The sequence below is a fragment of the Leptinotarsa decemlineata genome, unplaced genomic scaffold (genome assembly GCF_025532065.1).
Source record: "Leptinotarsa decemlineata unplaced genomic scaffold, Ldec_3_MD MMD2_tig00000090_RagTag_RagTag, whole genome shotgun sequence".
In the NCBI taxonomy this organism is placed as follows: domain Eukaryota; kingdom Metazoa; phylum Arthropoda; class Insecta; order Coleoptera; family Chrysomelidae; genus Leptinotarsa; species Leptinotarsa decemlineata.
Window position 1 is genome coordinate 3,748,341 of NW_027412541.1, and position 72,089 is coordinate 3,820,429.

General features: G+C 34.1%; 2 protein-coding genes and 1 long non-coding RNA gene across 5 annotated transcripts in view; 2 read left to right on the forward strand and 1 right to left on the reverse strand.

Annotated features, from left to right (window-relative positions):
- The window catches only part of LOC111511818 (pre-rRNA 2'-O-ribose RNA methyltransferase FTSJ3), a 14,303-nt gene extending 6,345 nt beyond the window's left edge, over window positions 1–7,958 (forward strand). Inside the window, exons 4-7 of the mRNA XM_023167834.2 lie at window positions 845–1,315; window positions 2,241–2,431; window positions 4,036–4,223; window positions 7,634–7,958. Coding sequence (XP_023023602.2) covers window positions 845–1,315; window positions 2,241–2,431; window positions 4,036–4,223; window positions 7,634–7,895 — 1,112 coding nt within the window. The 3' untranslated portion in view covers window positions 7,896–7,958. The remainder of the gene's footprint in view (window positions 1–844; window positions 1,316–2,240; window positions 2,432–4,035; window positions 4,224–7,633) is intronic.
- Window positions 7,959–28,290: 20,332 nt separating this feature from the next.
- On the reverse strand, window positions 28,291–41,394 carry LOC111514003 (uncharacterized). Of its 2 annotated transcripts, none has more exons than XM_023170227.2 (2): window positions 40,864–41,394; window positions 28,291–29,469 (listed from the first exon to the last, which is right to left on the reverse strand). In XM_023170227.2, the coding sequence occupies exon 2, from the start codon at window positions 29,448–29,450 to the stop codon at window positions 28,974–28,976; it is 477 nt and encodes a 158-aa protein (XP_023025995.2). In that variant the 5' UTR covers window positions 29,451–29,469; window positions 40,864–41,394; the 3' UTR covers window positions 28,291–28,973. The 2 variants fall into 2 exon arrangements, with proteins under 2 accessions (XP_023025995.2, XP_074028477.1); XM_074172376.1 differs by lacking the exon at window positions 40,864–41,394 and adding an exon at window positions 35,157–35,287 and having other exon boundaries at window positions 28,436–29,469.
- Window positions 35,269–45,640, forward strand: LOC141481190 (uncharacterized). Of its 2 annotated transcripts, XR_012464799.1 has the most exons (3): window positions 35,269–35,409; window positions 35,560–35,834; window positions 45,268–45,640. It is a non-coding gene; the product is annotated as an uncharacterized lncRNA (long non-coding RNA). The 2 variants fall into 2 exon arrangements; XR_012464798.1 differs by lacking the exon at window positions 45,268–45,640 and having other exon boundaries at window positions 35,280–35,409; window positions 35,560–39,955.
- Window positions 45,641–72,089: the final 26,449 nt, after the last annotated feature.

A 72,089-nucleotide genomic window follows, 5' to 3' on the forward strand; every position in this document is an offset into this window, starting at 1 on the left:
TCTTCTTGATACATAAATTAAGCAACCATATTTGACATCTGAATAGATGGGCTTTCATTTCCAAAAACGATATGAACAAAAAGCTAAAAAATTATGTAAAATTAAATTCTATTTGGAGGCTCAAAATAATAGGATTTAAAAATATATATTAGGTCGATTATAGGAATGTAAGCTTTCACGGCTGGCGTCAATGTTTTGATTGGTTTTCGGGTTTTGGCGTGGTCTACCAACCATATTTAACATCTGAATATACGGGCTTTCGTTTCTAAAAACGACTGGGTTTTGCCGTAGTTTTCTTTGGTTATAATCTCCAAACGTTTCAACCGCAACTGCAGCAGTCATCTTCAGTGGCGTGGTGGGAGTACTCTTCTTCACTTGACAACTGAAACTGAAGCTATCATTTCTGCCATGTTATTTATAGTGCTGATTTTCCGCGCACTTTCACTAATGGCGGAAACCAATCAAAACATGTTAGGTCGATTGTCAAAATACATAAAAAAGCTGAAAACAGTTGACAAATTTGAAAACCTTTTCAATATTTTAGGATAGTTCATCATAAATAATTGTAGATAGGTTTGCTAAATCGTCAGCTATTTCTGTTCACATCAATTTTTCAGAAAGGTCATCTGTGAAAATATTTACCTGTTTTTTTTCTTATATTCATTTCAATATTTTTTTTAATTGTTGCAATCTCATATGCAATTAGTAATTTTGAACTGTTATGTATTCTTGTTTTCTTTGAATTCACTCATAGTTTGCCATATTTTAAATGAAAGCATAGTACTATAAAGTGAAACGAAGTTTTTTGATTAATGAAAATACATTTGATCTGGTTTTTTCATAGGACTGGGAGAGGAAGAGAGTGGTGATGATTCACCTAAGAAGAGAGTAAAAATAAATTCTCAGAAAAAAAGTAAAACAATGGAGGAACATCCTCTCATCACCGATTTAGACTATAGAGACAAAGAAAAAAAGAAAGCCCATAAAGCAGAACTCTGGTTCGATAGAGTTGCTTTCAAAAATCTTATTGATGAAAAGGATGAGGATGCAGATTTGGATAGAATGGTGGAGAATTTCAAGAAAAAAGGAGGCAAAGTTATTGGAGAGGAAATAGGAGATTTGAATAAACAAAGTAGGAAAGTTAGCAAGAAAGATCTTCGGGAAGAATCAGAAGACAGCGACTACAACTCTGAAGAAAAAGAAGGTGCTGATAGTGATGATACAGGTAGTGACTCAGATTACGACGTAGAGAAAGAATTTCATGTTCCAGTAAACAATACAAAAAAAGATGGATTTGAAATCGTAAAATCAACAGGTAAGTTATTTAAGCACAAATATCATTTATTATATAAAGACAAATTTTATTTCTACAAGAATGGCACCAAACTAAAAATTGAAATTAAGAAGTAAAGTAAATTATAAATAGAAGAAGAACTTTACTTCCAGATAGGCAAGCCTAATATAAACATAATCAGTGTACTTTATCTAAACATAATACACAAAAGTCAAGATAAATTAGTCTATTATAACCAAATAACAGCAAATCACAAAAAAAGGAAAAAAAGTGAATGTATGTGAATATGTATTGAACAAAACATTATATAATGTTATGAAACAATAATCCTATTGGTCGACTGGATGACGGCAAAAGTGGAGGAGTGGGGGTGGTCTGAAGCGGGCTTTGTAGGTCTAAGTCCAATTTTACACAGAATGAACGCCTCGTCTCTGCCAGACGTCCATTCTGTGTGAAATGGGCCTGAGGTCCAAAAATCGCCAGAATGGACCTGCTCAAATTTGCAAGTGATTTTCCATAAGGAATGAGCCAGAACTCTTACAGCTAGATTATTATTACAGCGTTCGAATCCTTTTCTGCAATACTCAATTAATAAATAATTATTAATTATGATTTCATCTGTCATGAGCTTTCAGCCAAGTTTGAATTTGTCAAGAAATTTTTTGCTTTCAAATGATGGATTTGAAAAAGTGTGTACCTGTCTGTGTGTAATATAATTTAATTTATTCTGTCAGTAATTTTTTTGATATTTGGTAAATTAGTTGCAAATGATTTCTGAAGCAAATATTCTCAACCACTTTTTCAACAATAATACTGATGTTTGGAATCATTTGAAAATTTCATAGAGAAAATCTGATTTTGAAACAGTTTGAACAATATGATTAAAAATGATCACTCATTGATCTGTGATTCTCAATATTAAGTAACAAAAAATTGTTCTATCTAGGTAAAAAACGAAAACATAAATTGAGCTCAGAAGAATTGGCCCTTGGAAGTGTTATAGTCAACAGCAAAAAGGCAAAACGAGATCTTGTGGATGCCGCTTGGAACAGATACACGTTTAATGATGAAAATTTGCCAGACTGGTTTGTTAAAGAAGAAGAGAAACATATGAAAAGGGAAGTTCCGGTTCCAAAGGTGAGTGATGGTTGTAGAATTTTGATGAGGCAACGAGCAGAAGGGTTGAAATGATAAGTATAACTGTTTTATATGAAATGGAAGTCATCATTGTTTTCAGGGAGGTACAGTTTCAGTAATAGTCAAATTTACAGGTTTACCTAAAGGTAATACAATTTAACTTATTACTGTCAATAATTAGAACTGAGCAAAAACTACAATGCAAATGACAACCCATAAAAATTAGGAACCAACAAAATACCATATCAATATCACAAAAACCTACAGTGTCAACATTATGAAAATTATGTTGATCACTAATAATATGTACAGAAATGAAAAATGCAACAATTAAAGTAGTTGTGAATATATGAAATCAACAAATTGTTTAGTTACAAATTAGTGTAAAAATATACCTTGGCAACAGAACTTTAGGAATTGTTTAGCACAATGTATACATTTATAGAATTTTCAATCAGAGCTGCAAATATTAAAAGGAAATAGAGAGATCATAGTTTCTAATATGTAAATATCACACCACACCAAATTTTTGCTCTCTAGTAAATTTTAAAAATTTAGAATAGAGTGAAGTGAAATTGAATTTTCTACAAATTTCACATTGAAATTGAAATCTATAAAATAAAATGTAATTCCATATTCAAATTATAATAATTGGCGCCCAATATAAGTAACTAGAAAGAAAAAGGATTTTGAAATAACATTATAACAGTTATACATAGACAAAATATCACTTATTATATTTACTTAAAAACAAAAAAAATCAAATTCAGTTAAAATCTATAAAATGAAATTCAATTTCATATCAAAATTATAATAACTGACGCCCAATATAAGTAATAAGAAAGACAAAAGATTTTGAAATAATAATAAACCCTTATACACACACACATACACATAGAAGCAGGGTAACTGCACATACGCTATATCTTAGAACAAAATGACAATTTCAATTATTCCACTCAATGACATAATGTTCCAGTGAGGCCCTCATCCAAAATGAATTCTTTAATATTCAATTGTTAATTGCAATTATTCAACTGCATTCAATTTATCCCTATTGATAATTGAGCCAACCAGAATAACTAATACCAGCCAGAATTTCATTGATGTTTTAATCATCTCTGACCCCGATTCGGTGATCAAAGTAACATATAGATATTCCAGGTATTTCTGACTATCTTGCTTCTGAAAGAAGAAATATGTGGATTGGACACCACAAATAGTACAAGAGAGGGGTATTGTAGATGATATTATAAGGAAGAAAAAGTTTAGGTTAATTTTCATGGCTTCCAACAAATTCATTTTTTTCCCGTTATTACATATCCAAATCCCGAATAAGCTACATAACCTGTATTTTTATTGGATTATTTAGTAAAAATGGAATTAATCAACAACTAAAATCAACAATTTAAAAGATTCTCATTTTCTCTGTCATTTTCAGAGTTGTTACATTCAAAAAAAGTATATTTTCTTAACTCTTAAATGGGTGGTTCAAATCTAAGCTCTGGAAATAAAAAACTTTTATACATCATTAATAAATGTTTGTTAAGCAGATAACTTTTATTTTATTTTGATAGGAAAATTATAGATAATTTCATTTTCAGGAATTAGTTGATGAATATAATAAAAAATTGGAAGATATAAATGTGAGACCCATCAAAAAGGTTATTGAGGCAAAAGCAAGAAAGAAGAAACGTGCATTGAAGAAATTAGACAGAGCCAAGAAGAAAGTTGAGGCACTTATGGACAATGTTGACGTAACTGATCGTGAAAAAGCTAAACAGATAAGACAGTGAGTAGACAAATGATATTTAATATCACAGAAAAATTAATTATGCAATAAATTGATGGATGTATCTGTTACTACGTGGTAGGAAATCATAATGAAGAAAAGAGAATTGAAACTTTTTATGATATTTACCACTTTTATTTGTAAGTAACGTTACTGCAGTTTCGTCCTATAAGGACATTTTCAAGAGTTTAATGTGTAAGTTTGAAAATGTCCTTATAGGACGAAACTGCAGTAACATTAGTTACAAATAAAGTGGTAAAAAATATAAGTTACAATTCTCTTTTCTTCATTAATTATGCAATTGAGATATTCTTCACTTGTGAATATTATATTGTACAGGAAACTGTATACTAGAAACATACACTTGCAAACTTTTGGTAACAAAACAAAAATGCAATAATGAGAATATTAATAACAGCAATATATTTCAGAGAATGCTTTGCTTTAAAAAAAGAACATAAATATGAAATGAAACAATTTCACATATTTTTACATAAAAGTTTCAGAACTATCTAGACATTACTTAAGTGAAAAATGATTTAACTTGTTCAGAAGCTCTCTGACATCTTCTTTGAATTTTTTCAGGATAACATTTTGAGTCTCTGCGGTAATTTATTGAAAAATCTTATAGATGCATAGGATGGGTGTAGGATAATTATGACTCAGTCTAGCTTTCAAGCCAGATCAAGTCATAATTAGATTTGGTCTAGCTTTCAAGCTAGACCAAGTCATAGTTAGAACAAGCATTTTTAAATGGGTTTACTAGACTCGCATATACTGTCAAAGATATTATTTGCTTTGAATATTCTCTGGCACGACTGAAGAAAGTTCAGTTTGAATATTACTCTTAGTATTCTTTTATGGATAATGAATATATAAGACAAATTATCGTTTGAACCACACATTCAATAGCTGCATTTCAAGAATCTTACGATTAGCCAATAGTAACGTTGATCTTGAGATGTTTAACATCTCCTTGCATCATTTTAAAACTCAATTACGGAATACTGTGCTTTAATGTTTTAGTGTATAGTTTATGGTAGTATATGTTTCATTGTCGCTCATTGTTTTTTTGTCGTTTTATACTTTAAAATTAACCCCTTTTTCAACTTCAAATTTACCCCTTTTGAGCTATTGTTAGTTGGAATGTGTAATTCATTATCTTATCTGATTTTATTTTAATTATCATTCAACATTGTAATACTTTAAATGGGCGTGTCCGTAAATAAATAAATAAATAAATTGATGGATGTAGCCGTTACTACGTGGTAGGGGATCATAATGAAGAAAAGAGAATTGAAACTTTCTATGTTTTTTACCACTTTTATTTGTAACTAACGTTACTGCAGTTTCGTTCTATAAGGACATTTTCAAACTTATATATTAAACTCTGAGGGTGTACTAAAAAGACCATAGCCCAAAAAATAAATGAAATCTTGGGGTTACTCAAATTCGGTTTATTTCAATGTAAAGAAAACAATCACAATAATCTTCAAATTCAAATTCGGCAATCTCATCTTAGATAAACATCAAGTTGGAAATAAATCATGTACTGAATTTCTAGGTATGTATATTGATTTTATCAATTAAGATTTAGCGACCATGATACATCACTCAGTAGAAAGGTAGTAACAGGTTGCTTATTCAGTAAGGATACAATCTAATGAGCTTGATGGAATTATTGACTAAAATACATACTTCTCTCTAGTGAGTCTCATATCAGATATGGTATAGCATATTTATTACAAAAAAGAGATAAAAGATACTTGTGCAGGGTTGGAGCAAGAGAACATTGTAGACCTCAGTTTGTTAATCAGCAAATTTTGACAGTCACAATTTTTTTATCTATCTTAGAAACTGTCTGTTTGATGCATAAAAAACAACTGTATCCACTTGATTCTGCCAGTCATCATATTAATAGTCAAAACAATAATAAATTTTATCTGCCAATCCTTAAAACGACTATTATAAAAAATTCGCTCATTTATAAGAGCATATAATCATCCGCCAGCACAAGTCCGAAAACATTAAAAGCTCCATGATATTCAGGAAGGAAGAAGATAATTTCTTTGTACCTAAAACATATAACCTTCAATAATACTATAATGATACATTTCAATGATTCAACTACTGTTTTCAACTACAGAGCTATATTTTATATCATTTAGCTATTGCTATTTTGTAATTATTGATTATACCTGCACCATTTATATATATATATATATATATATATATATATATATATATATATATATATATATATATTCTTGTGCAAGCTCATTAACTTTTATTTAAATAGTTTACTTCCATTTTTATTGTTGTACTTGTTTTATTTATATATTAATGTATGTTTATTTAATGACGATTTCAACATTTTTATTGTATTTACTGATCCTGTGGACACTTTGAGTAAGTATATTTTGCAGATTTGCAAATCTAATAACTTTGTCAATAAGAAGTATATTTCTTAGACAATAAAGCACAGTTTTGATTGTTGATTGATTGATATCTATGGTGAAAAAGTCATCTGGAACGCTCACTTGGAAAATGTTTCACATAGACTGTCCATATGGATAAGTTTAAGTTTTTGTGAAAATCTTGGGGCTTGGGTCGCAAACAAACCTTTTGAATATTTGTGATGATTGTTAGACCAACAATTACATACGAAACAATAGCCTGGTGGCCGCTTGAAGGCCATGTATTTTTGGAATTTCTTTCCGATTTTTTGCTTCCTAAAGGTTTATACATCCTCCGATGTCATCAGAGATATTAACTCAGGATTTATAAACCTCTGAGTAAGCTAGCAACTCGCGCTAGCAAAATTTCAGAAAGAAGTTTCAAAAATCCAAGGCCTTCAACCCAAAAAATAGTGGCACTGGAAACCTCGGCCGCGAAAGCCTTAACCATGTTGAGACATACTGCCTGGCTATCACAAAACAGGCTTATGTGGAGCATAGCCAACTGCTGCCTGAAGTGAAAGTCACAGCATTTCAGAAATAATCTCCAATTTGTTTTACTTGATGCTTTCAGTGATTCACCTAAATCTATTCAGGATGCCACATCTCTCTGTATTCAAAAGCACTTTGAAACATAAGTTGAAGTGACCTCCATTTCAATTAGTACTGTTTTCTGTGTTTTTTTATTTAATTGATTTTAACTTTTGATTCAGCTGTAGCTATGGATTGTGTTAGCTGCAGTTATAAATTTTATATAGTGATCAACTGTATTTCTGTGGAGTAACCAATCAAGAGAGACTTTCATCACAAGTTTATATAAAATCATAAATACATAAAAAGAAGCGTGACTACTGGAAGGGAAGAAAGCATATTATATGCTATTTGCTAAACTATTTGAATTCTTAATACTTGCTTCGTATAATTTCATATTTTAATGAGACATTTTTCTCCTAGGTTATACAAGAAGGCTAAACAGGAGCCCAAGAAGGAGGTGACATATGTTGTATCGAAGAAACATATGGCTGCAAAAAGAGTTCAGAGACCAAGTGGAGTTAAAGGTCATTATAAGGTTGTAGATGCAAGGATGAAGAAAGATTTGAAAGCACAAAAGAAGAAGATGAAGACTATGGGAAGGGGAAGAAAAAGTAAAGGTGCTCGTAAAGGTGGTAGTAATAACAGTAGTAAAGGCAGGACTCCTAATAAAAAACAAAGATAAATAACATGATCATAGATTTTGTAAACTTCTAAATTATGTTAATAAATATCAACTTGTTTGTTATGAGTTTACTTCAATTAATTCTATCAATAATTGGTACTATACTGTTGAGTTTATTAAAAAGTTACATTTTTATTTTACTCTAAGCATCAAGCACAAGAGTGACAACTCTTGCATCTCAAGTCTTCTATATATGCAGTGATTTAAAATTGTTATAATGATCTTTCAATAATGTAGTTCTTTAAAAACTGCAAATGACTTTATCATCAAAGATATAGACGATTCAATGATCATTTAAATTTTTATTTTGATTGTCTGGTCGGCTTTAATAAATTTACAAATTTTGGATAATGGTTGTCTGAATATTTCAAAAATTTACTAGCATCGGTGAAAATAAAATTGAGGACGTCAAAAACGAAAACAACGAACTATTGATTTCTGACGAATCAAAAGCAAATGCTTTCAACAAATATTTTTGTGGAGTTGGAGAATCGCTCGCCAATAAAATACCAAAAACGTCACGAAAACAAAATAGAACAAGGCTTTACCAAACTTTAATAATAATAATAATTAACAGCTTTATTTCAGAGTAGATTACAAACTTTTATTGCAAAAGGTCGGTAACATAGAATGAAATGGCGTCAAACAAGAAGGTACAGATTTTTTGTTATAAATATGTTTTTCAGTTACCGTTAGTCTATGAAGGGGATATATATATATATATATATATATATATATATATATATATATATATATATATATATATATATATATATATATTCATTTGTTCTAGTGGGATACTTACAAGCAGGTGTATTTTCAGTGAAGCGGTGTGAATTTTAAATGAACATTGGGCATTCATAGATATAAATCGCGTAGATTGTCATTATATTGGTGGATTTGAATACTGTTCTGCATGTTTGGTTATAATTTAAGTTGTTAATTCCTCTTATTATTCTTTTTTGAACTATGACCCTGTAGACGAGAAGGAAAAATTAACCATAATTCAAGAACTAGATTCCAAGAAAACTCCAGGAGTAGATGGAATAAGCACAAAAGTGATCCAAGAAATCTCAAATGAAATTCTGTCACTTCTTACCCACCCTATAAATAACATATTTGCTACTAGCAAATGTCCGAGTCGTTTTAAAAAATCCGTAATCACACCAATCTACAAAAAGGGAGATGAAACATTATTATCGAATTACAGACCCATATCAGTAATTACCTCTCTTGCAAAAATATTCGACCTGACTTCTTAAACAAACATAAAATAATATCTGATAAGCAATTTGGCTTTCGAGAAAAAATGTCAACAAACGAAGCAATTGCCTTCCTAGCAAAGAAGTACCCAACTCCTTAGATAAGAGTCAGCCCAATTTGTGAGTGTTCCTGGATTTGGCCAAGGATTTTGACACGGTTAGCCATGAAAAGTTGTTACAAACTTTGTACGATATAGGATACGAGGAGAACCGAACAAACTACTCACTAGTTACCTTTCTGATAGAAGACAAGTAGTGAAAATTAACAATGTACTAAGTGAAGAAGGGGTAATCAACTGCGGCGTACCCCAAGGTACAGTTTCAGGACCGATACTCTTCTCCATTTATATAAATGACTTGTTATTGTCAAACATGTCAACAGGAAACATTATCAGCTTCGCCGACGACACTGCTATCCTCTATACAGATCAAACATGGGACACATTGAAAAACAAAGTAGATCTGAAAATAATCATATTCAGTTGGTTCAGTCAAAAAATATTAACTGTCAATTTTGAAAAAACATTTTTCATTCCATTTGCCAATAATAAAAACACACTACCCAATTTTGATAATTTGAACGTAGAATATAACGGAAATGTGGAAGTAATACATTCGCGAAATGACATAAAGTACTTAGGAGTAACAATTGTTAAACACCTACGCTTGGATCTTCACATAACGAAGACATTAAGATGATTATTATATAGATTCAGAAAATTAAAAAACATACTTGACATCACTTACCTAAAAATGATATACTACGCTCTCGTTCAGTCAAGGCTACAATATGCCATTCCCAGCTGGGGTAGTTCAGTTAGAACCCATTTGAAGTCCTCCAATATACTATTCCAAGAAACAGGTATACTCGACCTCAGACAACTTTTTATGCATCAAATAATCATATACATCTACAAAAACAAATCTGAAGTAAAAAAATCAATCACAAATATGAAACAAAGCATAAAGAAAATGAACATGTCCAAACAATACAAACTAAAAGAAATGTGGTAACACGAAACTACACTTACCTATCATCTAAAATATTCAATCACTTACCCGAAACACTCAAAACACATCTTACTTCGCACTATTCACTGAATATGATTGAAAGAATATTCAAAAAATTCATTGTTCAACTTGGAAGAGATACAGTACATTTCTTAATCGAAAGTTAACAAAAGCAGTCAATAACAAGCTTACCTACCATTTCTAATTCACTTACCAATTAAACCAATCAATCTAGAATGTTCCAACATAGTTATAGGGTTTTAATCTTTTTAACGTATCCATAATGTTTCAAAGTAGCTATAAGATTTTACTAAAAAAATCACTTTTATCATAAATTAGTTTTTAATGTCTATACCCTTGTTTATTGTCTGATGTAACGTAATGTCAATCGTATTTTGTATTTTGAGATTGCCAATAAACATAATTATTATTATTATATATCAGTGAGTAGTAAGAGAGTTAACACCTGTTTCTACTAAGAATACTCAAATTTTTCTGCGAAGCATGTTTAGAAGGTCTCCGACTTGGGCCAGTTATGAAGAAGCAGATTGAGACCCTGGAGACTAAGAACTACTGTAACATACTGTTTTTCTGTGAAAATTTTTAAAGGTGAATAAATATATTATCTTATATTAGTTGAAGCACGTTTCGTTCTCGACCCAGGATTTTTTCAATTTAATTTCGTATAGTCAAACCATAATGGTGATAGTTTTATAATAACTTTATGATACGTTATTATCAAAATATTGAGATGAAATTGGGAAAGAAAGGTTTTGGCTTTGTACTTCTCCATCTTATGTAGGAATTCTGTAAATGATATTTGATTCAATTCCATAATGAATGATTGGAATACAAAGAGAACAGGGAAAAGTGTTTTTGTTTAATTCAGTGTTCATATAAAAGTATTTGTTTCAAAAGTATTTTTTTTTCATGTAATTCAATGTTTACATAGAAGTAGCTTTTCAAAAGGGCTTTTCCTTTCAGTTTATGTCTGAAACTTACTTCTTTGCACGATTTACTCATCTTTTTTTAGAGTTATTTTTATGAAATTTATTGCTTCCTTTCTTTTGAAGATTTCCACATTTTTTTGTATCAAAATGGAGAAGTAGAAAGCCAAAACCTTTCCCAAAAGTTAATCTCTCCTTAAAATTACCTCTCCCGATTTAAAGTGTGATTATCTGTTTCAATATTCAAAAACTGAACTCAATCACTTCTACGTTTGACTGTGATGATTTGAAATTGAACAATGGTAGTCTAGAAAACAAAATGATTTAAAATTCTCAAGAATTTCCATAAACAGCCTGAAATTTGTTCAGCAAATAATAGCTTCATCAATAAATTTTCATGCAGGTGTTATATATTTAGAATTATCATATTATCTTCAAAGAACTGAATTTAACAACAACAAAAGTGGTGTATATTTCTTGGATTGTTGTTCACATGAGATATGGTATTGTATTTTGGAGATTTGGCTGCTAACATCTTTTCCATTCACTGTTTGTATTGCAAAAGCGAGCTGTAAAACAACCACTCGAATCGTGTTGACAATTTTATTGGAGAAAATGTTCTGGATCTTGTGTGCCAAATTTATGAGAAATATAATTCAAGAGGGTCTCAAGTATATTCAATCAATAATACCTGACAAAGAACAAATCAAAATTGACTGTTTTTTGAAAGATATATAACCTCATCTTTTTGAATTTAGAATTGTTGTTATATGAAGATTCAAAAAACTTGTTTCGGAATCTTTACAGAAAAACTACTGTGGTATATTTTTATAATTTATACCTACCACCTCCAAGAATAATACTGTAGCGTGTATGAGCATAAAACTCACAAAAAAGTTTCTGAATATATTAAAATTGGGGTTCTGATCGCCTGACGGAGCTTTTGCAAAGGAAATCATTATTTTTCTGATTGATTCGGCCGTTAATTGATGAAGATCCATAGTAATTTCAAAAACTACATCGGAAACAATTTGATCTTCACAAACTTCATTTTCAAAAATATCACGACATGCTGTGCTATCACAGTAGCTTCTTCGTAGTGAATAACATATTATTCACGTGTTATGTGATGGCGAAAAATATGATCTTTTTGAAAATAAAGTTTGTGAAGATCAAATCGTTCCCGGTTAGGGCGGTTAGTTTGGGAAATCATGATATGCCTTTAGTTTTTTCAGGGTTGAGTACTAGTCTAGAATTAGTAAACCCGTTTTCTTACATCATTCATATTCAAGCAACACCTTATTGTGAAATTTTCAATGATTAGTTTACAAAACCGCAACATGTCTCACTATACAATAGCTTCTCTAATGGAGAGGAGAATGGGATGAAAAATCTTGACAACTGATTTTCTTCGGATATTGTTACAAAAAAGGGATATCAACTATACGTATGCTGTTGGTAAGCGTGGGTGCATCGTTCTACTCATTAAATCAACCGCTTTGTGAAGGTTGGTACGATTTTCTATGGGATTTTTGATTTTCAGTGAGCATCATCTGATCCGTCTGAACGTAAAAGGTAATTTCCACAAGTTTTAATTACTGAGGGTTGTCGTTAAGGAGCGACATCTGGTTAACAGAAAAATACATTTTGATTGAAGGTGATTGACAATGTTTCATGATGAATTTCACTAGTTCGAACTTCCATTGTCTACTATATAAAATGATTTGAAATCCCTGAAACAACTAAAAAAGAAGAATTAACAATGAGATAGCTGAAAATAATAATTATATTAACTAAAATAAACCTGAAATGAAATAATAGTGAAATAAAATACAAGTAAAAATGGAACAATTGAATAAATAAAAATAAAGAAATGAAAAAAGAAAGAAAATAAAAAGTGAAGATATTCCAAGTCACGTTAGTTCACGACGTTTCGATTGTTAGTATCTACAATCGTCTTCACCCGAAGACGATTGTAGAAATCGTAATCCTAGAAAATGAAATTTTTAAGAAAAATCCCACTATTAGTTTCCACCGCTCCAAAGTTTATTCTGATGAAAATTTTGCTGAAAATTCAAAAAATGATATTGAAAAGTGCGAAGACATTCAGAAGGTTCTGATGTAAATATTGATAGTATCGTTTCATACTGAAAATCTACTTCAGAATTCATCAATAATAGCTATAGGTTTCTCGGAGAATCACCCTTATATATCGCCGAAAGCGATAATAATTCTCAATTAGAAAGAAGCATTCAGCCGACCCGACCTATAGTCTCTGAACAAGCTCAGCAAGAGAAGTACAAAATGTTACCTGAGCGTTAGTAAACCCTCATCCCGATAAAAGCATTTTCAAACAAAATGGGTGTTCAAAATCGAGTCCCACGATGAATGCTTTGCACAAAAAGACTATGACGAAATCTATTTTCTAGTGCGATTCGATTACTGTTAGCATTGGCTGCCAAGTACGATCTCGAAATTCACCGTATTTAAGGAATATATTTTTTCACGTCGGTCTAGAAGAAGAGATATGTATATTCATTAACTGAAAGACTGCTGTTCATGGAGAGTAATCCAAAGTGTGAAAGCTGAATAAAGTTTTGTCTGACTGAAGCTGGGAAGCAGATGATGGAACCGAAAGTTAGATATAATCCGGTCAATCTAGACATTGGAAGGTACATACATTAACAACAAGCTGCAATAGCGTGTAACTGTTCAAAACATAGGTAAAAATAAGATTTTGAAATTCCGAATGATTGCGATGCCTGGAAAAAAAATTATTCGAGGTCAAAGGTCAAAAATCTCGAAAAAAAAATGGTTTTTCGCGATTTTAAGGAAAACGGTAAGTTTTATCATAAAATAACTCCAGATAAAAATTATAGATCATAAAATTCTCTACAAAAATTGTATCAATACTTACACCGTTTCTGAGATACGACGAGTCAAAAAGTTATAAAAGTTGTAATCGTCATTATATGTACACGTTTCCACGCCACCTATGAGGTAGTGTACTTGGCGCGTTTTTTTTTAACGTGGTTTCCCCAGTAGGCCTATTCCACATGTCTGTTGTGATTCTGTTAAATTGAAAACTTGCATAATAAAATATATTAGGAAGGATTGGAAATTATAAAAGCGATTGAAATTAAAAAAATGTAAAAATTTATTCATCTGAGTCATAACCTTCAAATACTTCTTCTTGTCGTTCTTCTTCTTGGTCTTCTTCTTCTTCTTGATCTTTTTCTTCTTGATCTTCTTCTTCTTCTTCTTGATCTTCATCTTCTTCTTGATCTTCTTCTTCTTCTTCTTCTTCTTGATGTTCATCCTGGGTTTTGGTAAACTGCGTCAAGAGTGATGTATCGCATGTTTACTCGTTGGTATCAAATGAATCCTCCACTATTGGTGATTCAGCATTAGAACATGACTGTCCTTGACAATGTGTACATGCCAGAGAACAGAACAGTCCAACTTTTTTACAACCACATTTAGCGCTGCATCCCTTTTTACAGTTGCAAAAAATTGTGTTCAGCAGTTTTTCCGGCACAGGTGGGAATACAGTCTGAATAGGTTCTAATGCATAGTCGACCAACTTCCAACCCCAGTCTTTTGGGTCTAGCTGATAACCAAGCCACACTTGAACTTGGTAATATACCCGGAAAGATGTTGATGAACAGCAACTAAGGTTGGAGGAAGACAAGCTAATTGCACATGTTTCTTATTTTTAGTGTTTTTTACGAAACATGCATATCGATACTTATCTAAGCAGGTGGTTTTTTTCAGAGCTTTGTACATAGAAAGAAGAAACTGAATCCCGTTGGTGATAATTTCTTGTTGACTCGAATAACTTTTTTTGAAAATTTCAGCACACTGAACTGAATCTTGTTTTTCAAAACTTTTAAAGACTGTTGCTTTAACCCTCCTGTAAAATGCAGACGTCGTATTACAGCCAGTTATTGCGTGTAAAAATAGTACATGATTTTGACTCTGCCAAAGTAAATAAACTTTTTGACGAATATATTTCGGTTAGACTTTGAACTTTTCCTGGCTTTAGAAAGAAAATAGTTTTTTCAGGTGGAGTTCGAGCAGTAAGAAGTACGAGTAAGTCTACATCTTCACCAAAAACAATAGTTGTAGTTGTCAAATTAAATTGCTCTATAGCTTCAACATTGAAATGAACCGAGATTTGTTGTGAGTATTTGCAAGAAATTTCTGTTGACTGGTAGGAACTGTCATAAGTTCATCAAATAGAATATCGGAAGATGAAGATGTTGCTAAAGTTCGACGACGTTCTTCTGCAGCTTTAATATTTCTCGTGCAATCATCAAAGCCATCAAATACGACCGTAATTCTGGCACCAAAATGTCTACGTACATACTGAACGTATTGATCTAAAACAATGTTAAATGTTTCTTCACTATCCCACACAACACGATGTAGTAAGTATCCACCGTCAATGATGTATGTCGTATTATTATTGTTATTTTCAATATTGACCTGTTGGAAACAATCGTAAATGGCAGACTTCTGTGTTTTACGCATCCCGAGGTCATCAAACAACGATAAAGGGTAGGGAGTCAATTCATATTCAAAATATTTCTCAATTTCATCTTGAAATGCTTTAGTGATACTCATGCGCTGGAACAATAATACAGGGTCAACAGGTACTTTTTCTTCGTGAACTTTTCTAGTACCACTCATCGCTAAAAGAGGAAGAACTTTGTCTGCGCGTTTAAATTTAATAGGTATCATTGAATGTTAGTCCTGTTATTTTCGCCATAGAGGCAAGTCCAACTTCACGAGCTTTATAACAGTTTATTTTATCATCACCAACGACACCACTTGCAATAGATATAATTTTGTTTACCTCTGGAAAAGGGTCATGTATTGAGAACCACTATACTGATATTCTTATATTTATACTTATGTATACCAATAGAAAAATATGTTTACTTAAATTACAACTTCAGAGATGTATATACGTGGCATACTTATGCATATAATAACGATTACAACTTTTACAACTTTTGACTCGTCGTATCTCAGAAACGGTGGCTCTAAGAAAAAAAAGTATTGATACTTTTTTTTGTAGAGAATTTTATGATCTACAATTTTTATCTGAAGTTATTTTATGATAAAACTTACCGTTTTCCTGAAAATCGCGAAAAACCATTTTTTTTTCGAGATTTTTGACTTTTGACCTGGAATAAATTTTTTTCCAGGCATCGCAATCATTCGGAATTTTAAAATCTTATTTTTAACTATGTTTTGAACAAAATCACGTATTTGCAGCTTGTTGTAAATTTATGTACCTTCACTCTACCTTCTTTAGTCTAACTTGACCGTACTAATAACATTCTGGACTTTATGAATTGGCCAAAACGAAGAAAAGCATACAAATTATGTACATGACATTTTTAAATTTCACGACAGTCAATTCACGCATAGACTAACTAAAGTCTATGCGATCAAAGTTGTGGGCACAACTAGATTTTTAATAAGTCTTTTGGCAATGCATGCATTGAAATAAATAATATGGCAGTATAGTTCTCTTTCATAACGCCAAGCTTTTCCGAATCACATCATTTCGTTTCTATCTTGTCGTATCGAAGAGAGAGAGAGATGCCTACCAGTTTTATTCATTGCTTGTTTTAAAACCAACCACAGTAAAAGTGGTTTTTAACTATAAATCCAAAACAAGCACTGTTAATAAACACCAGAACTGCAACACTCTTCCCGGCGCGCATCGAGAAGAGTGTTGCTGATCTCCATTTATATCTGAAAGGGTACACTTTCACATACGTATCAATGATTTTGAGTTGAAATTCGCATGAAATTTTCTCTTGACGGTTTAAGGTAAACAATGGGCTCACAAAATGAAACAATGGGCTGTTTAGAATGATTTCATTTTTTTTTCTGATTGATTCGGCCGTTACTTGATGAAAACCATAGTAATTTCAAAAACTACACCTCACGGTTTGATCTCCACAAACTTTATTTGAAAAATATATCACATGTTTCGCTAGCACAGTAGCTTTCTCAAGTGGATTCAAATCACTTGAGAAAGCTACTGTGCTAGCGAAACATGTGATATATTTTTCAAATAAAGTTTGTGGAGATCAAGTCGTGGGGTGTAGTTTTTGAAAGTATATTTCATAGTTCATAATTGTCATACCATACTTTACTATTTCCAGACTTTCGAAAGCAACCAAGAATGTGGTGTCATGTACCGATCTCAATAATTTCAGACAGTTTTCATGTATTCTGTGGCCTTTCCCCAAGGCGTCTGGTCTTTGAAATATGCAAGTTTCAACGGTTCACTTATTGAAGTGAGCAAGAAGTTTTGAAGGCTAATTTCACGTTCACTTGCGTTATTTTATGATTCAAATTGAGTTGTTTCCTGTTCGCAGATGACACTACATTATTGGCATTGCAGGAATGAAAGGAAACTGCATGATTTGATCAGCAAGGATATTATAAAAATAAAAGACTGATGATGCTCATCTCTTGTCATTTAATATCTCCAAAACTAGCATCATCACGCTCAAGTGCTCGACACTGGATATTTACCTGGGTACTCAATTAATAGTGAACAAAATGTCAGACAAATTTCTGGGATTACATTAGGTAAAAATTCGGATTTTGAAGGTCACATGAGTAACCTATGTAAAAAAATTGTATCAGGATGCTTTGCAGTCAGAATATCAGCAAATGAACTGGGCACTATGTGGCAAAAAATGTGTACTTTGCTCTCATTGATTCCCATCTGAGATACGGTATCTGTTTTTGGATAACGTGTTACAAATACATGCTTGATTAGGGTGTTTGTACTACAAAAAAGAGGAGTAAGAAATATGTGTAGAGTTGGATTCAGGGATTCCCGTCGACCTTCATACACAAAAGGCATACAATCTTGACCTTGCCTTCCATACTTATCTTGGAAATGGTATGTCTGATGCAAAAAAATATAGTAGGGGAATTTTCAGTTCACCTCGACGAAATACGAGAAATAAACTCAATATTAGTTTACCGATTCCAATATAATCAAAAATTGAGAGGTCTTTCATGTATAATGGAAAAAAATGTTTAACCATTTGCCAATTGAGATAAAAGGCATAATATGTACCACTGAATTTAGAACGTCTATAAAAAAGCTTCTGATTTCAAAGGCCTATTATTCTTTAGACGAGTTTTATTCAGACATAAATTTTAATTTTATAAACAATTATTTTTATTTTTATGTTTTAGTACCTACCTACTGGTATTTAAACTGTGTGACTTTTTTAACTTTTTGTTTGATGTTTACATTAGGTTCTGAATTGTATAGTTGAAAATGTTTACGAAGTAGATACTTACTTTCATTTTCTATGCATTTACTTTTTATATTTTTATGCTTTATAGTTTTCATATTCTTATATCTACTCTTAGGTATGTGTTGCATGAGAATATTCAATTACTATTTATTTAAAAATATAGTATATATATTTTTACTTTCTGACTACTTTCTCACCCCAAAACTCTGAAATCACCAAATGTTCAAGTACTACTTTTAATTTGTATATCTTATATATCTTAGAATAGTACCACTTTGTCAATGAGATTTCATCTTCGACAATAAAGTACATTTTGATTGATTGATTGATTGATTGTTAATTTTTAGCGTTTTTTTCAAGTAGGTATATCTATCTTTAGAAAAATTATGATATCGAGATGAACCAAATTTGAGTTGAAAAACAACATTTTGTTTTTCCACGTATAAAATGACATGAAAGTAATTTTCTTTCTTCTTTAGAAGTAGGGGATGAGGTCGAACAATTCACCTACAAATTGTTAAAAAATCATTGAAATCGATAAAATACTATCAATGATATTTATTGTGATTATTTCCTAATCGATTTTGCGTATTATGAATTTCTACTTTTTGACGATATCCATGCTTGTGATGGGTTCCAGAAAATTTCTTCCCCTTTTTTAATCTTTTTTCAAATTTGAAAGCAATATTACATTAATCCTTAGCCAATTAAGTACTTCAAATACATTATGCATTCAATATATTTCAATGTAGCCCTTTACAGCATGAAACTCAAATTAATATTTTCGAAGATATCACACATTTAAAATGCATAGACATAGCGGTTGCGGTGGTACCGGCCGGAGGTCTCGCGGCGCATGCCTATAAATAGGGCGTCGAAGGCCGCGCTTCATGATTAGCAGCGATCGCACATTTTTATATGTATATTTAGTATCAGAATTGCACCCGTGCGGAGCCAGGGCGGCCTGCTAGTATAAAATATGTATGATTTTTGGAAGCTATTCTATAACTAGAATTAAAAAACACTTGTTACCAATAATACCCAGTCGTTGAATAATTCATGTAATCAGCAATTTATGATTGTCTACATTCATCATTTTGATAATATAATAATTAAGAGAAACATATTTGATCCAATAGTGACCTATATCTCTTAGGGTTTTCATGTTTTAGGTGTTAATATTCACCAAAACACTACGAATTCTATTCAATGAATAACACACTTTACTGCTTCTTGAAGCAGGCAACATATATGGCGATCAAAATTCAGCAAGCGACATTTAGGTAAATACTTTTTGTGTTGCATTCGAAATAGCGGTGATTTCATGAGTGGTGCTCAATAATAAACTAACCAGATAGGTAGCGTTTGATCGTATGATAATTTTTTTTGAGTAACCAAAATAACTGAAAGTGGTCATTGAAGTTTATTCCCTGAATATATTTAACTTCAGTGAAATATTTCAAAGATATATTCACAAGCGTTTGTATTTTCAATATTGTGCGAAAAAATACCATTACATTCTTGTTCTTTCATATTTTAATAGCATTGGCTATATATTTTCATATTGTTACACCAATGTTTTCCTTTCATCGAGTCTTATCAAAGTAGTTTGTCAGGCATGTGAAATGAATAAAACGGAGTTCAAGGGCAACACGCAAATCTTTACAATATTTCCACAATGATTTTCATGGTCAAACTGATAATATTTAATTAGTTAATGATACTTTATTTAATTCATTGCGTATTATATAAGAGATAACTACTGCCAACAACGGAACTAACAGGATGGTTTAGATTTATGAATGAATAAAATATTAATTTGGATTTGTTAACTCAAGTAAAGCGACCTCTAGGACGTTCAATGTACCTAGAGTGATTTTTTCGTAGTCAAAATTTCCTTGTGCCAACTATGAATTTGAAAATTCTGAAATTGGTTGCATTTATTATTATTTATTTAACATATCGAAAAAATTATTCTTTACCTACTACGTTTAAGATGAACATCATAACGACATTGAGGTAAATGACCTGATATCAGTCTTGAAAATAATAACTCAATAATTGTTTGAACATTTTATGTTATCTCACTGATGTAATATATTATCGTGAAAAATATTCCAATATTTTAGAAGATAAACAAAACTAGTAACAATGAACTTAGCTGCAACACAGTCAATCCAATATTTTTTCAACTACTATTTTGGTGACTTTTCAGTCTGTCTTACAAGAAAGGGGTTTTCCCTCATTGTTGGAAGATTGCTCGCGTTCAGCCTATTTCCAAAAAGGGCAAAAAATTCTTCTAAATAACTATAGACCAGTCGCTTTGCTATCAGTGATATAAAAAATCATGGAGAAAGCTGTAAACCACCATATCCTCAAATATTTGGAAGGCGTCAACATCTTGAGCGATCATCAATATGGCTTTCGGAAACAAAGATCAACAGGCGACCTTCTATCGTATGTCAGCCATATTTGGAATAACGCAATCGAGAAACATGGAGACTCAAGAGCTGTTGCGCTTGATATTTCTAAGGCCTTTGACCGTGTCTGGCATGAGGGTTTGCCGGCCAGACTTCGATGCTATGGCTTTTCGGATCACTTTTGAATATGGCTCTTCAGCTTCCTGAAAGAACGTTCCTTGCAAGTGGCCATTTTGGATATCTCTCGAAAACTTTCACCATCAACACTGGTGTTCCCCAGGGATCCATATTGTCTCGAACCTTCTTCTTATTGTATATCAACGACTTATTGGAAAAAACCAAGAATCCAATATATTGCTTTGCTGACGACAGCACACTTGTCTCGTCATTACATTTGGATTCCAGGACATCGGCTGCGGATGCACATCTTCACCGGCAGCAGGAGGTTGAATATTTTAATGAGGATCTAGAAGTAATTCCGAATTGGGGTGAAATCAAGTAAGTTCAATTCAATACCACAAAATCCCGGCATCGATTTTCTTCAAAAAGTTAAATGTTTCAGAACCGAATATGATACTGTCAGGTCTGACAATTTCGCTTTCTGCTTCGATAAGTTTGTTGGGGATTAAAGTGTACACCAATATGTCTTGGCATAATCATGTCGCTGAAATTGCAAAGGTTGCTTCTGGATAGCATGGAACACTGAACCAGAATACTGTACACACCTCAGCAACTTTTGATGCTTTATAAAGCTCAGATTAGACCTTCTTTAGAGTATTGTTCTCATGTATGAAACTCCGCTTCTAAGCACACGCCCTGAAGCAGCTGGATTCCATCCAAAAAAGAGTCATCCGCCTGATTGGATACACTAACATCACTTGTAACCTTGATAGTCTGGAACATCGAAAAATGGTTGAAGATTTGTTACTCTTTTGTAGATAGTGTCACGGAAGGTGTTCAAGCGACTTTGCACATTTGATTCCACCAAGAGCGGTACATATCAGAAATACGCGACGGACTGTGACTGCTCATCGTTCAACTCAGTACACCTCAAACCTCACTGTACAAGAACTCTTTCACTTGGAGAACGGCGTTTATGTGGAATAAACTTTCTGAGAACGTTTTTCCAACTGGATTTAATCTCCAGCGATTCAAATCCAATGTGAATCACTATACTTTCGCACGGGGACCGCTCTAAGAGCACCTTAAGGATTTTCCTGTAGTGCTTGAGTTTTGTTCTTAAATTAAACATTCAGAGTAAAACCTAAATGTAATTTTCAAAGGATCCTTGTTAAACCTCGTCTTCACACAGTTTCAGTTGCGAAGATGTTATGTGTTCGTAACTTTCATTAGCTATTGTAACTATTCTCCAGTGTACTCACATTGTAATTTTTTTGGGCCCAGTATCTACTGGTTTAATTTCTTGAAATGCATATGAGTCACACTTTTTGTGGAATTCGTACTCCACACTCACTCCGTAACATTTTGCCAGCGTGGCTGAAATGAAGTTGCTTCAACAATCCGATGAAAGTATGCAATTTTATTTGTTCGATGATATATTTTATTACTTAAAGAATGCACAAGACTGGAATTCGTTTTTCAATGTTATCTTATGCTTTCGGATTTTTTTAAGAAGAAAACAATGTTGTTTTTAGACATATTGTATGCTTCTGAAAATATTATATTGTTGAATTACTTTTTTATATAGGAAAACTTTAATATGCTTTTTATCGCCAAACATTAGACCAGAGAGCTAATTTGTATGAAAATAATCAACAGTTTTTATCATCAAATCGGTGAAATGTGTTTCGAAAAAAGCATTCAAGAGTTTTGGAGTTGAGTAAGTTGAAAATATTCAGATAATGATTCATTTCGAAAAGCCAACCTACTCATTACTAGTTCATAGTGCCTTTCAGGTTGGATTTTTTTTGTCGAAAATTATTAACCTGGTCGAAATTCATGTCTGAGAGACCCGACCTGCAAGAATTTCCGCCGACCTGCAAAATGTATCTTCAATTTTTGAGACTTGTGAAATTATTAAGTGGGGGTTGGAATTATTTTCTGTCAGAAATGATTAACCTGGTCGAGATTCATTTCTGGCATACCTAACCTGCAAGAATTTCTGCCGACCTGCAAGGTTTAGTTTCAATTTAATGAGGAATGTGGACTTTTTCCGTACTCAAAGGGTGGGGGTTGGATTTTTTTTTGTCGAAAATGATCAACCTGGTCGAAATTCATGTCTGGGAGACCCGACCTGCAAGAATTTCCGCCGACCTGCAAAATGTATCTTCAATTTTTTGAGAATTGTGAAATTATTAAGTGGGGTTGGATTTTTTTTCTGTCGGAAATGATTAATCTGGTCGAGATTCATGTCTGGCAGACCCGACCTGCAAGAATTTCTGCCGACATGCAAGGTTTATTTTCAATTTAATGAGGAATGTGGACTTTTTCCATACTCAAAGGGTGGGGGTTGGAATTTTTTTTGTCGAAAATGATCAATCTGGTCGAGATTCATGTCTGGGAGACCCGACCTGCAAGAATTTCCGCCGACCTGCAAAATGTATCTTCAATTTTTTGAGAATTGTGAAATTATTAAGTGGGGTTGGATTTTTTTTCTGTCGGAAATGATTAATCTGGTCGAGATTCATGTCTGGCAGACCCGACCTTCAAGAATTTCTGCCGACCTGCAAGGTTTGTTTTCAAATTAATGAGGAATATGGACTTTTTCCATACTCAAAGGGTGGGGGTTGGAATTTTTTTTGTCGAAAATGATTAACTTGGTCGAGATTCATGTCTGGCAGACCCGACCTGCAAGAATTTCTGCCGACCTGCAAGGTTTATTTTCAATTTGATGAGGAATGTGGAATTTTTCATAATCAGAGGGTGGGGGTAGTAATTTTTTTTGTCGAAAATGATCAACCTAGTCGAAATTCATGTCTGGCAGACCCGACCTGCAAAAATGTATGTCCAACTACAAGATTACGAGAGCAATGTCTACTGAGAACAATTTGCTGACCTGCAGACATGCAAAATAGTTATACCCAAAAATTGTTATTTTTCAATTTGTTATCAGTAATTCACTTAGGTTGAAAATTGAAAAGATTCATTGATCATTGAAAATATTCTTTTTAAATGAATATCGATTGGTTTTATAATCAGAAGCTACAAGAAAATTATTTTTAAGAACTTTCATTTGTTATTGTTTAAGAAGTTTTTATAAACAAATGCGTTTTTTAAAAAAAATCAGAATTTACCTTTGGAGACATAATTTTTGATGCAAATTATGATTTAAAAAATCGTTTCTTGAGAAAAAATGTATTGCTTGAAAATGGATTTGTTAATTAACAATTTTTTTCTACCACTTGTGATAAATATTAAGGAACCATATTTCAGATCAAACTTTATTTTTCTCTTTGATTGATAATAAATGTTCATATTTGAATTTTCATTGTTGATTTAATAAACCATTTGTTATAAACAATTACATATTTTCTATATATCTTGTTTCATCTTTCTACACAATGTAATAAAAACAACCATGTATTAATTTCTTCGGAAATATATTGTTTATATTTCATATTGAATTTCAAAAATTCAGTTCTCTTTTACTCCATCATTCTCACCTGGTTTCTGGTTGTTCATATTTGCATTTCTATTTGCTTTGAGAATTTGTAGAGTATGAAACAAATGAATTTTATCTTATTTTTCACAGTAAATACAGAAAGCTTTGGAGTAATACCAAATTTATCAGACAATTCTATGGAATTTGATCCCATATCAGTAATTAAAAATTATTAGTCATTGGGCCCCACTGGACCTAGCTCTGAGTAACCTTTCCAGAAGGCTCTGGCTTATCGATCCAATGTACATTTATCACTGTCGTAGGGGGCTCTAGGAATACTGGCGGTCAATGAGACTTGAGAAACGTAAGCTTATTCATTAAATTTTGTGATGAACTCTTCAATTTTTTTTTCGGATTTTCGGATTGAAAAGCTTCATATACAAAAGTAGGGTGCTAAAGCCGGCCCTTATCCTCCCACCAACCGTTTGACCTTGAATGACGTCACATGGCCTTGATATATGTGCACATGATGTGACTTTGAACGTGAAGTTCGACCTTGACACTCAACTCTTCGATGACCTTGAGATTGCGCTGTTACGAAATATTGCAGTAGGTATTCGTGCAGTGAATATGGAAATAATTTCAATAGGAGTGACAACCTGCGTCATCATCAGCGGGATTCCTTTACTTGCTTGAGTATCGATCTGATTTTTCTGTTGGAAATATAATTCTTTGGAAGGCACATAATGCATAAAATCAGCTGAATTTGGCGCCAATTTCTGTGATAGTTGAGTGAAAGTATTAGGTCAGTAAAATGAAAGGAGAAGGAGAAAATTTACGCTTCAATGAACAACATTCAGCTATAAAAGCTGTGGGAGTCATCAATCAGTTATTAGTTCCAATTTGTTTTGTGCTTTGCTGAAGATGTTTCGTTTGTTTCCTGTTATTGCCGCTTCCTGCTGTCGTATGGTACCCCTACCTACGGAAATATGGGCCCTAATATTTCGGTGAGTATCTTTTTGTTTCCTATGTTGTGTATAATAATCATCTATGATTTTCATTTATTCAACTAACAAAACTTGTTTTTCTAGGATGTTGGACCCATGTTCATTAGTTGCTTCTATCAGAGCCAATCCGCAATGGATGTATATTTGCGTCGGAGATTCTATTCTGAGACAGAAAATCCGAGAAGGATTAGAACTGGAGAGAAAACACAATCTGGAGGTTGTCATAGACCCACGGACAACTGTCCAAACTTTTCGATTGGGTAATACCGAAAGGATGTTTTCCCGCAATATGAGGAAAACGGTAGTCCAAAAGAGGTCACGAATACAGATTGAACCAATTCCAGCAAAAAAGAGTAAAATTTTAGTACAACTGATTCCAAGTGATCAGGAGATGAAGACGAAGAGAGCTAGAAAGTGTGTGAAATATCGATTATAAATGATTGATTTTAAAATTTCAAACGTTTTTTGTGATTCTGTGATTTGAAATAAAATTCATACCTTTTATTTTTTCTTGTCATTTCAATAAATGAATTATTAGTCTTCTGATAAATGAAATGAAAAAATAGTTATTTTTCAATTTGTTATCAAAAATTCACTTAAGTTAAAAATTGAAAAGTTTCAATAATCATTGAAAATATATTTTTCAATGATTATCGATCCTTTTTTTATAATTAGAAGCTACATGGAAATGATTTTTAAAAACTTTCATGTGTTATTGTTCAAGAAGTTTTTATAAACAAATGCGTTGTCTAAAGGAAGTCAAAATTTTCGTTTGGAAACATAATCTTTGATGCAAATTATGATTTGAAAAAATCAATTCTTGAGAAAAAGTATATTGTTTGGAAACGGATTTGTTAATTAACAATTTTTTTCTACCACTTGTGATGAATATTAAGGAACCATTTTTTTCAGATCAAACTTCATTTTGCTCTTTAATTGTTGATATTTGAATTTTCATTGTTTGTTTGATAAATAATTACATATTCCCTATATATCTGTTTTCATCTTCCTACACAATGTAACAAAAATAACAATGTATTATTTCTTCGGAAAAAAATTATTTATATTTCATATCGAATTTCAAAAATTCAGTTCTTCTTTACTTCATAAATCTTACCTGGTTTCTTGATGTTCATATTTGCATTTCTATTTGCTTTGAGAATTTGTAGAGTATCAAACAAATGAATTTTATTTTATTTTTCACAGTAAATACAGAAAACTGTGGAGTGATACCAAATTTATCAGACAATTCTATGGAATCTGATCCCATATCAGGAAATGAAGATTTATTAGTCATTGGGCCCCACTGGACCTAGTTCTGAGTAAGGGAAAGTGGTCACCATTCGTACGCGGGGCACATAAGTACAGTTGGTATAACAGAAAAAGTAAACGGCACACAGACACATCTTTGCTTATGTGCATAGACAAATCGACCGCCATGTTGCCAGCGGAGTGTCGCGCCAGTCGCACCACGGCGTGTCAGCTGATAATACATAACGTGTTTTTGCGGGCGGTGAGTAAATTTTTTACCTAAGTTCAGTTCGTAATTGTAAGTAGATTTGTTACGTTTTCGACAAAATGGTGATGAATGATTGATATCAACATTGTTTAGTTTGAGCTTCAATTGTTATATTTCCCAACTAAATTGGAATTTGTATAAAGTTAGATTTTAGTTTTGTGTAAAGCAGTGCCGTTTTTAGGTTTTCCGGGGCCCTGGGCCAGTCACCGTTGGGGGCCCCTGCCCCCTCCTCATAAAAAAATGTGTTTTACAAAAACTCGTGTAACGAATATTTTTCACAACATTTTATTTATTACACAGGTTTTTTTCGGGCCTTTCGAATGGCGAACTCCTCGATTAAATCTTTGAAATCTAAATCTCTAAGGACATCGTTCTCTATACTCATAAGCGACAACCATTTGAGATTCTCCTGGCTCATGATATTCTTCAGTTCGTTTTTGATCAATTTAAGTTTGGAGAATGATCGTTCACCACTGGCGTTGGTGATCATTAAGCACAAGAAAATTCTTAACGCGATCTCTACATTAGGAAATTTGGCAGCAAGATTGTTACTCTTTAAAAGTTTGTACATGTCATAGATAGGTATGTGATCATCGAACATGTTCATCCTGCATCAAATAATGCTTAAAGTGTTCACATTCCATCAGCAGTTCTTTTTCGTCGACGTCGTTTGTATAAAACTCGCTAAAAGTCTGACAAAGATCTTGCAGCTCTTCAAATCGCAAAACGCTCAACCTGGAAAAGAATCCGAACAAATTAAGTAGTTGATCGTAAGCCTTCGAACGATGTTGCAGTTGAGTGATCAAAGAGTCGATGATTGGAAGGTAGACCTCAATCCTGAATTTCTCGCGTTTCCAGTTTCGCCAAAATGCCTCGAGCTTCGTTTCGCGTTTCCGGAGTTTCTCGTTCGTCATTCATGGTCCTCAGTGCTTCGATTATTGCTGGGTAACACTTGTGCAATGCAGATACCGCATCCGCGCGCGCAGACCACCTAGTGCCCGAAACTCGTTTCACTACTGTACCTTCCCCGAGAGACTTCTTCAACACGTTCCAGCGATGTGTAGAACTGGCGAAGAAACTGTACAACTTTTGCAGCAACTGGAAGTACCTTGTCGCCTCGATGACACACCCAGCGGCCTGCCCAACGACGAGATTCAGGCTGTGCGCCAGACATGGGACGAACAGGGCGCAGGTGCAGTGTTCTTTGAGCTTTGCTCAACACTGCTCAACTTTGCTCAACACTGCTCAACACTGCTTTGTAATCCATTATACTGCCCTGCCATGTTTGGAGCGTTGTCGTACGTCTGCCCACGACATTCCTGTAAATCTATACCGTTTTCTTCAAAAAAAGATACACCGGTATCGGACAGGTACTCCTTTACTTGCCGTTCAATCGGAATGAAATCCAAGAATCGTTCTATTGGGGAGCAGTTCTTCATGTACCGCACCACGAAAGTGAGCTGATCGACGTGGCTGATGTCAGGGGTAGAGTCGACGCTTATCGAGTCGACGATTCGTTTTCTTCAATTCCGAAATGATTTGGCTCAGTACTTGATGTCCCATTATAGCTATGAACTCATCGTAAATGGGTGCTAACAAATAGGAAACATGTCCGGTACCTTTCTTCGCATGATTGTGCAAATGGTCGGCAAGAAATGGATCAAACTTGCTTAGCAGTTCCAGCACACCCAAATAATTTCCGTTATGTTGCGATCCGATGACTTCGTTGTCCCCGCGGAACGACAGACCTCTGGATGCTAAGAATTTTACGACCTCCACGATACTTCCCAACACCTCTCTCCAGTAAGTCATTTCGTTGTTCACTTGAGTAGCCAAACCTTCATCAACAAGACCAACGCTCTTCTTCCGTGCCACGTAAGTCGAGATAACTTGCCTGTGTCCTGAACTGTTCTCGTGTTCCAAAATGTACGCCCCGGAATGTTTCCAATCGTTGAAGCCTCTGGAAGAACTGAATGCGGTACACGCGGGTGAGAAGAGTCGACACGGAAAGCAGAACAAAACTTTTTGTGATGGAGGGTACACAAGCTAGGATCTGTCAACTGTTTCGCCGTTTTGTAGTTTCCGAGAAAACACCGATGGGTTCAGGCATCGAAGTTTCACTTTTCCATCGTGTTCCGTATAACTTCTGGCAGAATCGAAGAAATCGCCATTTCTGTTCTGGAAAAATTCCGGGACCTTACTGATCCATATAGCGCGATCATCCTCGGTGAACTGCAACCAGTTCGCTGGGTCGTTAGAAACGTGTTTTGGTGTCTGATGAGTTTCCAGCAGTCCTTCGGTTGGAGGTTGTTGCGACTCTTCACAGCTGGGTGGCCGAATTTCCGGAACAGCAGTATCTGCCGAAGTTGATGGAGTGCCATCTTTTTCAGCAACGGGTGGTGGTGACTGAGCTGTTGTTGACGACAAATATTGGGTCAGCTTGGGTAATTTTGCGATCGAAAGTTTTTCTTCCGCAGCTTTTCGTCTTTTTGCCGCGCCGCTCAGATAGGTCTGACCTGACATCTTTCTGCGCTGATTCAACCTGTTAAATTTATTAACAATTATTTTATCGAAATTGAATTATTTTTTTTACATGAGTTCAGTTCGTAATTGTAAGTAGATTTGTTATGTTTTCGACAAAATGATGATGAATGATTAATATTAACATTGTTTAGTTTGAGCTTCAATTGTTATATTTCTCAAACTAAATTGGAATTTGTATAAAGTTGTATTTTAATTTTGAGTGCATTCGGGGTGCATTCGGACAGCCAGATAGGGGGCACATTCGTACGCGTACGAATGCTCCCCTTTGGATTTTATTAACCACTAGTATATAAAATTTAATTTTTATGAAATAAAATATAGTATCGGCTTTTAACATTTTCATAACATTTTTTTTTCTTTTATGAAATATTCTACTCCTAACAAAATAAAATATTTTTATGAGTCAACGTTATAATTAATATTTTATTGCAGACTCATGGTGCGAAAATATAAAAAAAGATACGCGTACTCAAGAACTTGATGAAGAGTCCATTAATCTAGCAATTGATGATGTAATACAAGGATAGTTGTCGTATAATCCTCAAGACACTGTTACCGGAACTGGTGAACCTTCTACCTCTGCCGCCGAGACACAATCGGTACCGAGTTCTTATCTTCCCATAACACCAGAGGTAATAAGACCTTATCCTACAGCTGTTAGAAACAGATAAACCAATAAAGGGAGAAAACCGGGTAAATTCCGTATATATATACAGATACACCTGAAAAAACTGAACAACAAGAGATACATAGACATATAGAATTGAAAAAAGAAAAAGAAAGGAAAGCCAGAGCCAGAGCAGTGAAACGTAGTTTGAAAGAACTCAGTTCAATAATAGAGAAATCGAAGAAAATAGAAAGCGATGAAGATTCAGAGGAATCTGAAGGATCGCAATTTAGCTTGCGGGAGAGTTCAACATTTCCAGTTGATTTAAAAAATGGACGAAGAGACTGATGATCATAGTATCAATAATAATTCAATTGTGATAACAGAGAAAATCGAAGATAGTTGTTATGTTTTGGTAAAGTTTGAAAAAAAGACTTCGGTTGTTTATCACGTCGGAAAAGTTCTCAGTCATTATTCCGGCACAGAGATGAATATATCTTATCTTCGGTTGAAACCAGGATCGTCATGGTCATTCTTTTTCCCTGATATAGAAGACATACACACTCTGTGTATCAGAGATGTCGCCATGATCCTCCCTGATCCTCAACCACGAACGGGCTGTACAGTTGAAATGGCTAGACTTTATACATTTGTAGTTGATTTAAATGATTATAATGTGCAATAAGATTCAAAGTAACAACCAAATGTATGATTACCTACTTTAAGTTTGAATTGTCAAAGACTCTAAAACCATGTCATACAAAATGATTGTAAACATCTCATTTAGAGTGATTGTAAAGCTTAGAATTATCAATAAGTAAACTAAGGATGAACACTTTATTTTTTGTTATTTTTTAAAGAAAGTTTTACCGACTATTAGTCAAGTCACATATTTTTAAGTTAGTTCTTTGATAAATAAATATTTTTATGATTATCGATAAAGATTCAACGACTTTAATTGGCTTTTTAATTACCCTTTATGAATGTACCCCATGGGTACAAACGTACCCCGTATGTGGTGTACGTTCGTACACCACGTGTACGTTCGTACAAACGTACCCCGTACGTGGTGTACGTTCGTACAAATATCTTATCGTAGAAAAAACGCTATAATCCTTCAACCTTTTGACATAATATATTCGAACTTTTTTTGTAATGAACTACAATGTATTTGGAACACTCAGGTACATAAAGTTGATGAATTCAACAATTAGTCATGAAAAAAAAATTAAATCTAAAAAGTGTACGAAGGGTAACCACCTTAAATGACGTCACATGGATTTGAGATATATGCACATAATGTGACTTTGAATGTGAAGTTCGACCTTGACACTCGACTTTTTGATGTCCTTGAGATTGCGCTGTTACGAAATTTTGCAGTAGGTATTCATGCAGTGAATATGGAAAAAATTTCAATAGGAGTGACGACCTGCGTCATCATCAGCCGGATTCCTTTACTTGCTTGAGTATCGATCTGATTTTTCTGTTGGAAATATAATTCTTTGAGAGGCACATAATTCATTAAATCAGCTGAATTTGGCGCCAATTTCTGTGATAGTTGAGTGAAAGTATTAGGTCAGTAAAATGAAAGGAGAAGGGGAAAATTTACGCTTCAATGAACAACATTCAGCTATAAAAGCTGTGGGACTCATCAATCAGTTATTAGTTCCAATTTGTTTTGTGCTTTGTTCAAGATGTTTCGTTTGTTTCCTGTTATTGACGCTTCCTGCTGTCGTATGGTACCCCTACCTACGGAAATATGGGCCCTAATATTTCGGTGAGTATCTTTTTGTTTCCTGTGTTGTGTATAATATTCATCTATCACTTTTATTTATTTATCTAACATAACTTGTCTTTGTAGGATGTTGGACCCATGTTCATTAGTTGGTTCTATCAGAGCCAATCCGCAATGGTGGGATATTTGCATCGGAGATTCTATTCTGAGACAGAAAATCCGAGAAGGATTAGAACTGGAGACAAAACACAATCTGGAGGTTGTCATAGACCCACGGACTACTAACCAAACTTTTCGATTGGGTAATACCGAGAAGATGTTTTCCAGTAATATGAGAAAAACAGTAGTCCAAAAGAGGTCACGAATACAGATTGAACCAATTCCAGCAAAGAAGAGGAAAATGTTAGTACAGCTGACTCCAACTGATCAGGAGATAAAGACGAAGAGAGCTAGAAAGTGTGTGAAATATCGATTATAAATAATTGATTGTAAAATTTCAAACATTTTTTGTGATTCTGTGATTTGAAATAAAATTCATACCTTTTATTTTTTTATGTCATTTCAATAAATGAGTTATTAGTCTTGTGATAAATGAAATGAAAAAATTGTTATTTTTCAATTTGTTATGAATAATTCACTTTGGTTGAAAATTGAAAAGATTCATTAATCATTGAAAATATATTTTTTGATATGACTATCAATCCGTTTTTATATAATTAGAAGCTACATGAAAATTATTTTTAAAAACATTCATCTGTTATTGTTCGAAACGTTGTTAAAAACAAATGCGTTGTCTATTTATTCTTGAGAAAAAATATATTGCTTGAAAACGGATTTGTTAATTAACAATGATTTTTTTCTACCACTTGTGATGAATATTAAGGAATCATTTTTTTCAGATCAAACTTAATCTTGCTCTTTGATTGTTGATGAATATTTATATTTGAATTTTCACTGTTAATTAATAAAGAATTTGTTATAAACAATAACATATTTCCTATATATCTGTTTCCATCTTTCTATACAATGTAACAAAAATAACAATGTATTATTTCCTCGAAAAAAAATTATTTATATTCCATATCGAATTTCAAAAATTCACTTCTCCTTTACTCCATCAATCTCACCTCGTTTCTTGTTGTTCATATTTGCATTTGTATTTTCTTTGAGAATTTGTAGAGTATCAAACAAATGAATTTTATCTCATTTTTCACAGTAAATACAGAAAGCTGTGGAGTGATACCAAATTTATTGCCGCTTCCTGCTGTCGTATGGTACCCCTACCTACGGAAATATGGGCCCTAATATTTCGGTGAGTATCTTTTTGTTTGTTGTTGTGTATAATATTCATCTATCATTTTTATTTATTTATCTAACATAACTTGTCTTTCTAGGATGTTGAACTCATGTTCATTAGTTGCTTCTATCAGAGCCAATCCGCAATGGTGGGATATTTGCTTTGGAGATTCTATTCTGAGACAGAAAATTCGAGAAGGATTAGAACTGGGGACAAAACACAATCTGGAGGTTGTCATAGACCCACGGAGTACTGTCCAAACTTTTCGATTGGGTAATACCGAGAGGATGATTTCCAGTAATATGAGAAAACAGTAGTCCAAAAGAGGTCACGAATATAGATTGAACCAATTCCAGCAAAGAAGAGGAAAATGTTAGTACAACTCACTCCAACTGATCAGGAGATGAAGACGAAGAGAGCTAAAAAGTGTGTGAAATATCGATTATAAATAATTGATTGTAAAATTTCAAACATTTTCTGTGATTCTGTGATTTGAAATAAAATTCATACCTTTTATTTTTTCATATCATTTCAATAAATGAGTTATTAGCCTTGTGATAAATGAAATGAAAAAATTGTTATTTTTCAATTTGTTATCAATAATTCACTTTGGTTGAAAATTGAATCTCAAAAACATTCATCTGTTATTATTCAAGAAGTTGTTATAATGAACAAATGCGTTGTCTCAAGAAGGTCAAAATTGAACATTGGAAACATAATCTTTGATGCAAATTATGATTTGAAAAAATCAAGTCTTGAGAAAAAATATAGTGCTTGAAAACGGATTTGTTAATCAACAATGATTTTTTTCTACCACTTGTGATAAATATTGAGGAATCATTTTTTCCAGATCAAACTTCATCTTGCTCTTTGATTGATGATAAATATTTATATTTGAATTTTCACTGTTAATTAATAAAGAATTTGTTATAAACAATAACATATTTCCTATATATCTGTTTTCATCTTTCTTCACAATGTAACAAAAATAACAATGTATTATTTCCTCGAAAAAAAAATATTTATATTCCATATCGAATTTCAAAAATTCAAAAATTCATTTCTCCTTCACTCCATCAATCTCATCTGGTTTCTTGTTGTTCATATTTGCATTTGTATTTTCTTTGAGAATTTGTAGAGTATCAAACAAATAAATTTTATCTCATTTTTCACAGTAAATACAGAAAGCTGTGGAGTGATACCAAATTTATTCGTTTTTGCCGCTTCCTGCTGTCGTATGGTACCCCTACCTACGGAAATATGGGCCCCAATATTTCGGTGAGTATCTTTTTGTTTCCTATGTTGTGTATAATATTCATCTATCATTTTAATTCATTTAACAAACATAACTTGTCTTTCTAGGATGTTGGAACCGTGTTCATTAGTTGCTTCTGTCAGAGCCAATCCGCAATGGTGTGATATTTGCTTCGGAGATTCTATTCTGAGACAGAAAATTTGAGAAGGATCAAAACTGGAGAGGAAACACAATCTGGAGGTTGTCATAGACCCACTGACTACTATCCAAACTTCTCGATTGGTTAATACCGAGAGGATGTTTTCCAGTAATCTGAGAAAAACAGTAGTCCAAAAGAGGTCACGAATACAGATTGAACCAATTCCAGCAGAAAAGAGGAAAATGTTAGTACAACTGACTCCAAGTGATCAGGAGATGAAGAATAAGAGAGCTAGAAAGTGTGTGAAATATCTATTATAAATAATTGATCGTAAAATTTCAAACATTTTTTGTGATTCTGTCATTTGAAATAAAATTCATACTTTTCATTTTTTCTTATCATTTCAATAAGTGAGTTATTAGTCTTGTGATAAATGAAATGGAAAATTTGTTATATTTCAATTTGTTATCAATAATTCACCTTGGTTGAAAATTGAAAAGATTCATTAATAATTGAAAATATATTTTTTGATATGACTATCGATCCTTCTTTAATAATTAAAAGCTACATGAAAATTATTAATTTAAAAAACTTTCATCTGTTATTGTTCAAGAACGGGGTGGAAATGCGGGGATATTTTAGAACTCATAACCTGTAGCTTCATCTGGCAATCCTGTTTACACACAACACAATCTCGCGTGAACTACACTGTAATTGTAGAGTGCAGAACCTTACTTATCAGACAGCAGATGATTTTAGTATTCGTAAGAGCGTGGTTGTGGTCTGTTGTGCATTGAAAGCGAGGCGTGAAATTAATCAATATTTGAGCCTGTCAAACTTTTAGTTCTAGTGCGTCGTAGGTGAGACTTGTAGCAGATAAGTTTTGGGTAAAAATTGGTGTGAATGTTAGTATCATTAGTATCATTGTCTATTCTGGACGAATTTTTTGTATTATTCCAAAATATCCCGGTCTTCTGAGATATCCCCGTTTTCTGAAATATCAATGCTACCTACCTTTTATTGTGAGTAAATTTACATTTTTTTTTTGTTTCCAGAGAAGAAGATTCGCAATTATAGAAATACCATGAGCTATTCGCGTAACGGAAAAAATTACACTCCATATAAAATTTACACTAATGAAGCTATGGAAAATGCTATAAGAGCCATACAAAGTAAGACCTACACACTAGATGACGCGGCAAAAAAATTTAAAGTACCTACGTCTACCTTGGCATTGAGGGTAAAAAAGAAGAGCATGTACCCGACAGCAGGAAGGCCCTATCTTTTATCTGTCGAAGAAGAAAGGGTGCTAATTGAACACTTGAAAAATGTAAAAAGCTGGCTTCTTGGAGCTTTCCGTTTGATCTACTCGACTTAAGATTGTTGGTTAAATCGTATCTTGATAAAAAAGGTGTAAATGAGAGCAGACTGAAGAATAATTTGTGCGGTCCAGATTGGGCTTCCAATTTTATTAAAAGGCACAAGGACGAAATATCTAATCGCCTTTCAGCAAATATATCCACCAAGAGGGCAATGATGAATAGACAAAAATTAGACGTTTTTTTCGACAACGCTAGGGAAGTTTTTACGACCACAGATCCATCTCTGATAATTAATTTTGATGCGACTAATTTGACGGATAACCCAGGAGCAAACAGATTCATTTTCAAAAGGGGAATAAAATACCCGAAGAAAGTATTGAATTCGACTAAGACGTCGATAAGCTTGATGTATACTGGCTCAGCTGATAGTCAGCTCTTGCCAGAATACGTAGTATACAAAGCTGATCATTCATGAAATACATGGATGCAAGGTGGACCTCCTGAAGCAAGATACAATCGCTCTCGCAGTTGATGGTTCGACACCGTGTGTTTTGAAAATTGGTTTTATACTATTGTTGTGCCATTTTTCAGAGACAAGGATGAAAAAAAGGTATTTTTTTTCAATTGAGAGACAATCGTTGAATTGTGATGCTATGTTTTATTGAAGATTATTGTTGGAGACAATTTATTTTCACATTTTTCACCTGCTGTATTGAAAACGTGCGAAGAATTGAACATTTCTTTTGTCTGTCTACCCAGTTATGCAACGCATTTAATGCAACCACTCGATGTAGCATTTTATGCTCCCTTGAAAAAATATTGGCATGAAATTCTCACAGATTGGAAGAAAACGGCTGGGCACAAAATGACTACGCTCTCAAAAGATGTTTTTCCGCAACTCTTGAATGAACTGCATAAAAAATTGCTTGAAAATAACAAAGCTTCAGAAAATTTGAAAGCAGGTTTCAGGAAAACTGGTTTATACCCATTTGATCCCTTACAATCAAAACAAAGATTGCCTCCTGAAGAAACTACAGAGGATGATACACCATCTCTAGTTTCAAGTGTCGTAATTTATATGCTCAATGAAATGCGCGGTGGGCCAGAACCGGAGGAAAAGCAGAGAAGACAAAAAGTTTCAGTTGTACCTGTAAAGAGTGTATCAGCTAGGGATCTGGTCATTGTTACACCAATGAGGAAGGTAACTGCAAGAAAACTACTGACAGGAAAAAGAGCTGTAGTAGAAACTGGAACGAGCACATGATCTAGTGAGGTGGCATCATCAAGTGTTACACAACCAACAAAAGTATCAAAAAAAAACAAAGAAAAAAATCATTCCTACATCATCTTCTTCAGAAGACGAAGATATATCATTTGAACCTGATGAATCCAACGACTCGCCCGAAAGCTTTAACAGCGATGACTTGCCAATAATATGTAACTATGCTAAGTTGAATATACCATCGAACGTCCTAGATTCAGATGACTGAAATAGTGAAGATATGTCAAACAAAAGAAGGTTATAGATGTAGGTGACTCGGACAATAATAATGGTAACAGTGAATGTTTGCATTTACACCACAATCAAAATATACCAGTGACACTTCCTATCGGAAATGACGACTGGGTTGTAGTGGAGTAGAAAGGAACAAATATATCATGTCACTATGTTGGAAAAGTTATTTCACTTCCTCCGTCAAACCATGACTGCTTCTATAAAGTAGATTTTTTAAGAAAATCCAGTTGAACTGATAGTTTTGTAATACCCTCTGAGAAAGATGTAGACGATGCTATAACTGCAGATATTGTTGAAGTATTAAATAATCCAATAAGAGATGGTTCAGGAAAAAGAGCTTTTTTCAAATCTATTGACGATTTATGTGCTTTTAATATTCCTTGTTAATTGATAAGTAGACATAATTATTTTTATTTTGTTTGTGATTTACTTTTAGTTCATAAGAGGTGATATTTTACTTGAAAGCCTGAGTGAAATTGAGTTTTTTATATTTTTGTACCTATTAAAAACATTAAAACTCGTTGATTGTGTTGTTTTTCCCTTATATTCTGTAACAGATGTCCAAAATTGTCGTTAGCGTATCTATGAATAAAAAAATACGTATATTTTCTTTCCAATTCAGCCTCACATACGATATAACTATAATTTATGCGATATTCTTACCGATTGTAATATAACTCCGACCGATGGGGCTATTTTGGACGGGCCTGAAAAAATTATTTTAGGCCCCCTGTAGAGAAGGGGACCTTTCAGTCATAGGATAATATTTGGTTGCATATAAACCCATCCAAACCTATTATCAAAATAAATTATTTTCAAATACTTTTTTTATAAATTGAAAATAATGTAGAAGAAGTCTAGAATAGCCCCGTTCTACGGTATTGCTTGAAAACGGATTCGTTAATTAACAATGATTATTTTCTACCACTTGTGATAAATATTAAGGAATCATTTTTTTCAGATCAAACTTCATTTTGCCCTTTGATTATTGATATTTGTATTTTCATTGTTCATTTAATGAAAAATTTGTTTTAAGCAATTACATATTTCCTATATATCTGTTTTCATTTCTCTACACAATGTAAAAAAATAACAATGTATTATTTTTTATAATTCATATCGATTTTCAAAAATTCATAAATTCAGTTCTCCTTCACTCCATCAATCCCGCCTGGTTTCTTGTTGTTCATATTTTCATTTCTATTCGCTTTGAGAATTTATGGAGTATCAAACAAATGCATTTTATCTTATTTTTCACAGTAAATACAGAAAGCTGTGCAGTATTACCAAATGTATTAAACAATTCTATGGAATTCGATCCCATATCAGAAACTAAAGATCATTAGTCATTGGCCCCCACTGGACCGAGTTCTGAGTAACCTTTCCAGAAGGCTCTGGCTTATCAATCCAATGTACATTCCTCACTGTTGTAGGGGGCTCGAGGGATATTGGCAGTCAATGAAACGTAAGCTTATTCTTTAAATTTTGTAATGAACTCTTCCATTTTTTTTTTCGTATTTTCGGATTGAAACGCTTCATATACAAAAGTGGGGTTCTAATTCCGGCCCTTATCCTCCCACCACCCGTTTGACCTTGAATGACGTCACATGGATTTGAGATATATGCACATAATGTGACTTTGAACGTGAAGTTCGACCTTGACACTCGACTTTTTGATGTCCTTGAGATTGTGCTGTTACGAAATTTTGCAGTAGGTATTCGTGCAGTGAATATGGAAAAAATTTCAATAGGAGTGACGACCTACGTCATCATCAGCCGGATTCCTTTACTTGCTTGAGTATAGATCTGATTTTTCTGTTGGAAATATAATTCTTTGAGAGGCACATAATTCATTAAATCAGCTGAATTTGGCGCCAATTTCTGTGATAGTTGAGTGAAAGTATTAGGTCAGTAAAATGAAAGGAGAAGGGGAAAATTTACGCTTCAATGAACAACATTCAGCTATAAAAGCTGTGGGACTCATCAATCAGTTATTAGTTCCAATTTGTTTTGTGCTCTGTTCAAGATGTTTCGTTTGTTTCCTGTTATTGCCGCTTCCTGCTGTCGTATGGTACCCCTACCTACGGAAATATGGGCCCTAATATTTCGGTAAGTATCTTTTTGTTTCCAATGTTGTGAATAATATTCATCTATCATTTTTATTTATTTATCTAACATAACTTGTCTTTCTAGGATGTTGGACCCATGTTCTTTAGTTGCTTCTATCAGAGCCAATCCGCAATGGTGGGATATTTGCTTCGGAGATTCTATTCTGAGACATAAAATTCGAGAAGGATTAGAACTGGAGACAAAACACAATCTGGAGGTTGTCATAGACCCACGGACTACTGTCCAAACTTTTCGATTGGGTAATACCGAGATGATGTTTTCCAGTAATATGAGAAAAACAGTAGTCCAAAAGAGGTCACGAATACAGATTGAACCAATTCCAGCAAAAAAGAGGAAAATTTTAGTACAACTGACTCCAAGTGATCAGGAGATGAAGAATAAGAGAGCTAGAAAGTGTGTGAAATATCGATTATAAATGATTGATTGTAAAATTTCAAACATTTCTTGTGATTCTGTGATTTGAAATAAAATTCATACCTTTTATTTTTTCTTGTCATTTCAATAAATGAGTAATTAGTCTTCTGATAAATGAAATGAAAAAATTGTTATTTTTCAATTTGTTAGCAATAATTCACTTAGGTTAAAAATTGAAAAGATTCAATAATCATTGAAAATATATTTCTCAATATGACTATCGGTCGCCTGATGACATCGACAATTGCGGAACTAGTCAAATGTTACACTCATGCTCAATCTTTAAAGAGATGGGATGAAATCAAAGGATGTAATCTTGCCAGGATCACCTTGGGCGACCCTGGGAAGCTGGCGCCGAAGAAATATCTGGCGATGACCAGGAAAAATCTACGCCTTACAGTAGGATTTCTGACTGGCCACTGTCAGCTAAGGAAACACCTACATAATATGGGGCTAGTGGACACACCTCTATGCAGGATGTGTGAACAGGAAGATGAGACTGTCAGGCATATCCTGTGCGAGTGCCCGGAGCTATCGTCAATAAGAGAGTGTGTGTTCGGCGAGTCTTGGCCTACACCTGCCGATATAAAGGAGATGTCTCCCAGCGACCTGTCCACCTTCCTGGAAAGGACAGGATGGACGACGACCTAGGAGGACAACTCCTCGGGAGGATGTACAATGGGTCACATGTGGCCTAAGTACGTGGGCTTACACTCACCCTCCCTACTCTACAGATACAGATGACTATCGGTCCTTCTTTTATAATTAAAAGCTACATGAAAATTATTAATTTAAAAAACTTTCATCTGTTATTGTTCAAGAAGTTGTTATAAACAAGTGCGTTGTCTAAAGGCAGTCAGAATTTTCCTTTGGAAACATAATCTTTGATGCAATTTATGATTTGAAATAATCAATTCTTGAGAAAAAATATACCGTAGAACGGGGTGGAAATGCGGGGATATTTTAGAACTCATAACCTGTAGCTTCATCTGGCAACCCTGTTTACACACAACACAATCCCGCGTGAACTACACTGTAATTGTAGAATGCAGAACCTTACCTATCACACAGCAGATGATTTTAGTATTCGTAAGAGCGTAGTTGTGGTCTGTTGTGCATTGAAAGCGAGGCGGGAAATTAATCAATATTTGAGCCTGTTAAACTTTCAGTTCTAGTGCGTCGTAGGTGAGACTTGTAGCAGATAAGTTTTGGGTGAAAATTGGTGTGGATGTTAGTATCATTGTGCAATAAAGTTATAAGCATTAAGCTGCCTCAAATTTTTTTACGGAACTTTTTGAAGATTGGGTCTATTCTGGACGAATTTTTTGTATTATTCCAAAATATCCCCGGTCTTCTGAAATATCCCCATTTTCTGATCTATCAATGCTACCTACCTTTTAGTGTGAGTAAATTTACATTTTTTTTGTTTCCAGAGAATATGATTCGCAATTATAAAAAGACCATGAGCCATTCGCGTAACGGAAAAAACTACACTCCATATAAAATTTACACTAATGAAGCTATGGAAAATGCTATATGAGCCATACAAAGTAAGACCCACATACTAGATGACTTGGCAAAAAATTTTAAAGTACGTACGTCTACCTTGGCATTGAGGGTAAAAAAGAAGATCATGTACCCGACAGCAGGAAGGCCCTATCTTTTATCTGTCGAAGAAGAAAGGGTGCTAATTGAAGACTTGAAAAAGGTGGCTTCTTGGAGCTTTCCGTTTGATCTACTCGACTTAAGATTGTTGGTTAAATCGTATCTTGATAAAAAAGGTGTAAATGAGAGCAGACTGAAGAATAATTTGCCCGGTCCAGATTGGGCTTCCAATTTTATTAAAAGGCACAAGAACAAAATATCTAATCGTCTTTCAGCAAATATATCCACCAAGAGGGCAATGATGAATAGACAAAAATTAGACGTTTTTTTCGACAACGCTAGGGAAGATTTTACCACCACAGATCCATCTCTGATAATTAATTTTGATGAGACTAATTTGACGGATAACCCAGGAGCAAACAGATTCATTTTCAAAAGGGGAATAAAATACCCGGAAAAAGTATTGAATTCGACTAAGAGGGCGATGAGCTTGATGTTTGCTGGCTCAGCTGATAGTCAGCTCTTGCCAGAATACGTAGTATACAAAGCTGATCATTCATGAAATACATGGATGCAAGGTGGACCTCCTGAAGCAAGGTACAATCGCTCTCGCAGTGGATGGTTCGACACCGTGTGTTTTGAAAATTGGTTTTATACTACTGTTGTGCCATTTTTCAGAGACAAGGATGAAAAAAAGGTATTTTTTTTTTGAGAGGCAATCGTTGAATTGTGATGCTATGTTTTATTGAAGATTATTGTTGGAGACAACTTATCTTCACATTTTTCACCTGATGTATTGAAAACGTACGAATAATTGAACATTTCTTTTGTCTGTCTACCCAGTAATGCAACGCATTTAATGCAACCACTCAATGTAGCATTTTATGCCCCCTTGAAAAAATATTGGCGTGAAAGTCTTACAGATTGGAAGAAAATGGCTGGGCGCAAAATGACTACGCTCTCAAAAGATGTTTTCCCCCAACTCTTGAATGAACTGCATAAAAAATTGCTTGAAAATAACAAAGCTTCAGAAAATTTGAAAGCAGGTTTCAGGAAAACTGGTTTATACCCATTTGATCCCTCACAATCATAGCAAAGATTGCCTTCTGAAGAAACTACAATACACCATCTCTAGTTCCAAGTGTCGTAATTGATATGCTCAATGAAATGCGCAGTGGGCCAGAACCGGAAAAAAGCAGAGAAGACAAAAAGTTTCAGTTGTACCTGTAAAGAGTGTATCAGCTAGTGATCTGGTCATTGTTACACCAATGAGGAAGGTAACTGCAAGAAAACTACTGACAGGAAAAAGAGCTGTAGTAGAAACTGGAACGAGCACATGTTCTAGTGAGGTGGCATCATCAAGTGTTACACAACCAACAAAAGTATCAAAAAAAAACAAAGAAAAAAATCATTCCTACATCATCTTCTTCAGAAGACGAAGATATATCATTTGAACCCGATGAATCCAACGACTCGCCCGAAAGCTTTAACAGCGATGACTTGCCAATAATATGTAACTATGCTAAGTTGAATATACCATCGAACGTCCTAGATTCAGATGACTGAAATAGCGAAGATATGTCAAACAAAAGAAGGTTATAGATGTAGTTGACTCAGACAATAATAATAATAACAGTGAAGGTTTGCATTTACATCAAATCAAAATATACCAGTAACACTTCCTATCGGAAATGACGACTGGGTTGTAGTGGAGTACAAAGGAACAAATATACCATGTCACTATGTTGGAAAAGTTATTTCACTTTCTCCGTCAAACCATGACTGCTTCTATAAAGTAGATTTTTTAAGAGAATCCAGTTGAACTGATAGTTTTGTAATACCCTCTGAGAAAGATGTAGACGATGCTATAACTGCAGATAATATTGTTGAAGTATTAAATAATCCAATAAGAGATGGTTCAGGAAAAAGAGCTTTTTTCAAATCTATTGACGATTTATGTGCTTTTAATATTCCTTGTTAATTGATAAGTAGATATAATTATTTTTATTTTGTTTGTGATTTACTTTTAGTTCATAAGAGGTGATATTTTACTTGAAAGCCTGAGTGAAATTGAGTTTTTTATATTTTTGTACCTATTAAAAACAACAAAACTCGTTGATTGTGTTGTTTTTCCCTTATATTCTGTAACAGATGTCCAAAATTGTCGTTAGCGTATCTATGAATAAAAAAATACGTATATTTTCTTTCCAATTCAGCCCCACATACGATATAACTATAATTTATGCGATATTCTTACCGATTGTAATATAACTCCGATCGATGGGGCTATTTTGGACGGGCCTGAAAAAATTATTTTAGGCCCCCTGTAGGGAAGGGGACCTTTCAGTCATAGGATAATATTTGGTTGCATATAAACCCATCCAAACCTATTATCAAAATAAATTATTTTCAAATACTTTTTTTTTATAAATTGAAAATAATGCAGAAGTCTAGAATAGCCCCGTTCTACGGTATTGCTTGAAAACGGATTCGTTAAGTAACAATGATTATTTTCTACCACTTGTGATAAATATTAAGGAATCATTTTATTCAGATCAAACTTCATTTTGCCCTTTGATTGTTGATATTTGTATTTTCATTGTTCATTTAATGAAAAATTTGTTTTAAACAATTACATATTTCCTATATATCTGTTTTCATTTCTCTACACAATGTAAAAAAATAACAATGTATTATTTTTTATAATTCATATCGATTTTCAAAAATTCAGTTCTCCTTTACTCCATCAATCCCGCCTGGTTTCTTGTTGTTCATATTTTCATTTCTATTCGCTTTGAGAATTTATGGAGTATCAAACAAATGAATTTTATCTTATTTTTCACAGTAAATACAGAAAGCTGTGCAGTATTACAAATGTATTAAATAATTCTATGGAATTTGATCCCATATCAGAAACTAAAGATCATTAGTCATTGGCCCCCACTGGACCGAGTTCTGAGTAACCTTTCCAGAAGGCTCTGGCTTATCAATCCAATGTACATTCCTCACTGTCGTAGGGGGCTCGAGGGATATTGGCAGTCAATGAAACGTAAGCTTATTCATTAAATTTTGTAATGAACTCTTCCATTTTTTTGTCGTATCATCAGATTGAAACGCTTCATATACAAAAGTGGGGTTCTAATTCCGGCCCTTATCCTCCCACCATCCGTTTGACCTTGAATGACGTCACATGGATTTGAGATATATGCACATAATGTGACTTTGAACGTGAAGTTCGACCTTGACACTCGACTTTTTGATGTCCTTGAGATTGCGCTGTTACGAAATTTTGCAGTAGGTATTCGTGCAGTGAATATGGAAAAAATGTCAATAGGAGTGACGACCTGCGTCATCATCAGCCGGATTCCTTTACTTGCTTGAGTATCGATCTGATTTTTCTGTTGGAAATATAATTCTTTGAGAGGCACATAATTCATTAAATCAGCTGAATTTGGCGCCAATTTCTGTGATAGTTGAGTGAAAGTATTAGGTCAGTAAAATGAAAGGAGAAGGGGAAAATTTACGCTTCAATGAACAACATTCAGCTATAAAAGCTGTGGGACTCATCAATCAGTTATTAGTTCCAATTTGTTTTGTGCTTTTTTCAAGATGTTTCGTTTGTTTCTTGTTATTGCCGCTTCCTGCTGTCGTATGGTACCCCTACCTACGGAAATATGGGCCCTAATATTTCGGTGAGTATCTTTTTGTTTCCTATGTTGTGTATAATATTCATCTATCATTTTTATTTATTTATCTAACATAACTTGTCTTTCTAGGATGTTGGACCCATGTTCATTAGTTGCTTCTATCAGAGCCAATCCGCAATGGTGGGATATTTGCTTCGGAGATTCTATTCTGAGACAGAAAATTCGAGAAGGATTAGAACTGGAGAGAAAACACAATCTGGAGGTTGTCATAGACCCACGGACTACTGTCCAAACTTTTCGATTGGGTAATACCGAGAGGATGTTTTCCAGTAATTTGAGAAAAACAGTAGTCCAAAAGAGGTCACGAATACAGATTGAACCAATTCCAGCAAAAAAGAGAAAAATGTTAGTACAACTGACTCCAAGTGATCAGGAGATGAAGAATAACAGAGCTAAAAAGTGTGTGAAATATCGATTATAAATGATTGATTGTAAAATTTCAAACATTTCTTGTGATTCTTTGATTTGAAATAATATTCATACCTTTCATTTTTTCTTATCATTTCAATAAGTGAGTTATTAGTCTTCTGATAAATGAAATGGAAAATTCGTTATTTTTCAATTTGTCATCAATAATTCACCTTGCTTGAAAATTGAAAAGATTTATGAATAATTGAATAATTTTTTGATATGACTAAAAATCCGTTTTTTATAATCAGAAGCTACATGAAAATTATTTTTAAAAACATTCACTGTTATTGTTCAAGAAGTTGTTATAATAAACAAATGCGTTGTCTGAAGAAGGTCAAAATTGAACTTTGGAAACATAATCTTTGATGCAAATCATGATTTGAACAAATCATATATATATATATATATATATATATATATATATATATATATATATATATATTCGATAGTCGACGTTTCGCCATCATCTCAGATGGCATTATCAAGACGAGTTACTGCTTCGCTTCGAAAGGTGTAACTGATGTTAGGTTCTTCTTGTGGTGTTTTTATATGGTTTCGCTTGCGTAAGTTGTATGGATTTGTTACCTGTTTTCCTACCTGACGGTTGTTGATGGCTTTTGGTAGTTCTCCTACCTGTTTTTCTACCTGAGGGTTGTGAATGGCTTCTGGCGGTTCTCCTACCTGCGATGGTTCATTATCAATTTGTGGTTGTCTTTGGTGGTTGTTTTTAATTATTGATTTCCAAATCCTTGGGATGTTTAGTGAGTCATCCCTTTTGTTGATGAGGCCTTGCTTTTCGATTTCGATTGCTTCCCTGATTTGTCGAATTCTTGGGTTTTGCACCTGTGCTATCTGTTTCGTGGACTCAAAATTAATCTTGTGACCTGTTTGTAGATGGTGTTGAAAGAGGGCAGAGGAGGTTTGTTTTGTTCTTATCGAGTTTTTGTGCTCCTGGGTTCTGGCAGATATACGTCTGTTGGTCTGACCGATATATTGTTGTCCACAGTCCTCGCATGTGATGCTATATACTTCTTGGTTTTCTAGGGAGATTCTCTCTTTCGGTCTGGGCAGCCAACTGGATATCGTTTTATGTGGTTTGTAGGTTGTCCGAATGTTTTTACGTCTTAGTATTCTCCCGATTTTGTCGGTCACACCTTTGATATAAGGTAGTGTCACAGATTGTCTGTCGTGTGGAGAGTCTTCTTTTGATCTAGGGGATGTTTTTTTGGTTCTTCTTTGTCTGTCGATGGCCTTTTGAATGATCTTTGGTCCGTAACCATTTTGTCGCAGAGCCGTTGTTGTCTCCTCCAATTCTGTTGCCCTGTTTGTTGGTTCTGTTAGGCGGAAACTGCGGGATATTAACGTCTTGGCTACGGATTGTAGCTGGGTAGGGTGGTGGTGTGATGCTGCTTGTATGTAGCGGTTGGTGTGTGTGGGTTTTCGGTAAACTGTATAACCCAAGTTGCCAGTTGGTTTTCGTGTTATGAGTAGGTCTAGGAAAGGTAGCTGCCTGTTCTCCTCTCTTTCGGTAGTGAACTGGATGCGGGGATGGATGTTGTTCAGAGGGGTCACAAACCGGTCTAGTTCTTGTTTTCCGTGGGGCCAGATGATGAATATGTCGTCTACATATCTTTTCCACAGGGTTGGTTTGAGGCGGGCGTTGTTAAGTGCTTCTTTCTCGAAGTGCATCATGAACAGGTTTGCGATCACGGGCGATAGGGAGGAACCCATCGGAGCTCCCTCTACCTGTTTATAGATCTGGTTGTCAAATATAAGATAGGTGTTTTTAAGGCAGTGCTCTGCTAGATCCGTGATATGTTGCGGAAAGCTATGATCTGTTCTAATGGTGGCTAGGGCTTCGTTTATGGGTATACTCGGGTAGAGGGATTTTATGTCTAGGCTGGCAAGGATGTCGGTGTCGTTTAGTTTGATATTTTTAATGATATCAACCAAGTGCTCTGAGTTTCTCACATAAAATTCTGCCAGTTCCGTCTTTGGTTGCATGATTTTGGATAGGTATTTCTCTAGATTTTGTGTCGGTGAGTTGATGGCACTCACTATTGGTCTTAGTGGAACGTCCGTCTTGTGAATTTTTGGAAGGCCATACAACTTCGGGCATTTGCTGGATTTTTCCCGAGGTATGGTTTTCTGCTCTGCTATATATATATATATATATATATATATATATATATATATATATATATATATATATATATGTAGTTGTCCTGACGAAGGTGTGAAATATACCGAAAGCTTGACATATAACAAAGAGTTTTCTTTGTAACAGCCCAGCTATCGACTGCAACCTCTCGAATTATATATATATATATATATATATATAAATGAAATTGAATTATATATATAAATTGAAAAAGTATTTCACATTATTCAATGTCAAAAAGTTGTCATTTTGATGTTGAAGACTTCTTTCAAAATTGAAATTTTCAAATTGAATATTCTCAAATAGCACAGGTATTCTGTTTTATCCGTTATTATGTTTTATATATATATATATATATATATATATATATATATATATATATATATATATTTATCATGTCCTTTTTATATTACAGCCCTCGATAAAGCTAATAAACATTAGCGAAAGCTAATTGAATATATATATATATAAATTGAAAAAGTATTTCACATTATTCAATGTCAAAAAGTTGTCATTTTGATGTTGAAGACTTCTTTCAAAATTGAAATTTTCAAATTGAATATTCTCAAATAGCACAGGTATTCTGTTTTATCCGTTATTATGTTTTATATATATATATATATATATATATATATATATATATATATATATATATATATATATATATATATATATATATTTATCATGTCCTTTTTATATTACAGCCCTCGATAAAGCTAATAAACATTAGCGAAAGCTCGGGCAGCTAAAAAGAGTAAATATTTATTCTAATCAGACCGAATCCCCGAAAAACTACTATTCTATATATATATATATATATATATATATATATATATATATATATATATATATATATATAAATATATATATATATATATATATATATATATATATATATATATATATATATATTGTTATGATATTTATTGTTTATAAGAATCTTGACCAATGAGACTAGTTAATAAGTTTGTTCATTTAAAATATAGGTTAGATACGTTACCTCAGTTAGAAATTTCTTATCTTTTGTTCTAAGTAAAATGGTTACGCACACAATGTAACAACTAAATCATTCCTTAGTTGGTTTCCATTGAAATTCAAATGTTACAATCCAGTATTGAAAAGATCAGTCACCAGATATATATTTTCCTGAAACACAAAAACAAATAATAAAACCATTTAGATCAATATAAGAAAACAAAACAACATTACAATTAATTCAAATTATCCAAATCAATATTTTGAAAGAGTTTCAATTTGTGAAAGAAAAAACACTCAGTATATGAAAAAACCATGTAGCTAAAATATTGTTGAGCCTACTAGGTGAGAGAATTGGAGGGGAGCTCATGAATTTTGCCAAATGCAAATTTCAAAAATTAATTTTGTAAAATACAGAACATGAATTGTTATAAAACAACCAATATTGTAAATATTAGATATTAGAGTTTGTTTATGAGTACAAATGGTAAATAAACTAAGTGTAGTTTGAGTGAAGTGCCAATATTTGCAAATTAGAAAGTTTTGACAGCATCTAGAATTTTCCAAAAATTGATTGCCAAGGAGATGGGGAGTTGGTTGAAAGGGGAAGCCAAAGGAGTCGATGATCAACACTGGAACGAGAAGCACGTACAATTTTTGAAAGTTTGAAAATTGAATTAAAATTGAGAATTGATAAATCAAACTTATTAAAATACATATAGATTCAATTATAAATAAAAATATATAGTGGAAAGCAGACAATTGAACTTACCCATAGTATCAATTGGAAAAATTGGAGTAGAAAGAAGAAACATCCAGATCAATTCACTGCACCAAAAAGGAAAAATTCAAGGTATTTAGAAACCATTTATAAAACTCAAACCGCCATCACTGAACCTGTTTGCTGATAGAAGGAATCCAGGAGAGACATTTCAATTTCTCAGTGTTTGAAAACTCACTGAACATTCATTTACCATTTTAAAACACATTGAGAACGATAACCATTTGTAAAATTGATATTAATGATTAATTTATAAACATTCACTGAGCAGCCATTTTAGTAATCTGTCATAAGGCAGAGAACGTTGTAGCATTTTAATTTCAACAAGGTTATACCACAGAACAGCAATTATTATAGAGTGGTACTTTGTGGTGTAATTCTGTTCATGATTTAAAATTTAAGATATTTTTCGCAGGTGTAGGTAGGTTAAGGTTAAGGTTGATTGTATTAGTGCCATAATTTTGGAATTCAATATTATGTTTATTATCTTTTTTGAAAATTTATTTGGCACAATATTTTTGAAAACAAACAAGACCTTTCCAAGAACTCTACCTGTAGAGAGAGAGGGCGCTGCATGCTTATAGAAATCCGACTGAGCTAATCAAGGTAAGAAATATCTAAGATATTTCTACAGAACGTAACAGAAATAACAATGTATTATTTCCTCGAAAAGAAATTATTTATATTTCATATCGAATTTCAAAAATTCAGTTCTCCTTTACTCCATCAATCTCACCTGGTTACTTGTTCATATTTGCATTTGTATTTTCTTTGAGAATTTGTAGAGTATCAAACAAATGAATTTTATCTTATTTTTCACAGTAAATACAGAAAGCTGTGCAGTATTACCAAATGTATTAAACAATTCTATGGAATTTGATCCCATATCAGAAACTGAAGATCATTAGTCATTGGCCCCCACTGGACCGAGTTCTGAGTAACCTTTCCAGAAGGCTCTGGCTCATCAATCCAATGTACATTCCTCACTGTCGTAGGGGCTCGAGGAATATTGGCGGTCAATGGAACGTAAGCTCATTCATAAAATTTTCTAATGAACTCTTCAATTTTTTTTTCGGATTTTCGGATTGAAAAGCTTCATATACAAAAGTGGGGTTCTAATTCCGGCCATTATCCTTCCACCACCCGTTTGAACTTGAATGACGTCATATGGATATGAGATATATGCACATAATGTGACTTTGAACGTGAAGTTCGACCTTGACACTCGACGTTTTGATGTCCTTGAGATTGCGCTGTTAAATTTTGCAGTAGGTATTCGTGTAGTGAATATGGAAAAAATTTCAAAAGGAGTGACAACCTGCGTCATCATCAGCGGGATTCCTTTACTTGCTTGAGTATCGATATGATTTTTCTGTTGAAAATATAATTCTTTGAGAGGCACATAATTCATTAAATCAGCTGAATTTGGCGCCAATTTCTGTGATAGTATCTTTCTGTTTTCTATGTTGTGTATAATATCCATCTATCATTTTTATTTATTCAACTAACATAACTTGTATTTCTAGGATGTTGGACCCATGTTTATTAGTTGCTTCTATCAGAGCCATTTCGCAATGGACGGATAGTTGCTTCAGAGATTTTATTCTGAGACAGAAAATTTGAGAAGAATTAGAACTGGAGAGAAAACACAATCTGGAGGTTGTCATAGACCCACGAACTCATGTCCAAACTTCTCGATTGGGTAATACCGAAAAAATGTTTTCCCGTAATATGAGAAAAACAGTAGTCCAAAAGAGGTCACGAATACAGATTGAACCAATTCCAGCAAAGAAGAGGAAAATGTTGGAACAATTGACTCCAAGTGATTAGGAGATGAAGACGAAGAGAGCTAGAAAGTGTGTGAAATATCGATTATAAATAATTGATTGTAAAATTTCAAACTTCATTTGTGATTCTGTGATTTGAAATAAAATTCATATCTTTTATTTTTTTTTATGTCATTTCAATAAATGAGTTATTAGTCTTGTGATAAATGAAATGAAAAAATTGTTATTTTTCAATGTGTTATCAATAATTCACTTTGGTTGAAAATTGAAAAGATTCATTAATTATTGAAAATATATTTTTTGATATGACTATCAATCCGTTTTTTTATAATTAGAAGCTACATGAAAATTATTTTAAAAACATTCATCTGTTATTGTTCAAGAAGTTGTTATAAACAAATGCGTTGTCTAAAGGAAGTCAAAATTCAACTTTGGAAACATAATCTTTGATGCAAATTATGATTTGAAAAAATCAATTCTTGAGAAAAAATATATTGCTTGAAAACGGATTTGTTAATTGACAATGATTTTTTTTCTACCACTTGTGATAAATATTGAGGAATCACTTTTTTCAGATCAAACTTCATTTTGCTCTTTGATTGCTGATAAATGTTTATATTTGAATTTCCACTGTTAATTAATAAAGAATTTGTTATAAACAATAACATATTTCCTATATATCTGTTTCCATCTTTCTATACAATGTAACAAAAATAACAATGAATTATTTCCTCGAAAAAAATTATTTATATTTCATATCGAATTTTAAAAATTCAAAAATTCAGTTCTCCTTCACTCCATCAATCTCATCTGGTTTCTTGTTGTTCATATTTGTATTTGTATTTTCTTTGAGAATTTGTAGAGTATCAAACAAATGAATTTCATCTTATTTTTCACAGTAAATACAGAAAGCTGTGGAGTGATACCAAATTTATTCGTTATTACCGCTTCCTGCTGTCGTATGGGCCCTAATATTTCAGTGTTTCCTATGTTGTGTATAATATTCAGCTATCATTTTCATTTATTTATCTAACATAACTTGTCATTCTAGGATGTTGGACCCATGTTCATTAGTTGCTTCTATCAGAGCCAATCCGCAATGGTGGGATATTTGCTTCGGAGATTCTATTCTGAGACAGAAAATTCGAGAAGGATTAGAACTGGGAAGAAAACACAATCTGGAGGTTGTCATAGACCCACGGACTACTGTCCAAACTTCTCGATTGGGTAATACCGAAAGGATGTTTCCCGCAATATGAGGAAAACAGTAGTCCAAAAGAAGTCACGAATACAGATCGAACCAATTCCAGCAAAAAAAAAAAATGTTAGTACAACTGACTCCAAGTGATCAGGAGATGAAGACGAAGAGAGCTAGAAAGTGTGTGAAATATCGATTATAAATGATTGATTGTAAAATTTCAAACATTTTTTGTTATTAGTCTTCTGATGAATGGAATGAAAAAAATGTTATTTTTCAATTTGTTATCAATAATTCACTTAGGTTAAAAATTGAAAGGATTCATTATTCATTGAAAATATTTTTTTAATATGACTGTCGATCCGTTTTTTTATAATTAGAAGCTACATGAAAATTATTTTTAAAAACATTCATCTGTTATTGTTGTCTGTTATTGCTGAAGTTGTTATAAACGAATGCGTTGTCTAAAGGAAGTCAAAATTTTCCAATGGAAACAATCTTTGATGCAAATTATGATTGAAAAAATCAATTCTTGGGAAAAAAAGTATTGCTTGGAAACGGATTTGTTAATTAACAATTTTTTTCTACCACTTGTGATAAATATTAGGGAACCATTTTTTCAGATCAAACTTCATTTTTCTCTTTGATTGTTGATGCATGTTTATATTTGAATTGTCATTGTTTATTTATTAAAGAATTTGTTATAAACAAATACATATTTTCTATATATCCGTTTCCATCTTCCTACACAATGTAACAAAAATAACAATGTATTATTTCTTCGGAAAAAAAAATATTTATATTTCATATCGAATTTCAAAAATTCAGTTCTCCTTTACTCCATCAATCTCACCTGGTTTCTTGTTGTTCATATTTGCATTTCTATTACTTTCAGAATTTGTAGGGTAGCAAACAAATGAATTTTATCTTATTTTTCACAGTAAATACAGAAAGCTGTGGAGTAATATCAAATTTATCAGACAATTCTATGGAATTTGATCCCATATCAGTAACTAAAGATTATTAGTCATTGGGCCCCACTGGACCTAGTTCTGAGTAACCTTTCCAGAAGGCTCTGGCTTATCAATCCAATGTACATTCCTCACTGTCGTTGGGGGTTCTAGGAATACTGGCGGTCAATGAGACTTGAGGAAAGTAAGATTATTCATTAAGTTTTATAATGAATTCTCAACTTGTCGTTTCTATGAAAACATAAGACATATTACAATGAGTCATAAAAGAAGAACAAAACTGAAATAATACACAGAGTGAACAAAGCTGTTTTCCAATACTCCCACTCTTCATTCACGTTCTTGAAGAGATGAATAATGCATTTCTTTTTTTCATAAATTTCATTCTTGGAAGTGGCTTGGTGAACATGTCTGCAAGGTGTTCCTCTGAACAGACATACGATAGAGATAGTAATCCATTCTCCACTTGTTCCCTTATGTAATGAAATTTTATGTCGATATGTTTGGTTTTCCTGTGATGTTCTTGATTTTTAACCAAACTAATAGCACCTTGATTATCGACGAACAATATTTTCAATTCATGTAGAAATGAACGTATCCAAACAATTTCTTGAGCGGCATCAGACGCTGCTATGTATTCTGATTCGGTTGTTGATCTCGATACACATTTTTGTTGATGTGAAGACCATGTTACGATATCTCCATTCATCATAGTTGCGTAGCCAGTTGTTGATTTGCGAGTATCAATGTTCCCGGCTAAATCTGCATCAGAAAAGGCTTGCAAGTTCATTCTTTCTGTTCCATATTTGGAACAGAAAGAATGAACAAATATCTAAATATTCGTTTAACAGCAACCCAATGTACCTTTCTTGGCTTTGACAAGAATCTGCTCACTTGACTTACTGCATACATAATGTCTGGCCTTGTTACAGTTGCCAAAAACATTAAAGATCCTTCTGCTTCTCTGTAGGGTATAGATTCCATTTCCTGTTCTTCACTAGTCGTGCGTTGTCCCATTTCGTGGACTACATTTGGATCTGCTGGTGTTGAATTCGGATTGCAGTCGAACATATTGAACTTATCCAGGATCCTTGATAAATATCCCTGCTGGCTTATGAAAATCTAGTTTAGTTCTCTTTCTCGATGTATTTCAATTCCCACAAAGTAATCTCCATTTCCGGTAGTTATTTTGAATTGTAATGCAAGTTCCTTCAATACCATATCAATAATTTCAGTTGACTTCGATAAGATTAGTCCGTCGTTTACGTAAAGAGCAATATATATCTCTTCTCCTTGAAACTTTGCGCGAAAAACACATTTGTGCAAACGAGAATTTGGTCATAAATTATACAAATTTTTTATTCCAGCAACGTGGACTCTGCTTCAGACCATATAGGCTTTTAATTAGCTTGCAGACCAAGGAAGGATCACTACTTTCAAACCTGGTACCTCAGCCTCGACAAGCAAGAGCGCTACCACTGCGCTAATGAGACTGAGGTGACAGACAAAAATTAAAACTTGTATTTGAATTTTCAGTTAGGTTAGGTTAGGTTAGGTTAGGTCAGGTTAGGTTAGGTTAGGTTATGTTAGGTTAGGTTAGGTTAGGTTAGGTTAGGTTAGGTTGGGTTGGGTTGGGTTAGGTTAGGTTAGGTTAGGTTAGTTCATGTCACAAAATTTTGACATTTTTCAAATTTTTTTTCTCTTATTTCCTCGAGATAAAACCCATACCATTGTGTTCTTCTCATCGTCCCATTTCGATTGATATGCCACTCCCCCTGGTGGGCGTTATCCCAAGTGCAGCCTTAACGTGGCCTAATCTTCCTTGCCATAACATAACTGAATTGAGTATGCTTGCTACATTGGCTTGGCTTTCTTTAGGGTTTTCAAATAACATTTTGAAGCAATGATTGTACTGTTTTCTTCCAGCTGCCACTAACTAACTAGAGTTATAAATTTCGATCTAATCATTTTTATAAATAACCTTCAAATTTTTCTCAGTCACAGCTCCCACTGAGAATAGATTTTTCTTCAGATTTGGCACATAAAGGGTATTTTGTAAAGTACATGATAGCTTTTCCTTTCCTAACACAGCTTCCACTTCTATTGAACCAATTCCTTCTGCATATACAAAAGAATTATCTCCGAGCTGAATTGATACTCGAGGATTTTTTGGATGGAGCTCTGTGAACCATTCTTTGTGAAATGTCATGTGCTTTGATGCTGCACTGTCCGCCAACCAAGCATTATCGTAGCCTTCAATTTCTAGATTTTTCCACTCGGCACTCAAGGCTTGATGTTTAAATTTTCAATGATGATTTTTCGGTTGTCGGTTATCTTTGTTTTTATTAGCTGACCTGTACCTGCACTCGGACTCATAGCGACCTTTCTTGTGGCAATAAAAACATTCAACATTCTTCTTTTGCTGAAGATTCGAACGATTAGCATGGCTACTAGAGGAGTCGTATCTATCTGAATGATGCGAATTTGGTTTTGCTGCTACAAATGCTGTTGCGGCTTCGTCATTTTGGGATATACTCATTTCTTCCTTCAGCAAACGAGCCGTCAGGTTATTGAACGTTTGTTTGGTTTCATCATAGGAATCCCACGCTGTGATGAAGGATCCATATTTGGCAGAAAGACTTCCCAAAACTTTAGCTATTTTGTCGATATCGGAAATCTGTTCACCTACGTCAGCAAGAGCTTGTGCCATTGATTCGATTTTGCTAATGTGCTGAGCAATACTATCAATTTCGGACATACTATAGTTGAAAATCTTCTGTTTCAGCATCACCTTATTAACTGACGACCTTTGTTCATGGATGATTTTTAGTCGACTCCACATTTCTGGTGCTGTTTTACAACTCATCACTGTCTGTAATTAATCGAACTCCATTGCTGTTGAAATGATAAGCATGGCCTTCGAATTGGATTCTTCCCATTCTTTCTTTTCCTTTTCATCATCTGTGGTTGCAGGTTCAGAAGTCCTTCGGCGTTGAAGATAATTTGCATCTGATACTTCCACAGGTGGAAATTAGTTCCATCAAACTTTTGGATGTGAAGAGACCTCAGCTTGTCCATCTTTACTCACTTTCTTGGCTTGTTAGAACCAGAAGTATAACTCGATGTGACAGTGACACTTTTCCGAAAAATAAACTTGTGCAAAACTTATTTACAGGATTTTTCAGAACACAGTTACGTGTACTGGGCCCATAACCTTTTGGATTTAGCAGAAATACAAAAGTTTTGCAATTGAAAAATCAGTTGAAACTACTTCTCAAACTTCTTGTTTTTATTTATATTTTTGTTTAATCAATAACTTGTCGTTTCTATGAAAATATAAGACATATCACAATGAGTCATAAAAGAAGAACAAAACTGAAATAATACACAGAGTGAACAAAGCTGTTCCAATAAACTCTTCAATTTTTTTATCGGATCCTCGGATTGAAAAGCTTCATATACAAAAGTAGGGTGCTAATGTCATGGTACTGTTTAAAGGCAGAATACTTGTATCATCGAAAAGTTGCATATAAATTGCCTGAACAGGAAACAGGTCCGTTTGAAAATCGGTAAAAATCTTATTGTGAGTATCCAAATCCGGATCCTCTTGAGTGGAAACCAGACTCATTACAATATTATGAAACTTTTCGAATTACTCCTGTTCCCCTTCAATATGCCTGTACCTGTATTTAAAATTATTGTGAATAGATTTACCAGCGAGAGCCCTGTCAGATACTTTCCTCAACTCATTGATTTCAATCATTTCAGTTCCACGATGAGTAATATTTTGATTCAATTTCTTTAAACTTTCAGCCATTATGTCGAGCTATTTTCAAAGAAATCGAGTGTATAGATAATATCTAGCTAAACAGCAAGCCAAAATCAACTATTTAGTATAACAATCTAGGAGTGGAGAGTACTTATTTTATGAGGTTATTTAGTATTAAAGAGGAAAGAACTTTATGAGAGAGAGTATCACATACATTATTCGGCATAAATTGGTAATTTATATTCAAAGTACACTGAAACACACCTATCAAATGACACCTTGAAAGAGACCAATTTTTCCAATTGTGAGTGAATATGTTCAATTCTACAATTTATGAATTCCAACCTGAAACTAATAAGAATGAAATGAGATGTTTACTGTCAGAACGTTATCTTCGCTGACCGGTAAACAATAATAAGTATTGAGTGGGAGGGTCTACGCACCCAGGTGACTGCCGACGAAACGTTGTCGCCAGGACGGTACCTGGGGATGTCTAGTAAAGATGACAACCGGCTGGGCGTGGAGTCCTGCGACACCATCAAACCCCAGGCCGCCTGCCGCACCGAGACCAGAGCTGGTGGGTGCTAGTCCTCCAGATGTTCTATCTGTCGAGCCTCCTTCAAAAAGGAAACTCGGCTCCAGCATTTCAGTTTCACGTAGCTTCTTTTCCATCACCATACGATTAAAACCAATAGTTCGGCTGGATTATTAGATTCCCTGCTTTCAACTAAGCTAATTGCGCCGCAAGGGGTACAACTGGCCACCACGATGGCACTAGGCCGGTCCAGAGGGTTCCCTACGATCCCTACTCTCTAACCGACACACACTTCGCGCCTTGACGACCTACCTAAAATCCCTGTCCCCGAAGATGAGAACGGCCTCCGGAGGCACAGGGACGATTTTAAGCCCCCAGACAGCAGTGCAATGGAGCAACTCACGTGAGTTACTCCGTAGTTGTACTGGGTCGGCGTATCTCCAGATGTATTCGGGCCTGGGTAGGTCGAATACGTCGAAGGAGGGCGGAGTAGGAGATTTGAACCGGTTCTAAGACTCCCCCCACCACTATGACGTATTAATTGCTTTTTTTGTTGTTGTTTAGTGAAGTCAAGGTGATGTGACCTTGAAGTGTCTGGTGCATGGATCGTTCAGGATTTTTTTTTCGGTTCTAGGTCTCCCCTCACCACTATGACGTATTAATTGCTTTTTTTTTTGTTGTTTAGTGAAGTCAAGGTGATGTGACCTTGAAGTGTCTGGTTCATGGATCGTTCAGATTTTTTTTTCATATGAGATTTTGTGTGTGTGTGTGTGAGAATGCACGGTACAGGGTTTCATCATATGCTTGTCTATGTACAAACCTACGTCTGCATACTTCGAAGATCCTCCAAGTAATGAATGTTCCATCGGTGTGAACCCACCAAGTTGGTAGTGTTGTGACGTCACAGCAGCAGCAACCGTTCAACGGTAAGAGAGCAAGATGTTCACTCCACGACGTGTGGCTGAGTAATGCGTATTCATCGGTGTGCCCTCACCTCTCTCGAAGTGGAGAAGGCTGTGACGTAACGCATCGCTCTAGCCTCGCTATCGATGGTGATACGCAGGTGGCCGAGGACTGTGCTAACGTCTGCCCTCTCCGAGAGCACAACGACCACTGCCTGTTCGTATCCGGCATCTGTTATCGCATCCAGTTGGGAAGTGGGTTTGGCTGTGTCAGACATCTCTAGTGGGTAGCAACTAACAATGTGAACCTTTCACGGTTTCATGGTGGGGGTGACTCGCGCTGTTCAACATAAAAGAAATGCCTGGCACACTATGAAATCAGTAGACGAATATATCTGCAGCAGTAAGCAATTGGTAGAGTGTTATTCAGTTCGTAATAGAAGGAAGACGGTCGGTGTATTTTGCTGTTGGAAATTGTTTATATTTTCATACATATTTTCATCATGTCCGTTTCAAAAGTAGACTTAAATAAAATCAATAATTTGATTGTACAGGAGGTTGAAATACTAGGGCAAATGGCTTTATCATCATTACCAATTGATGAAGTATACATAATTAAGAATATGTCAACTTATTCTACAAGGTTTGGAAAATCATTTTATTAACTTTGGAAGATGTGAGCAATGATAAATTATTTAAAATATGGCTACCAAAACGTATTTCGTTGCAATTCAGTGATGACGATATAACTTGTATCAACTCATCGGGTGGTAAATATACGATGGTGTATTTAGGTCAGAGACCGCAAAGTTTTGCAGGTATGAAAACCTGTATAGTGAATTTCTTTTTGTTTTAATAATATTCATATATAAGATAATTTAGATGATAATTATATGGAAATATAAACATTACTAACTTAGTTGAATACACTCACTTTATAAGTACAAATAGAATGGGAATGTGAGTATTATATCATGGAAACAAGTTGGAGGTTGCTTATTGTTTTTTTTAATTTGATTTCAGTTGCACCATTCAAAGATGTGGATGCAGTATGCAAGTCAAGATTGGGTCGATGTTGTAGATCTCAAATCATCGGTTCAACATTTGTCGTCTAAATTGAAGGTGTTGGGTGATGGAGCTGAACATGGAAGCAATTATGATATGAGTGTATGCTATGATGAAAAACAAATCGAATTATGTATTCGTGATGCTGAGAACTATCGGAGTGGCGCTGAAGTTTGTAACAAATTTTTGGATAATGAATTGGAATTGTGGCAACTTTGTGAGGTTATGATTGAACTGAACCTGAGAAGATTCCTGTATAGCCTCCAACAATACTTGCCAGAATGGATTATTCATCACTTTGAATTGAATGATGAAAATCGAGAGGAAATTGAAGATGGTCGCGAAAATGATGACTATGAGGAAGAAGTTATTTTAGATAGTCTGTATGTTCCTGTAAATCATAAATAATGTCAAATAAAAAAACTTTGTATTATTTTCATGTTTTATTTATTTAAATCCCATTATATATAATCGAAAATGATTACAAAACAATGAATATGATATATATATATGAATTAGGAAAAATCACAATACATGATATAAGTCAGTTACAAATGAAATAAAAAAAATCGTAAAACAGTACATGATAGAGTGGAAAAATGAAATAGTAGCAATAATTTGAAGAGTGTCAATATCTGCTGTGAACTGAACCATCCAATGCATTGTATGTTGAAACTGTATCATGCAAAATTAATGCATATACTTTAGTGTTGTCTGGAAACTTGGTCTTCCTTGTCTCAAACTCAATCTTTATATCAATAGTTGATGATTTTGTTGCATTCGGTTGATGGGAGCAATCGATGACGAATAGTGGATTCTCTCTAAATTGTCCAATGTCCATCAGAGGTTCACTCATATCTTTATCATAATAACTCCGCTGGAAACTCTCAAAAGCATAATAAGCAGGAGCATCAAGTTTTTTTTATCAAAATTCAAATTCCAACGCTCATATGGATAAACTTCAGAATTCAAGTATACTCGAATACTATTGATATCAGCAGTTGTGAATTTTGTAATATCCTGTGTTCTATCCTCAGATGTGGTAGTACTTTGGAATGCGATGATGACGAAACGAGGAGTTTCCAGAGCGTTAGTTGTTTTGATGGCCCATATGTCTGAAGAAGTCCCACGTAATGATGGTAGTTCATAGAGATCCCACATATGATAAGCCAACTTGATTTTGGCATTCAGACCGCTTTTGTTTATTCTACTCAAAAGTTTGAGCTTGTGTTTATCATCTGGTACAATGTGTCTTATTTTCCATTAGATTTTATTTATTTCCAAATCAGCATCGATCTCACCTATATACGAGTTTTTGAATGATCGGGCGATAATCAAAATCAATTCCTGTTTAGCATTCAAGATACTTTTGTTGTAATCTTCAGCAAAACCCATCAAATATTTCAGTGGTAGTTTTCCACTAAAAACATGACTGTTTGTATCCAAGATATCTTGTTTCAATTGTGAAAGTCCCCAGCCAGATGTCAATAATGTGTTAGCATGTGATTGTCCAAATGATATCATGATTTTCATTGTAATCCCAGGTTTTCTAACAACAGGTACTTGTTCACCACCCATTTCGTAACGAATTTCATCAAAGAGAAATGCAATTGCATTATTCGAGAGATAGCATGTTTTCGCTACATCTTTCGGGGTGAATTTACCTTCTATGTAAATGAAGCTCTCGGCAATATCTAGTATAACATCTTGATTATTGATTGCAATTCTAATTTCATCCGAATTCCTGAATAGCGGTGATCCGTAGGGCTTATATGTGTGCTCATGTAAACTTATGAGAGAATGATCGAGCACTGGTTCATCGAATATATTCAACTTTTCACTGTTTGTTTCGAGCACCATTGTTATTTTCTCACTTTCAATCCAATCGATTTCAAAAATTTAAGATCACTCAGACAGAGCGTTATGTGCTAACTGTTTAGCATACACTTGTGGAATGAGCTTTTTTTATGCACACTTTTCTTTTTATGCACACTTTTTTTTTGATAGTGCAGCACGTTTTGGTTTGGGATTGTTCAATACGATTTTGTCTATTGTAAATGAAACCCATAACAATAGTTATTCGATTTTCTTCAATTCCAAAATAATGAAAATCTCTTCTTCACTTCCAGAATCGATAAGGTTATTTTTTTCATCCAAAATACGCACTGTAATGTTGTGAATCAATTGACGACCTTCTGGACTGACAGGCATATATATAATACTGTGTGGTTCTTTAGTAAGATTGTATCCAGGTTTGACATCAATATCGAATGAGAAAAGATTGTGGGATTCTTCACCATGTATATATGAACCAGATATTATATTGCAATCTAAGCGGATAAGTCTCACATTTGTAATGTTTATTGGTAATGAGGATTCATGTATCTGATTTGGTGGAAATATGTCATTAGCGAACCCCATCATTTCTGCTATAGAATTTGGATGTGTCAGATCAATTTCATATTTGGATCGCATTTCACATTTGAATGTATTATTATTGGCGTGTAGATAGAAAATATCATCTGCAACGATATCAATTGGTGTTTTATCATGAAACAATCTGAACATGATATGTTTCTGTATGACGGCATTGATCTATTTCGTAAGCACCACATGGAATTTCAATTGTAAACTTTTGGAGTATCGATGACTTGTTATTACTGATTCTGAAACTCACTAAATTATTAGCTTCAGTTATATTATTGATTGTATTGCATCCATAGAATCCCAAAAGTCCTAATCCATAACGGCTGTTCCTATCCAATTCAACTGGTGGAAAAAAATCCGGACTCAAGACACTTGTCCCGACAGCTTGTAGCTCGAACTTTCGTGACATGACTGATGAATATTTTGAAACACATTTCAATTTATTTTTGTACACAGCAACAGTACATTTGAGACAATTTACACCTTTTGGAAGGTGTTGTATTGTAATGAGTATCATTTTTATTGATACCGATATTCACACCCTGTATATTACAAATACAACACATAGATTTTCGAGATATAGGACCATCATTAACATCTGAATCTAAATTTTCATCGGGGTGGTGTTCATAACAATATGTATGTTTCATTATATCGATGTCATCTTGTAGATGTTTGCATATTTGCAAGCATCACTTCATTCATTTTTTTCAAGGTACCATATTTTGAAAACATTCTAAGTGAAAACCCCATTCCCTTGATAGCCTCCCGATCTAGTTTTGGTGTTGTATCCATTTTTTATTTGGAAAATTATTCAGAGAGAAACTGTAAGCACAAGTGACCACATAGAACTGTATTAAATTTCTGTTGACGATCATAGTTATATTTGATTTTCACATTCGAACATTTTCGAAAGAATCGAGTCAATTCCAATGGTGGGGGTAGATCTTCAAAACTATCGAAATATGCGACTTCTTTCCCGCATTTTTTATATGCCACCCAATGTGTTCCTGGTCCACTTATTCCATCTAAATTAACAATAGCTGTCTTGTTTTGTCTTGGACCTGAAGAGGGTAATCTGTCACGCATAAAAACACCACGAAAATGTGGAATTTTCATTTTTTGTGCATAATAACTGTGATCGAGATCAGTAAGAGGCCTCTGAGGTAGGGGTTCAATTAGTTTTTTGTTTTGTTTGTGGCTTTGTATGGTTTTAAATATAGTCCTAAACATTTACGGTATGGTTTGAGGTATATTCCACTTCCGATTGGCTTCCATTAAAGCCGCTCTGCTGGCTTTTGCCGAATTCACGGCCTTGGTAATACCAGCAGCGGCTCCCGCTAAACTCCCTACTGCGGATAGTCCAGCAAAAATTGGTATCAATGGCAAAAGTCCACCGATCTTGAGAACAGGAATTATGCGTGGTGTGCGGATTTTCTTCTTTCCACCGGCAGCTTTGAGGTATTTACGTGCCGCCTGCAATGCCACAGTGATAGCTTTTTTACTATTATTCGTCACAAATTGTGTTACGTGCCAAAGTATTGCCACGTAACAAACATTTGAAGGAATAATTCATGGGTACTCTTCACCTTTTAAATAGACAACCAGTTCATCGGGGAGATGTATAATGGGTTGCATATCAAACATAGCAGAAATAAATGAAAACTAAAATAGTAGTTGTTTACAGCTGATTCTCGGCCTCCCCCCACCACTATGACGTATTAATTGCTTTTTTTATTGGTTGTTGTTTGGTGAAGTTTTTTTGTTGTGCAGTGAAGTCAAGGCGTTGTGACCTTGAAGTGTCTGGTGCATGGATCGTTCAGATTTTTTTTTCATATGAGATTTTGTGTGTTTATGTGTGTGTGTAGGAGAATGCACGGTACAGGGTTTCATCATGTGCTTGTTTGTCTATGTACAAACATACGTCTGCATACTTCGAAGATCCTCCAAGTAATAAATGCTCCATCGGTGTTAGGGCACCAAGTTAGTAGTGGAGTGACGTCACAGCAATAACCGTTCAACGGCTAGAGAGCGACATGTTCATTCCACGACGTGTGGCAGAGTAATGCGTATTCATCGGTCTGCCCTCACCTCTCCCGAAGCGATGAAGGTTCGCTCTAGCCCCGCTATCGATGGTGACACAACGGCAGCCGAGGACCGTTTGCCTAGCGTCTACCCTCTCCGAGACCGCAACGACCACTGCTTGCTCGTACCGGCAACTGTTATCGCATCAAGTTGGGAGATGGGCTTGGCTGTGACGTCAGGCATCTCTAGTGGATAGCAACTAGCAATGTGAATCTTTCACGGTTTCATGGTGGGGGTGACTCACACTGTTTAATATAAAAGAAATGCCTGGCACACTATGAAATCAGTAGACGAATATATCTGCAGCAGTTAGCAATTGGTAGAGTGTTATTCAGTTCGTAATAGAAGGAAGACGGTGAGTGTATTTGTCTGTTGGAAATTGTTTATATTTTCATATATATTTTCATCATGTCCGTTTCAAAAGTAGACTTGAATAAAATTAATAATTTGATTGTACAGGAGGTTGAAATACTAGAGCAAAAGGCCTTATCATCATTGCCAATTGATGAAGTGTACATAATTAAAAATATGTCAACTTATTCTACACGATTTGGTAAATCAATTTTATTAACTTTGCAAGATGTGAGCAATGATAAATTATTTAAAACATGGCTACCAAAACGTATTTCGTTGCAATTCAGTGATGACGATATATCTTGTATCAACTCATCAGGTGGTAAATATACGATGATGTATTTAGGACAGAGCCAACAAAGTTTTGCTGGCATGAAAACGCGATCTCTAGTCAAATTCAATATGATTGAATAATAGTAATAATTTATAGTGAATTTCTTTAGGTCATAGCTTACAAAGTTTTTTTGGTGTGAAAACGATAACTCTAGTCAAATTCAATATGATTGAATAATAATAGTAATTATAATGAATTTCTTATTGTTTTATTAATATTCATATATTAGATGATAGTTATATGGAAATATAAACATTACTAACTTAGTTGAATACACTCACTTTGTAACTACAAGTAAAATGGGAATGTGAGTATTATATCACTGAAAAATTGGAGGTTGCTTATTGTTTTTTTTATTCGATTTCAGTTCCACCATTTAAAGATGTGGATGCAGTACGCAAGTCAAGATTGGGTCGATATTGTAGATCTCAAATCATCGGTTCAACATTTGTCGTCTAAATTGAAGGTGTTGGGTGATGGAGCCGAACATGCAAGCGTTTATGATATGAGTGTATGCTATGATGAAAAACAAATCGAATTATGCCTTCGTGATGCTGAGAACTATTGGAGTGGTGCAGAAGTTTGCAACAAATTTTTGGATAATGAATTGGAATTGTGGCAACTTTGTGAGGTTATGATTGAACTGAACCTAAGAAGATTCCTGTATAGCCTCCAACCATACTTGCCAGAATGGATTATTCATCACTTTGAATTGAATGATGAAAATCGAGAGGAAATTGAAGATGGTCGCGAAAATGATGATTATGAGGAAGAAGTTATTTTAGATAGTCTGTATGTTCCTGTAAATCATAAATAATGTCAAATAAAAAACTTTGTATTATTTTCATGTTTTATTTATTTAAATCTGATGAAATACAATAGAAAATGATTACAAAACAATAAATATGATATAAAATACAATACATGATATAAGTCAGTTACAAATAAAAAAAAAAGATCATAAAACAGTACATGATAGAGTGAAAAAAAAGTGTCAATATCTGCTATGAACTGAACCATCCAATGCATTGTATGTTAAAACTGTATCATGCAAAATTAATGCATATACTTTAGTGTTGTCTGGAAACTTGGTCTTCCTCGTCTCAAACTCAATCTTTATATCAATAGTTGATGATTTTGTTGCATTCGGTTGATGGGAACAATCGATGACGAATAGTGGATTCTCTCTAAATTGTCCAATGTCCATCAGAGGTTCACTCATATCTTTATCATAATAACTTCGCTGGAAACTCTCAAAAGCATAATAAGCAGGAGCATCAAGTTTTTTATCGAAATTCAAATTCCAACGCTCATATGGATAAACTTCAGAATTCAAGTATACTCGAATACTATTGATATCAGCAGTTGTGAATTTTGTAATATCTTGTGTTCTATCTTCAGATGTGGTAGTACTTTGGAATGCGATGATGACAAAACGAGGAGTTTCCAATGCGTTAGTTGTTTTGATGGCCCATATGTCTGAAGAAGTTCCACGTAATGATGGTAGTTCATAGAGGTCCCACATACGATACGCCAACTTGATTTTGGCATTCAGACCGCTTTTGTTTATTCTACTCAAAAGTTTGAGCTTGTGTTTATCATCTGGTACAATATGCCTTATTTTCCATTCGATTTTATTTATTTCCAAATCAGCATCAACCTCACCTATATATGAGTTTTTGAATGATCGAGCGATAATCAAAATCAATTCCTGTTTGGCATTCAAGATACTTTTGTTGTAATCTTCAGCAAAACCCATCAAATATTTCAGTGGTAGTTTTCCACTAAAAACATGACTGTTTGTATCCAAGATATCTTGCTTCAATTGTGAAAGTCCCCAACCAGATGTCAATAATGTGTTAGCATGAGATTGTCCAAATGATATCATGGTTTTCATTGTAGATGTTATCCCAGGTTTTCTAACAACAGCCACTTGTTCACCACCCATTTCATAACGAATTTCGTCAAAGAGAAATGCAATTGCATTATTCGAGAGATAGCATGTTTTCGCTACATCTTTGGGGGTGAATTTACCTTCTATGTAAATGAAGCTCTCGGCAATATCTAGTATAACATCTTGATTATTGATTGCAATTCTGATTTCATCCGAATTCCTGAATAGCGGTGATCCATAGGGCTTATATGTGTGCTCATGTAAACTTATGAGAGAATGATCGAGCACTGGTTCATTGAATATATTCAACTTTTCATTGTTTGTTTCGAGCACCATTGTTATTTTCTCACTTTCAATCCAATCGATTTCAAAAATTTAAGATCACTCACAGACAGAGCGTTATGTGCTAACTGTTTAGCATACACTTGTGGAATGAGCTTCTTTTTATGCACACCTTTCTTTTTGATAGTGCAACTCGTTTGGGATTGTTCAATGCGATTTTGTCTATTATAAATGAAACCCATAACAACAGTTATTCGATTTTCTTCAATTCCAAAATAATGAAAATCTCTTCTTCACTTCCAAAATCGATAAGGTTATTTTTTTCATCCAAAATACGCACTGTAATGTTGTGAATCAATTGACGACCTTCTGGACTGACAGGCATATATATAATACTGTGTGGTTCTTTAGTAAGATTGTAGCCAGGTTCAACATCAATATCGAATGAGAAAAGAATGTGGGATTCTTCACCATTTATATATGAACCAGATATTATATTGCAATCTAAGCGGATAAGTCTCACAGTTGTAATGTTTATTGGTAATGATGATTCATGTATCTGATTTGGTGGAAATATTTCATGAGCGAACCCCATCATTTCTGCTATTGAATTTGGATGTGTCAGATCAATTTCATATTTGGATCGCATTTCACATTTGAATGTATTATTATTGGCGTGTAGATAGAAAATATCATCTGCAACGACATCATTTGGTTTTTTATCATGAAACAATCTGAACATGATATGTTTCTGTATGACGGCATTGATCTCTTCTATTTCATAAGCACCACATGGAATTTCAATTGTCAACTTTTGGGGTATCGATGAGTTGTCATTACTGATTCTAAAACTAACTAAGTTATTAGCTTCAGTTATATTATTGATTGTATTGCACCCATAGAATCCCAAAAGTCCTAATCCATAACGACTGTTCCTATCCAATTCAATTGGTGGAAAAAAATCCGCACTCAAGACACTTGTCCCGACAGCTTGTAGCTCGAACTTTCGTGACATGACTGATGAATATTTTGAAACACATTTCAATTTATTATTGTACACAGCAACAGCACATTTGAGACAATTTACACTTTTTGGAAGGTGTTGTATTGTAATAAGTATCATTTTTATTGATACCAATATTCACATCCTCTATATTACAAATACAACACATAGATTTCCGAGGTATAGGACCGTCATTAACATCCGATTCTGAATTTTGATCGTGGTGGTGGTGCTCATAACAATATCTATGTTTCATTATATCGATGTCATCTTGCAGATGCTTAGGCAACTTTTCCCAAACATATGCAATCTCATGTGCAACACATGCAAGTATCACTTCCTTAGGCATATTTGCAAGCATCACTTTATCCATTTTTTTCAAGGTACCATATTTTGAAAACATTCTAAGTGAAAACCCCATTCCCTTGATAGCCTCCCGATCCAGTTTTGGTGTTGAATCCATTTTTATTTGGAAAATTATTTAGAGAGAAACTGCAAGCACAAGTGACCACAGAGAACTGTATTAAATTTCTGTTGTCGATCATAGTTATATTTGATTTTTACATTCGAACATTTTCGAAAGAATCGAGTCAATTCCAATGGTGGGGGTAGATCTCCAAAACTATCGAAATATGTGACTTCTTTCCCACATTTTTTATATGCCACCCAATGTGTTCCTGGTCCACTTATTCCATCTAAATTAACAATAGCTGTCTCGTTTTGTTTTGGACCTGAAGATGGTAATCTATCACGCATAAAAACACCACGAAAATGTGGAATTTTCATTTTTTGTGCATAATAACTGAGATCGAGATCAGTAAGAGGCCTCTGAGGTAGGGGTTCAATTAGTTTTTTGTTTTGTTTGTGGCTTTGTATGGTTTTAAATATAGTCCTAAACCTTTACGGTATGGTTTGAGATATATTCCACTTCCGCGTTTGCCTAATGCTACAGCCTCCATGGTTTTATTGTGACGATTGGCTTCCATTAAAGCCGCTCTGCTGGCTTTTGCCGAATTCACGGCCTTGGTAATACCAGCAGCGGCTCCCGCCAAACTTCCTAGTGCGGATAGTCCAGCAAAAATTGGTATCAATGGTAAAAGTCCACCGATCTTGGGAACAGGAATTATGCGTGGTGTGCGGATTTTCTTCTTTCCACCGGCAGCTTTAAGGTATTTACGTGCCGCCTGCAATGCCACAGTGATAGCTTTTTTGCTATTATTCGTCACAAATTGATTCCCACCAGCTTTCTTCAATACATTTCGCACTTTATGGACTATCCCAGCACCAAATGCAACTTTTTTAATTTTATTTTTCTTCGTTTGTTTCCTCTTACATTTTTTCTTATTGGTACTACAACCCATGCCCATATGTCTTTTCGCTTTCATAATGTTGGTGACAAGTAATGCAGCTGCTCTTTCCCCAATACTCGCGTCCTTCGATTTAACCCTATCCCAAGCGCTGTATTCAAGTTCTTTGTCGGCTAAATGTCTTGCTGCAAGATCGGATGGATGCTTAGAATATTGAATATCGTGTTTTTTTGCATTCAATATCTAATTTATTGATTCCAGGGTCGTTACGAGCTAAACGTTGTTTCAATTTTGTACCCGGTCCACAGTATTGATAACCTCCGGGTAGATGTAATTCGAAAGGAAGTTTGTTTATTAAATCATTAACAAAACCACAACCTCTTTTAATTTTACGATCACTTTCAATACGTCCGTATCGTTTGATGGTACACATTGAAATGAATAAGCTAATAACATTTATATAGTCTCCAACCACGGCACGATGCGCATTGTAAAACAGAAAGAAAAGTTTGCTGTAGATAATCTAGATGAGAAATTTGGTTGTGGATTGAATGGACAAAGGGTATTCAGACATGGTCCACTACTTCCATCATCAGTTCGAGGACTCATTATAGGACCTTCAAATTGTGGAAAGACGAATGCAATGATATCACTATTAACACATCCACAAGGACTGAGATTTAGAAATGTGTATCTCTATTCGAAATCACTCAATCAACCTAAATATCAGTACTTGCGAAGTGTTTTGGAACCTATAAAAGGATTAGGTTTTTATACATTCAGCAATAATGCAGAAATAGTGGAACCCTCCGACGCTAAGCCTAATTCTGTTTTCATTTTCGATGATGTGATATGTGAAAAGCAAGATATTATCAGATCATATTTCTGTATGGGACGTCATAAGGATGTTGATTGTTTTTATCTAGCACAGACATATTCACGGGTACCCAAACAGTTAGTGCGTGACAATACCAATTTCATTATAATGTTCAAACAAGATGAGACGAATTTACATCACATTTATTCAGATCATGTTTCACCCGATGTAACATTCAAACAATTCCAATTGATGTGTGTTAAATGCTGGGAGGACCAATATGGATTTCTAGTCATTGATAAGGATAGAAAAATAGATGAAGGTAGATATCGCAAAGGATTCGATAGTTTTATATACCCATGATCTTGTTTTTGGAACTTATTCGATCACTGAATATTGTAGTGGTCACTTCACCAACGAATTAAGCTTTAATTCAAAAAAAGGGCATTATGAATACAAAAAAAGATCCTGAAAATAAAAACAATGAAATAAATTTGAAACGTCAACTAGTAGAGACAACAGAAGCTGTCAGGCAGAAATTCAACTCTATCAAGAATGATAATATTGAAAATCGTACGACACTTGAAAGATTGTATGAGCCCATAATGAAACCATTGAATGTTTTATCATCAAACGCTACTTCTAAATCACCAGTGTTATCACCAAATCATGGAACTGTTTAATCTACTTCAAATTATCCCATGAGTACTCCAATAGGAAGAAAACAATCTTTTGGTAGTGTATCATCTGTGAATAGTGACACGAGCACACTTCAAGACGATTTGAGAACAACTCTATTCGAAACACCATCATCGTCCCACATCGATTCCTCGGATCCTGACATCTCACCTGTTATGAATGAAAGTGGTGAAGATGTTTTGATGAAACATTTGAATAATATAAAATCTAGAAATCCAGCATATGATGGAACATTTGGCGTACGTATGGATCCAATTACACAAAAGCTGAAAATGGGAAGTCTAGTGGTAAATTTCAAAGATGGAAACATTTCATTTTGGGATGCTAATAAAGTGAAAAAATATGAATGCGCAGGTAGTCCAGAATTGTATGATATGATTTTTTTGAAGAATCCACAAGATGTTGATAATGAAGAAACTCGTCAAGTATATTCCAAAATATTGAAAATAACGAATGCTCCATATAAACAATATCATCTGAAGAATGGTTTTAAAAATACAAATTCTAAAAAATTTCGTGAAGTTATCAAACCTCTATTAGACTCACGACAATATCCAATAAGAAGTAGAAGTAAAATTGGTGGAGCACTCAAACGAGTGAAAATGGAGAAAATATATAATTCTAAACCTGTGAATTATGTGTACTGGAATTCACCGAAAGAGTTAGTTGCTCGCCTACGACTATTGGTAGCTTCAAAGTCAGCCGGACATACCGGACATGATAATGAAATAATTTCAATAATTGAAGAATTACGTGAAGAAGGTATAATATATTAACATATTCACATGTAATGATCACTGTCACATCATCATTCAATGCAGTAACATTATCACCTTTTCTCTTTAATCATATTGAAATAGAATGACTAATGAAATAAGTGATGTCAAACGACAAGTTGTTAATGAATTACATAAACCTGCAAGACGTAATTTTCGTAGAAGAATAACCACCATCAAAGGTTTTGCAGATCTATGGCAAATAGATTTAGCTGAACTGCAACCTTATGCAAAAAGTAATGAAGGATACCGATATATACTTGTAGTGATAGATTGTTACTCCAAATATCTGTGGACTGTAGCAGTTAAAGATAAAACAGGTAGTACAGTAACTAATGCAATGAAACATGTACTGAAA

Bases quoted from the DNA above. Each gene is read 5' to 3' on its own strand.
- LOC111514003 (XM_023170227.2), bottom strand. From the start codon at position 29,450: ATGTCAGGTCAGACCTATCTGAGCGGCGCGGCAAAAAGACGAAAAGCT.